The sequence below is a fragment of the Loxodonta africana genome, chromosome 25 (assembly GCF_030014295.1).
Source record: "Loxodonta africana isolate mLoxAfr1 chromosome 25, mLoxAfr1.hap2, whole genome shotgun sequence".
In the NCBI taxonomy this organism is placed as follows: domain Eukaryota; kingdom Metazoa; phylum Chordata; class Mammalia; order Proboscidea; family Elephantidae; genus Loxodonta; species Loxodonta africana.
This window is the reverse complement of record NC_087366.1, coordinates 7,690,165-7,762,253: the sequence shown is the minus strand read 5'-3', so window position 1 is coordinate 7,762,253 and position 72,089 is coordinate 7,690,165. Positions and strand designations below refer to the sequence as shown.

The following is a 72,089-nucleotide window of genomic DNA, read 5'->3' as shown; positions in this document are numbered from 1 at the left end:
GAGGTTAAGTAACTTGCCCAAGGTTACACAGCCAGTCATTTATATCCAGACAGTATGGCTCCAGCGCTCATGTTTTTCACACCATAATATATATACACTACAGCCAAAATATCTGCAGCGTATACTTAACTGAGCAAGAAGAATGCCATAAACACAATTTAAGTGCATTTTGATTATTTGATTTATCTGTCAGGAAGGATTCCTGACAGATAAATAGCAAATGTGAGAGGGACAAAAACATCCATGTTTCATCTTTCATTTATTCGTCAGCATTTCATAGCATTTCCCGGGTGACCTTGTACCAGGCACTGTTCTAGCGGCTGCACGAACAATGGAGAAGACAGAGAAGGTCCCTGCCCTGAAGGAGCTTATTTGTGGTAGAAGCAGGGTAAGACAGAGGATAAAAATGTAAGCAAAATAAACTCAGAATTTGTTGAATGCTCTGGAGGAAATTAGAATGATATGACAGAGCACCTTGGAGAGGAGATGAGGGTACTTTGGATACAGTGGTCAGGTAAGGCCTCTCTGAGATGGCCTAAAACCAAACCCACTCCTGCGGAGTTGATTCCGACTCACAGTGACCCTGAAGGACAGAGTAGAACTGTCCCATAGCATTTCCAAGGCTGTAATCTTTATGCGGACAGACTACCACATCTTTCTGGTGGGTTCGAACCACTGACCTTTTGGTTAGCAGCAGAGTGTTTAACCACTGCCCCACTGTGGCATTTGAGTTTTAGAAGAAAACTGGAAGAAACCAGCTATTCAAAGGGCTGAGAGATCAGAATACCAGGCAGAGGAAATAGTAAGTTACAAAGACTTTGAGACCAAAAAAATCACTTAACTGTTCAAGGCATTGAAAAGAAAGAAAAGGCAACCTGTATAGCTGAGATATGGTGAGCAAAAGGGTCAATAAGACATGCTGAAATTAGGCAGAAAACTCCAGTTCAGACATGGCCATATGGAAATTATAGACTTTATTTCTAAATGCAGTGGGAAACCCTGGAGGGTTTTGAAGAGGGTGACAGGGACCACTGGCTTATTTATAGCATAGAAACAAGTAGAAGCAGGGAGATCAGTTATCAGGTCATTGTAATAACCTAAGTGAGAAGCGAGCGTGGCTTGAATTAGAGCAGTATAAGTGGAGAAGGGAAGAAGTAAACCGTTTTTGAGAAATATTTTGGATGTGCACTGACAGGTCTTTAGGCTAAAGAAGCTGGATGACTGATGGTGACATGTGCTGAGATTGAAGAGATTCAGAAAGGTACAGGGTGGGTGTGGTAGGTAGGGAGAAGGTAGAGGTTGGAACAGACTCAAGAATTCTGTTTTGTATGTGTTAAGTTTGAGATGTTTCATTCATATCCAAATAGATATTATTTACATCAATTTTAAATTTTTTCTTCAGCCTTTGATTCTGTAGATAGGGCCTGGTGCCAGAACACATGAGCTCAACATATATTTCTAGTTACAGTATAGCTAAAACCTGCACTTTAACCCAAGCAACAGTGAAGGTTCATAGAACTTTAGTCTCAATAAAACTTAACAGTTTCAAGACATGTCTTAGTTATTTGAAACCTCTTTAGACAGTCTAGAAGATTGAAAGGTTTTTATAAAATAAAAGAACAACTATTCTCATACATGTTCCAATCACATGATCACTATCTGAAGTGGGCCTTTACAATGATCCAGCAGTGATCCTCCTTTCTTAGAGAACTACTTCATAACTACTCCTCTTCCCTCAAAATTCCAACAGCTCCTCTCCCACCTTCTCTTAGCTGGTTACCTTGCTTCCTACGTCCCCCACCACAACACACTGCCTCTGTGCTATGTAAGCACACAGTCTTTATTCTCTCCAGTGTTGTTGTTAGGTGCCATTGAGTTGGTTCTGACTCATAGAACACCAGGTACAACAGAAACACTGCCTGGGCCTGCACCATTCTCACAATCATTGGTATGTTTGAGCCCATGTTGCAGCCACTCTGTCAGTCCATGTCATTGAGGGACTTCCTCTTTTTTGCTGACCCTCTACCTTACCAAGCACAAGCATGATGTTCTTCTCTAGGGACTGCTCCCTCCTGATAACATAGCCAAAGTACATGAGACAAAGTCTTGCCATCTTGCTTCCAAGGAGCACTCTGGCTATACATCTTCCAAGACAGATTTGTTCATTCTTTCGGCAATCCATGGTGTATTCAATATTCTTCACCAACTCCATAATTCAAATGCATCAATTCTTCTTAAGCCTTCCTTATTCACTATCCAGCTTTCACATGTATACAAGGCAATTGAAAATACCATGGCGTGGGTCAGGTGTGTCTCAGTCCTCAAAGGGACGTCTTTGATTTTCAACACTTTAAAAAGGTCTTTTGCAGCAGATTTGCCCAATGCAATGCATCTTTTGATTTCTTGACCACTGCTTCTATGGATGTTGACTGTGGATCGTAGTAAAATGAAATCCTTGACAACTTCAATATTTTCCCTGTTTACCATGATGTTGCTTATTGGTCCAGTTATGAGGATTTTTGTTTTCTTTACGTTGAGGTGTAATCCATACTGAAAGCTGTGGTCTTTGATCATCATCAGTAAGTGCTTCAAGTCCTTTTCACTATCAGCAAGCAAGGTTATGTCATCTGCATATCACAGGTTATTAATGAGTCTTCCTCTAATCCTGATGCCATATTTTTCTTCCTATAGTCCAGCTTCTTGGATTATTGACTCAGCATACAGATTGAATAAATATGGTGAAAGGATGCAACCCTGACACGCACCTTTCCTGACTTTAAACCATGCAGCATCCCCTTGCTCTGTTCAAAAGACTGCTTCTTGGCCTATGTATGTCTATCTACAGGTTCTGCATGAGCACAATTAAGTGTTATGATCTATAAAATCTATAAAATGTTTATATTCCTAGCAAAGGTAAACTAGATCCCATCCTTTGTTGCTGCCCAAGTACTTCACCCAGCATTGTTCCAATCTCTCTCTTCTATCAGACCCTTATTGCACAGTGGTTAAGACCAAAAGATTGGCAGTTCGAATCCATCAGCCGCACCTTGGAAACCCTATGGGGCAGTTCTACTCTGTACTGTAGGGCTGCTTTGAGTTGGGATCAACTCCATAACGATGGATTTAGCTTGGTTTTTGGTCTCTTCTTTCACCAATCCTTCCTTTTATATTAAATCTCTGGATCTCTCATATCCATATACCAATGTTGTTATTTTTTACTGACTAAAAAAAAGTATTTTGACCCACACTTTTTCTACCAACTGAAACGCTATTTCTTTGTTCCCTTTTTCAGCAAATACATAGAAACTAAGAATTAATAGTTGTTACTAGGGGTGGAAGGGAGGGAGAAAGGAGGAGGTTTTGTTTAGGGAGCACTGAGTTTACATTAATGGTGGTGGAAGAATTTGGACAAGTAGATTGAGAACGGGTGTATAGCTTGAAAATTTATACATGTGGTAATTGTTGAATTGGTGTATGTTTTGTTATGCATATTTTTATCACAATAAAATTCTCTTCTCAAGATTGTCAATAATCTGTAAGTTGTTTATTTGTCATTTCTCAGTTCTCATGTTACTTTACCTAAATGCAGTAAATAACAAGATGATTCCTCTCTCCACCTTGAAATATTTTCTTCCCTTGGCTTCCAGTACTCTTACTCTCTTGGTTTGCTCCTACCTTGTGACCACACTTTCTTGGGCTCCTGTGTAGATTCCTCCTCTTCTCTCAAATCTCTTAACATCAGCATGTCTCAGACCTCCGTTTTTGAGACTTTTTTCTACCTACACTCACTTCCTTAGTGACAGCTCTGAACACTATCCACATGCTGACAACTCCCGAATATTTTCCTTCCTTCCAAATCTCTTTCCAGACTCTATGTCCAACTGCCTACTCAACATCTCTGCTTGGATGTCTAAAAGGCATCTTACATCTAATACGGCCAACACTGAGCACCTGATTATTCCCTCACCCCAAACCCTAAACTCTACTGATGGCAAATCTATTCTTCCAATTGTGCAAGCCAAAAAAGTTGGTGTCATTCCTGATGCCTCTTTCTTTTGTACCTCACACCAAACCTGTTATTATCTTCCTCTGACAGCTGAAGACCTAAAACCTAGAGAAGCAATGTGACTTGCCCAAGGTTCCTGCTCAGTAAGCAAGTGACTGCCAAGATTCAAATTTAGTTGAATACAACACTAAAGCCTGTGCCAAATAGTGAACAATCCACCTTCAATCTTGCTTGGATAACAGCTAAAAATTAATCATACAGCTAACCGCAAGAGAAGAAATGTATACGGTGATTTCAAATACTCCAAGGATTCTTTGAGGTGATTGAGTTGTAACTCTAAACTAATATTTTATCTAAAACATACCACACTTTCACAGCTGGTGGAAGAAACCTTCTCTGCAATTTTGTGAGCACACTGACATAAGGACAATTTATCAAAGATTTAGTAGGGGTTTCTTTTCTTCTACCTCTTTACATAAAATCGTCAGGCACAAAACCTTCTGTATCACATTGTCTAGAATTCAGATGAACAGATTTTCCAGTGCTCTTTTACCAGAAGTCAGTCAATGACACCCTCTGATCTTTCTGACTTTGGCGCCATCTCTTTCCACGTGGCTTTCTAAGTTTGGCAAGTGTCAGTAGATTTATGAAGCTGTGGGGAAATGTCAATGACTCCATTCCATTCTCCTTTCCTTCTGTAATTCTCAAACACATATATTATCAGATTGTCTCAAAGATGTTATCTATCTAGACTGTTTTGATTCTGAGCCCCAGTGTTTTTGTTGCACGTAGTCCACAGGAGGCCAGGAACTACCGTTTTCAGAGAAGGCTTTGGAGAAGCCACTTAGTTCACCAAGCATAAACATTGTTTACAAGTATTATAATGGGTCAGTTCCTTCAAGGACTACTTTTAGAGTCCTTAGTGGCTCTAAGTTTTTGCAGTATTTTATTTTTAAATCTTGATATTTAGCTTTGTGATCCTTTAGGCTTTTAGGAGGCAATTGCCTGCATCTCTTTTGGACAGCAGTAGGATATTGGGAGAAAAATTTAAGGACAGCCCTTTTCATAACTTAGAATTCTTCTTTTATGATGTATTACAAAGATTAACAATATTTTTGTTGTGATTGTTTTTTACAACCCTCTCTTTCTCCATTACCCCCACTAAATAAAAAAGTGTGTGTGTGTATATATATATATATATATATATAGCCTCTATTTCTTCCTTACCATGTTTTTTACTTGCTCATTTGCCCCTGGGAACAATACTATCACTGTTTCCTGTAGGTGGGAAGAGTAAATCCATAATTCCTTAAAGCTACTGCTACAAGAAAATTAACTATAAGAACCTACACCTGCATACTTTCTTCTTACATTTGTCCATTATTCGATAGTACCTTTTCCATAGTCATACTTTCTCAGTTTTGAGGATGCCTAAAATACAGCATAAACTCTTGCCACAAACCTGGATTAAGAAGTTGAATTAGTCCAAATCTTTCAAGATACATTAAATAAGCATTACGTGTGTAGTCAACCAGAATTCTTAAATAATCTGTGTTCATAAAACCAATGCACCTAAACAACTGCCTAGACATGCTCCACCTGTCGACCCTCATTCAAAACTGCGGAGTGTTGTGTCGTATTTTAAGTCTAATAGATTCCCAACTGTCTTCACTTCATCCTAATCAAGGTCCTTTTTGAAAGTATCTCATCCTTCATTCCTTTCCCTGGGCTTGCCCTCACATGCTGCTCACACTGAAGCTTGGAGCCAGGACACCTCCTCTGAACCACTCCAGCAGAACTGCTGTTGTTCTGTGACCCCATTGGAATTTATAGGCCATTAGATGCCTCTGTCTCCCTCATTCTGTATCTTTAAATATTTGGGAATTTTATTAGCAAAGAGGTTGTCCCCCACCCTATCCTACCCAATCTCCTGTTATATTTTTCCTTGGGTCATACTTCTGAGGCAGTCCTTGAGAATTTCTCTTTAGGATACCTCTGTATTTCAGATCATTAGATATTAAGAGATTTGTGCACGTAATTTAAATTGGACATGATAAGTATAATGTCTAGCGGTAATGAAAAAAGGGAAGAAAGTTTTGGTTATTTTGTACAGTCTAATGACTATATTTTTTTTAAATAAAATACAACAAAATGAAGAGAATTCCTAAAGAAAAGAAATTTAGAAAATAGAATGAACATAATAAATTCAAATTTACATTATTATGGGGTGATATGTAAAATTTAGAACTTAATAAAAATTACCCCAATACCACATCCCTTAGAACGTAGGACTCAGCCTACTGGAGGAAATTCAGTCAAATTTGCAAAAAGCTTAGGAGCTAGCTACTTTTTATTTTGAAATTCAGCATTATTAGAACATTTCTTATCACCAAAGTACTTTTCATGAAGAATTTAGGAGTTTGAACTTGATGACTTAAGCTCATTGGAAGGGCTTATGCTTTCATGGCCAGGGGTTGGCTATAGGCACAGTATGTGTTTGATTCAGCCACTACATCATTACGTCATTGTGGGCATGCCTTGGGATTAATGGCTGAGTCTGTAAAGGTCAAATAAAATGCTGTCATATTGGGAGGCCAGAGCTACAGTGGTGTGCAGCAAACAGCTGAGACCAACTCGGCCAAGATTTTAATTTCCCCTATGCACTCTGAGGAGCTACTATGTGACCAGAAGAGACATCATTGCTGTAGTGAAAAAGGTCACCATCTAATCTTCTGTTTTCACAGCAACACCATAGGTCAGTGACAACACATTCTCCAGGAAGAGAAACCCTAAATCAGTTGCAACAAGAGAATCATTTCTGTGCTAAAGCAGAAATCATCAAAAACCCAGTCAAATGCCGTGCTTCCATAATAGCAGTTGATTGAATCTCCAAATTCAGAAAGAAAAGATAATAATCCCTTTTATAAGCAAAAAAAAAAAAAAAAAACACCGAAAAGAGATAACAGCTATTGTTTAAAATAATTTCTTCTTACAGAAGGAATTAGTTTCTAAGCTAGAGTCAAAATCCGCTCTGCAGCAAAAAAAAATTTTTTAAATGGCAGGAGAAAAAAATTTCCTAAATGGAAAGATAATTGTCATATTACCTACAAATAATAATTTGTGCCTGTTTTCATAACTATATGTTAACTTGTAGACCTGTAAAAAAAATCCATTGCCGTCAAGTCGATACAGACTCATAGCGACCCTATAGGACAGAGGAGAACTGCTCCATTCAGTTTCCAAGGACTACATTTGTAGACAGCATGTAAAAATCAAATCATAAACTAACTGCCTTATGTGGAAAAAACACTATGATAAAAAAGTTTTTTTTTTTTTTTCAGGATTTCTCACTAGAAGGATAGGCACGATAACTCCTAAGACATTACTAATCTAAAAATCTATGCACTAGTCATGAAATTTATAAACTTACATATCCTCATACATTAGTTTCTTAGAAGGCTCCCCTAAACTGAGAGGCCTTCCCCTTGATTTGGGACAGGAACACAACCAACCTTAGTTACAAGATCCCTCGTCACACCTTTCATCGCCAGCAAAGTATTAGCTATAGGAAAAGTTATAGAGCTTTCTAATTTGGGGTGATCTACATACTCAATTAATTAGTAGACAGGAACTGTTGCAAGGGGAATTACATGAGATGGTATCTGACTTGCTGGCTGAGGTCCCAGTGTTTAGATTCAGTAGTATCAATATAACTTGTCAACACAAAGTTCTTCAAACTGTACCACATGTTCTCTCTACACGTCCACTTTGTAGATTGAGGTTCCTAAGTAAGGGTTTGCATCAAATGCTGACATTGATTCTTACAAACGGTAGAACAAAAGTCACCTTTTATTTCTCTTAAAGTAATGTTGAATTAATACATATGTAGCTTTGAGGAAGAGATAGGTGTATGTTCAAGTTCATTGAAGGATTTATGGTACTCTTGAAGGCTGAATGCAACCATCAAATAAAAAATACTCAGGAGGTTCCATCTCAGCGTAGATATGTACTATGATTATCATTTAATATGGAAAAAACATGTCATTGAAATTTATCAGACATAACCTTAACCCAAGTGATGAAGGTTAAGATCATTAGAGATAAGTCATGTTGATATCATGTGTCTCCTGATATGCTATGATGAGAAGGACACCTCACCTTGTGGTATTCTTTACAAAAACCCATAACCTCAGTATAATCAGAAGAAAACATCAGATAAATGCACAATGAGGAACATTCTACAAAATACCTGACTAGAACTCTTCAAAAGTCTCAAGGTCTTGAATAGCAAAGAAAGACTGATCAACTTTCACAGACCAGAGTAGAGTTAGGAGACATGAGAACTAAATGCAATATGGTATCCTGGATTGAATCCAGGAGCAAAAAAAGGAAATTAGTTGGAAAACTGAAAAAATCCAAATATCGTCTGTAGTTCCAATGTTGAGCTCTTAGATTTGACACACATACCTTAGTTAAGTAAGATGTTAACATTAGGGGACATTGGAGAATGGGTAAATAGAAATCCTCTTCTATTTTCTATCTTTTCGTAAATCTAAAATTATTGCAAAATTAAAAGTTTATTTTGAAGTACCATTAAAGTATTATTAAATTTTATCATCTGCTAGCTATAGAGACCAAGAAGCAATAAATGGATTTAAGTAGTACTATTTTTTTTTAATACAGCACCTTCAAACTTTCTTTCTTTGAGGTCCGTAGTCTCAATCCATTTACTACAAAGGTACTTCTCTCTATGTAATTTTGGACATTGTTATTTAAACAAAGTCTTTGCTGAGTTAGAACCAGTATATTCTTGAGATCTCCCATTCATTGCTTCACTGAAAGCATAGTGTAAAGATTAAAGTTGTGTCACCTTGGCTGGACCATAATTCTCAGTGGTTTGGCAGTTACGTAATACAGTCATCCTCCATTATGTGATCTGACGTGATTGACCAGTCAGTTAGAAGGACAGTATCCTTGGGGAAATGGTCTGCGTCCAACGTCTGTATGGACATTCAGGCAAAGCTTGCTCACTTGCGCTGGATTCTGCATCTGGCTCATCATCATCTGACCTCTGGTTCTTGAGACTTGAGCCAGTGGCCTGCCATATTGCCTGCCAATCTTGGATTTGTCAGTTTCCACAGCCCATGAGCCAGTGGCCCTGCCTGACCTGCCGATCCTGGGTTCGTCTGCCCCTGCAGCTACATGAGTCCACAGAAGCCCCCAGCCTGATGCCTGACTCATGGACTTGGGACTTACACCCCTCTACAACCATGTGAGCCATTTCTTTGAGAAAAATCTGTGTGTGTGTGTGTGTGTATAGAGAGAGAGAAAGAGAGAGAGACACACACACTTCACTGATTTTGCTTCTCTAGAGAACCCAGCCCAAGACACATAGTATAAAGGGTTTAGATCTTAAAGAATAGCTGTACATCACAGATCAGTGTTTAAAATAATGCGTATAAATGAGACACTGATAACGTGCATCTATGGAAAATAGCAAAACAAAACAGAAGAAAACTGATTAATTCTATCTGCTTTTTCTCTATAAGCCATATCAAAGGATTGAAATATCATTTTCTCATTTGAGGGCAATTACACACAAGAAATATCAGAAATCAGTTTTTTTTATGTTAAAAATGGTGATATCTTAGATTTTTATATTAAAAGCAATAGCTCTCTATGCCAAGAAGGACTATGTATAAGGCATAATTTTACCAAATACAATTAATATAACAAGGAAAAATGCTAGCATAACTCCAATTGGCATATTAAACTACTAGGCTAAGTCTATAAATGCAAACGTGTAAGTTAATTACTAATATGTCTCACTTAGCTGAATGAGTCAGTATGTTCGGAATCCAAGCTATTCAGCTCTGCACTACTTCAGTGAGGCTGAAGTGGGTGAGTGGAAGGACACACTTAGGTCTCCCAGGGCAACCAAAAACACATGCCCATCCTCTTGATGTATTCCTACAGAAACTTAAACACTATTTTAGGGCCAACGAAAATCTGTGACACACATATATTCAGATGACATAAGACATTTTCTGGTTCTGCATCTTTTCATAGCATCAATCTGTGAAATAACTAAATAAATCTGAAAGTAAGTTAAAAAAAAAAGCATCTCTAATTCCTAAAGATTTTAACTGCATACAATTTTTCAGAACATAAGAGTTTAGTGCTTAACTATACAGTTTTTCTGGATGGAGTGGGGAGGACAGAGAATGAAAGATGAGAGAAGGCATGTTAGAATCACCAAGGGAGATTATTCAGACTACCTTGTATCCTCACCCCGCTCAATCTGGAAGTCAGATGTGCTCTGGGAGCCGCAGGCACTAGTAGAGAATGGTGAGGAGCATACAGCTAAAGGGGCTTTGATGATCCTGTTCCACCGCCACACGTTCCCCCATTTGGAACCCTTGGAAAAAAAAACAATCCTTTTCTTTTCTGCAAGATTCTTTAAAGGTGAACTCCTATGAGAACAGACACAAAATACTCAACAGAACATTCTCAGTGTTCCTGACTGAGCCTGAACAAAATGTTTCCTGAGCATTCTCTTTCACACTTTTGTTATCTACCAGAACAAACTGCTCCAACTTTCTCACTTGACTCTCACAGTCTAGGTAATAGAACGTCTCACAATACTGAATAGTACTGGAGGAATTATTCTGAAAATCTCTTTGTGATGACTTCATCAGGTATTAATACAAATATAAAACAATATTACTGTCTAAATGGAACACCCCCCCAAAATTTTTCTCTTCTTCACCAAGTTTTACACATTCATTGAAGTAAATTAATACATACTTATTTTATGGTATAGTATACAGTATCAATCTTTGTCAGGAATATTTAACCAATTTTATTTGACTTAATTGTATAATTTGACTCTCGGGCTTCAAATTCTATCTACTCAACTTCAGTAATACGTTGAATTATACCTCTCCTCTATCTTTACTTCTTGGAGCTGTAGATTCCACAAATCACCTCTCACCTGAGAGCAACATTTTCATACTCATCGCTACCTATCCCATTCAAGCTATACCGCAAGATTTATTGTTTTCCAATCCAAATCTCAATGTGTCATACCCTGGTTAAAACCTATTGTTTCCAATTGGTTTTCAAGACAAAGTCTAAACTTCCTAGCTTTGCAAAGAGGGCCTTTACAAGTTTTAATCTAAAATCATACAATTCTCCATGGTATTTTCTAGTCTCACTGAATTCATTAGAGTTTTGGAAAATATTCCTGAATACATCAAGACTTTTCTGTGACTTTATCAATGCCATTCACTATGCTTAAAATGCCTTGCCTAATTTATTTACTTTAAAAAAAAAAATCCTACTGTTCTTTGAAGAACCAATTCAAATCATACTTTCTCTTCAAAGTGTATTGATTGTCTATTACTATGTAATAAGTCTATTATTATGTAATAAGTTACCTTAAAACATAGGCACTCAAAACAACAAATGTTTATTATATCACAGTTTCTGTGGTCAGGCATTTGGATGGAACTTAGATGGTGATTGTAACAGAGGATTCTCATGCAGTCAATATGTTGACTGCAGCCACAGTCATCTGAAGGCTTGATTAGGTTGGAAGATCTACTTCCAAGGTGGCTCACTCACATGGCTATTGGTACGTCATGGCTGTTAGCAGGGGGCTTCAATTCCACACAACATGGTGTCTATATAGGGCTACTTAAGTGTCCCAACTACATGGCAGCTGGCCCAGAGTAAGTGGCCTAAAACAGAGAGAACAAGCAGGAAACTGCAATGTGTTTTATGAGAGATGTTATCGTGAATTGAGTCATGTCCCCCAAACATATGTGTCAACTTGCTTAGGCCATGATTCCCAGTATTGTGTGGTTATCCTCAATTTTGTGATTGATGTAATTTTCCTATGTGTTATAAATCCTAATCTCTGCTTACAGAGATTATGAGGCAAAACTAGATTATGTTAAAGAGGAGTAGGGTGGGATGTAACATCCTTACTCAGGTCACATCTCTGATCCACTGTAAAGGAAGTTTCCTTGGGGTGTGGCTTAAATCACCTTTTATCTTACAACAGATAAAAGGGAAGCAAGCAGAGAGATGGGGGGACGTCATGCCACCTAGAAAGCAGCACCAGGAGCAGAGTGTGTCCTTTGGACACGGGGTTCCTGCCTGGAGAAGCTGCTAGGCCAAAGAAAGATTGATGACAAGGACTTTCCTCCAGAACCGACAGAGAGAGAAAGCCTTCTCTTAGAGCTGGCCCTCTGAGTTTAGACTTCTAGGCCTTCTAAACTGTGAGAGAATAAATTTCTCTTTGCTAAAGCCATCCACTCGTGGTGTTTCGGTTATAGCAGCACTAGATAATTAAGACAGACACCATCAATTCTGTCACATTCTATCCACTGGAAGTGATCACTAAGTCCTGCTTATACTTAAGGGAAAGGGAATTAGGCTTGACCTTTTGCAGGGAGGATTGTCAAAGAATTTATGGGCATATTTTTAAAACCATCACAAAAGCCTCCATGATTTCCCCAGTATTTCTTCTGTACTCCTACAATACTTTGTTCATAGCTATATTGCATCACTTGGCATATTATATTATGATTTGATTAAACACACTTTTTGTGCTTTAATATGTAACTATTAAATTTTTATTTTGCTACTTCATATGTTTAAAGCCTTGGACCTCTAAAATTAGATTATTGAATAAATGATAGAGATAATCCCTAGTCATTTGGCAATAACTCCATCTTGTTTCTTATATAAAAATGAATTCCAGATGGGTTAAGATTTTAAATTTTTTAAATAAAATTTATAAATGCACCAGAGAAAAATAAGAAAAAAACATTTTTTTAATCATCTTGGAGTGGGAAAATCCTCTCTAAGAAAGACACAAAACCCAAAGCCGTAAATGGAAAGAAAATGGTAAATACGACTACTTAAGTATTAAATGGAAACCCTGGTGACATACAGCCACTAACCAAAAGGTCGGCAGTTTGAATCCACTAGGCACTCCTTGGAAACTCTATGGGGCAGTTCTACTCTGTCCTATAGGGTCACTGTGAGTTGGAATTGACTCGATAGCAATGGGTTTGGTTTTGGCTTAAGTATTAAACATCCGTTCAGAAAAAAGAAAAATGATTTAAACAAAAAGAAAACATGCAAAAGACTTACAGGGGGGAGTGTTAGTAAAATTTATGATTAAAAAAATCTAATTTTCTAAATATATAAAGGGAATTCTTATAAAAATGGATTAGAAAAAGTGAACAAGTGACCAAAGGGACTTTCATTTTGAGAGGGTAGGGCACATGCTACAATCTCCCCATCTTAGTTATCTAGCGCTACTGTAACAGAAATACCACAAGTAAATGGCTTTAAGAAACAAAAATTTATTTTCTCATAGTTTAGAAGGCTAGAAGTCTGAATTCAGCACGCCAGCTCTAGGAGAAGTCTTTCTCTCTCTGTTGGTCCTGGAGGAAGGTCCTTGTCTCTTCTGAGCTTCCTCTCCTGGGCAATCTTCATGTGGCTTAGCATCTTTCTCTTCTATTTCTGCTTCCTTAATCTGCTTCTTTCACATCTTGTAAGAGGTTCAATTAAGACACACCCTATGCTAATCCTGTCTCTTTAACGAAACCAAGACAACCCATTCCTAAATGGGGTTATAACCACAGACATAAAGGTTAGGATTTACAATACATATTTTAGGGAGACACAATTCAGTCCATAACACCATCCTATAACAAATTGCTAAACATTATAAAATAATTTTAAATACACAGCTACCCTTGAAAATACAAAGGAAACTTTCAATGTACTGTAAATCATGATAACCCTCTTTGTTTGAGTTAGAATTAGATTTATTTATAAGAAGGATCCAAAATAAGAGTAATACAAATGAGATAAAAAGATATTTCTCTCTCACATAAAAGTCCACAAGTTTAGTCTGGGGCTGGTGTAGCAGCTCTACCACACAGTCTTCATTAAGCCAGGCTCCCTCCACCTCACCACTCTGCCATCCTTGAGGTGTGGCTATCATTTTTGTGGTCCAAGACGTTAGCTAGATCTCCAGCTTTCACATCCACATTCTAGGAAGTATCAAAAATGGAGTTATATCTTATGGGGAAAAAAAAAAAATCTCTTATGGAAAGCTCCTAAAAATCATCATACATATTCCTGCTTACATCTCATTGGCCAGAACTTGGTTATATGGAACATCTAGGCTAGGAGGCTTGAGAATATAGTCTTATTCTATATGTTCAGGTACCCAGCCAAAAATCAGGGATTCTATCACTCTGAGAAAAGAGAAAGAATATGTATTTGGAAATATCAGCAGTCTCTACATGCACTAAAAACAAAGATCAAACAAGAACAGAATTAAGAGAAATCTCAGCCCAAGACATTTTTCTAAATTCAGGAGTGATGTATTCACTTGGTGGGTATTCAAGGTCATATTTTGACTCTCATAGACTTGCTTTGCTTTTCTTCAGCTTCAGCTTGAACGTGCATATGAACAATTGATACCTGTTCCACAGTTAGCCCTTGGCTTTGTCTTGACTGATAATATTGATCTTCTCCAATGTCTCTTTCCACAGATGTAGTCCGATTCCAGCGAGATCTACATATGTAATTTTCGTCTGTGTTGTTGAAAAAAGTATTTCTGAATAAGTCATTGATCTTGCAAAAGTCTATCACGCAATCTCCAGCATCATTCCTGTCACCAAGGCCATGTTTTCCAACAATTAATCTTTCTTCTTTTTTTCCAATTTTTGTATTCCAGTCACCAGTAATTGCCACTTCATCTTGATTGCATGTTTTATCAATTTCACACTGCAGCAGCTTGTAAAAACGCTTAATTTCTTTATCTTTGGCATTTGTGGTTGGTGCACAAATTCAAATAACAGCATATTGTCTTCCTTGTAGGCATACGGATATTAACCTTTCACCGACAGTGTTATACTTCAGAATAGATCTTAAAATGTTCTTTTTCAGGATGATTTCAATACCCTTCCTCTTCAATTTCTTGTTCTCAGCATAGTAGACCATATGCTTGTCAGAATCAAATGGCCAATAATAGTCCATTTCAGCTCCTTAATGCCTAGGATATCGACCTTCAAGTGTTTCATTTTTTATAATTTTCAGTTTTCCTTGATTCATACTTCGTACATTCCATGTTCCAATTACTAACGGATGTTTGTAGTTGTTACTTCTGATTTGAGTTGTGCCACATCAGCAAATAAAGGTCCTGAAGACTTTACTTTACCTGCATAGTTATGGTTGACTCTTCTTTGAGGCAGCAGCTCTTCCCCAGTTGTATTTTGAGTGTCTTCCAACCTGAGAGGCTCATCTTCTAGCACCATATGGGCCAATATTCTATTGCTTTCCAAAGAGTTTTCATTGGTTAACTTTCAGAATATTACTAAGTCTTCCTTCCTAGCCTGTCTTACTCTGGAACCACTGCTGAAACCTGCCCACATGGGTAACCCTGCTGATATTGGAAATACCAGTGGCATGTCCTCTAGCATAATAGCAACATGCAAGCCACCACAGCTACAACACGCTATCAGGTGGGTGGTGGTTTAAGTCACACAGTTTGTGGTAATTTGCTATAGTAGCTCTAAGAAACTAATACAGAAGGCCATAACACAAAGATCGTGCAAGTACGTTCCAGTCAGAAGGGATAGCAAGTGAAAACTTCTAAGATCATCTATGGAGAATGTGTCACAATATCACAGAACATGACAGAACATTTGGGTTAAACAGACCATGTTCATATCATTTCAAAAAGATGCCATTTTTTTCTCCAAATTAGTCTAAAAATTCAATGCTATTCCAATAAATATTCTAAAAGGATTTTTCTTGGACCTTGACAAACTTATTTTAAAATTTGTATGAAAGATCAAGAGCCAAGACAATTGTGGAAAATAAGAGAAACAACAAGGTGTAGGATTTGCTTAACATACATTAAGTCTTATTTTAAAGTTAGAGTAATTAAAAGAATGTGAATTACTGTAAGAATAGAGAGGTCAATGGACCTTAATTTAAAAATCTACAGATTATATACATATATTACATATATGCATGTAAGTATATATACATAGACACAGACAGGTATAGATATATATTAGTGTATATGTGTACCCATTGGAAAATAAGCAGTTATTATTTCAGATCAAAACTTCAATAAATGATGCAGGCACACACACACTCACACAAAAAACAGGCCCCAATCTTGTATCATACACAAAAGTAAATTCCAAGTAGACTATAAACCAAATATAAAACACAAATTTTACAATTTAGTAAAATACCTTTATAGCTGCAGAGTAAGGAAACTTTTCTTAAATAAGACCCAAAAAGCTAGAACTATAAAGAAAATATTTTGTAAGTTCAGCTACTTAGAATATTATGGAAAAAAAAATTTTTTTTTTTTAAGAGAGAACATTAAATTAGTCAAGTGAAAAGTCTCAGACTAGGAGAAATAATTTTCAGTTCATATAATTGACAAAGCATTAGCATCAGAATATATAAAGAACACTTTTAATACCAATAAGAAAAAGACAAGTAAATGGAAAATGAGAAAAGGATGGTAACAGATGAGACCAATTACAGAAACAAAAACTTAAATCGCTAATAAATATCTGAAAAGATATTCAACATTGCTCGCAATCGTAAACCAAAAATTAAACCTGTTGGCACTGAGATGATTCTGATCGACAGTGACCCTGTAGGACAGAGACCTGCCCCATTGGGTTTCCAAGGCTGTAATCTTTATGGAAGCAGACTGCCATATCTTTCTTTGAGGAGCAGCTGACAGGTTCGAACCACTGACCTTTCCATTAGCAGCCAAGTGCTTAAACACTGTGCCACCAGTGATCCTTAGTAATCACAGAAATGAAAATTAAAACCCTAATGAGATACAATTTAAAACCCACAGAGTTCAGAAAGAAATTAAAAAGACTAACAATACCAAATGTCTGTGAAAATGTAAAGAACCAGAAATTCACGAACTAATCATGGGTGTAAAAACTGGTAAAAGCATTTTGGAAACCAATCTGGCAGTAATGTGAAAGATGTGTTTATAATACAGCCACAAAATTCCACTCCTAGGTAAAGATCTTAGAGCAATGTCTCTAGGATATGTGTGTGGCCTGGGGAACTCTGAGAACCCCTTGAAACCCTTCTATCACGGGGTCTGCAAGGTCAAAAGTATTTTCATAATAATACTAAAATACCATTTCATTTTCACATTGATTCTTTCACAAATGTACAGGAGAGTGTTCCGGAGGCTACACTCCATATTCAGGAGAATGGTTACCACCAAGGGGAAGAAGGTGGAATGGGATCAGAGAGAGACACACAGGTCTGTGCAATATTTTCTTTCTTGAGCTGGGCGGTAATTACCTGGGCGTCCGTGCTGTTCTTTACGCGTGTTTCTAGATCAGAATAACTCCATAACAAAATAAAAGTCCAAAACATGTAAAAAGAATAACAAATTTATTAAGCACACAAAAAAAGAAAAGAACTACATGAAACTGATTCATAATCTTTCTTGTAACCTGGAGTAGATGTAAAATGCTCATCATTAGCTTTTTACAATTCTCTTTTCGGGATCACGTATTAGAGATTAAGCCTCCTATTGAGTATTTATATAAACAAACTTTATTTACCAGTCACACATTGTTATGTTTAGACAACAATCCTTACAGTCATCATAAATTCTCCTATTGCTTTTGGCTTTTGGGGGTCAGAAAAATGAAAGGATTTCAGAGCTAATCATTCATTCATCCAACATGTGTTTTTGTGGGTAGCTTGGCAGAGGAAAAAAGGACAAAAGCCTTGGATGGGAAGGGCCTAGATTGGGTTTTCAACCCTGCCTATCACCTGCTGACTAGCCTGAGCAATTTACACATCTATGAATCTGAGTTCCTTGGTTGCAAAATGGGGATAATAATACTTCTTAGTCAGAGCTGTAAGTGTAGGTGTAAAGAGAGGTTTCATATTTTTTTAAACCATGAAATGGACTTTTGGGGTGGGGAGTTTGCTCATCTCTTTGGATTCCATGGTTAATCAATATCATCCTACTTTCATCTCTTGGAAATATCCTTAACTCCCTAGTGATGAACCAGGAAAGGATGGCAATGGAAGTCATCCTTCCCAGTAGAGGTAATAGGGGTATATTGCCTGAAAAAAAAAAAAAAAAAAACAATAATGAAACTGACTAAAAGCCTATCTATTATTTATTATCACCATGTGCTGGCAATTCTAAATAATGCCAGTACCAAAGTATTCTTCCTCTGCTTGGGTAGACCACTCCCCCACTGACCGCCCCCTTGGCACATGGCTGTTCCTTTACACCTTCCTCCCTTTGTAGGGCTCGCCTGGCAAAACTCCTCCAACCTGTTTAAATACAGTATCATTTCACCTGGGCTACTGAAACTTCCCCGTTTGCACATCCTGTTTGCACATCTTATAGCAAAAATCCTATATTACATACAAAAGTAAGAGTGGGCTTTTAAAAATTTGATCAGATCTTGTAATTCTCCTGGTTAAAACCCTCCAATGACTTTATATTCTGTTGTTGCTGTGTGTCCTTGAGTCTATTCTAACTCACAGCGACTCTACAGGACAAAGTAGAACTGCCCCGTGGGGTTTCCTAGGCTGTAATCTTTATGGGAGCAGATTTCCAGCTCTTCTCGCCTATGGAGTTGCTGAAGGGTTTGAACCACCAGGCCACTCACCTTTCTGTTAGCAGCCCAGCGCTTAACCATTACGCACCAGAGATTCTTCCTCTCCATTATAAATCAAACCAAACGCACTGCTGTCAAGTTGACTCTTACCCATAGCAACCCTATAGGGCAGAGTAGAACTACCCCATAGGGTTTCCAAACCTGTAAATCTTCACAGAAGCAGACTATCACATCTTTCTCCCGTGGAACAGCTGGTGTGTTCAAACCGACAACCTTTTGGTTAGCCGTCAAGTGCTTTAACCACTACGCCACCAGGGCTCCTTCTTTCCATTTTAGCATAAAACCCAAAACCTTCACCATGACCTAGAAGCCCCAATAATGTCTAGCTCCTCTCTGCCTGTGTGATCTCATATTATACAAGTCCCATTGTTTAATACATTTTAGGAATATTGCCCTTCTTTTTCTTCTCTGCTATCGAAATTATTCTTCTTAAAGTGAGTTCATATCCCAGCATGTCTGGGTGGCCCAGGTTTGGATCTGTCCTGGTGTCCAACCTACTTAGTATTTGTCCTGGACTGTCTTAAAACAAAAAGGCTTATTAATAGTTACATTAAAATAAGCCAGGATGGGTTTGGTAGATCTTCACTCTGTACTTCCAGTTTCCACTCAGGTCTTGTCTAATAGTGTATGAGACACATTTGCAGTGAACTAAGTGCTCACTTTAACAAACCGGTTAAATACGAATACTCATCAACGAGCATTCTCTGTTTTCCATACCCTTCCCAAAGGAAAAGTAACAAACAAGCCGGGTTTTTACTTAAACAAAGGCCATTGGGACAAAAGAGGCTAGGGAGAGTCCACTCTTTCAGGTTTCTGGTAGTGATGGGAATGTAGTAAACACTTCTGCCGCCAGTCTACTAGCCAGTGGTACAGTGGATGGTGCCTTGGCCTGTGAGACACACAAAGCCACCAGGTATCCAAACAGTGGTTTCAACAGAAAATTTGGGAAGTTATAGGTTGTTGTTGTTAGGTGCCACCATGCTGGTTATGACTCATAGTGACCCTATGTACAACAGAATGAAACACTGCCTGGTCCTGCACCATCCTCACAACTATTACTATGTTTCAGCCCATTGTTGTAGACACTGTGTCAATCCATCTTGTTGAGGGTCTTCCTCTTTTTGCTGACCCTCTATTTCACCAAGCATAATGTCTCTTCCAGGGACTGATCTTTCCTAATAACATGTCCAAAGTATGTGAGACAAAAGTCTCACCATCTTTACTTCTAAGAAGCATCCTTGCTGTATTTCACCCAAGTCAGATTCATTCATTCTTTTGGCAGTCCATGGTATATTCAATATTCTTCACCAATACCATAATTCAAAGGTATCAGTTCTTCTTTGGTCTTCCTTATTCATTGTCCAGCTTTCACATGCATATGAGGTGATTGAAAATACCATGGCTTGGGTCAGGCACACCTTAGTCCTCAAGGTGACATCTTTGCTTTTTAACACTTCAAAGAGGTCTTTTGCACCTGATTTGCCCAACGCAATAAGCTGTTTGATTTCTCGACTACTGCTTCCATGGGCATTGATTGTGGAAACAAGTAAAATGAAATTCTTGACAACTTCAATATTTTCTCCATTTATCATGATATTTATTATTGGTCCAGTTGTGAGGATTTTTGTTTCCTTTATGTTGAGGTGCAATCCATACTGAAGGCTGTGGTCTTTGATCTTCATCAGTAAGTGCTTCAAGTCCTCTTCACTTTCAGCAAGCAAGGTTGTGTCATCTGCATATCGCAGGTTGTTAATGAGTCCTCCCCTAATCCTGATGCTGCGTTCTTCTTCATATAGGCCAGCTTCTCAGATTATTTGTTCAGCATACAGATTAAGTATGGTGAAAGGGAAACAGAGGCTGAGCAGTCCTGCCTAAGAGTGTTTATAAGAATAATAAAATGCTATTGATGTGGCAGTTCTGGAGTATATTTTATAGGCGTCCTGATGCATGCCACAACATGAATGAATCCTCAAAACATCATGCTGAGTGAAATAAGTCAGTCACAAAAGGACAAATATTGTATGATCTCACTTATATGAAGTAAGCAAATACATAAAAACCGAAGATTATTAGTGGTTACTAGGGGTAGGCCCAAGCCCATTACCATCCAGTCTACTCACAGTGACCCTATAGGACTGAATAGGACTGCCCCATAGGGTTTTCAAGGCTGTAAATCTTTACGGAAGCAGACTGGCACATCTTTCTCCTGCCACAGCAGCTAGTGCCTTCAAATAGCAGACCTTTCGCTTTATCCGGTGTGCTACCAGGGCTTCTCCAGGGGTGGAAAGGAGGGAGAAAAAGGAAGTTTTTGCTTAAGGAGTACTGAGTTTACGTCAATGGGGGTAGAATAGTTTGAAAAAAGATAGCAAGAATGGTTGCACAACTTTAGAATTGAATCAGTGTCACTGAATCGCACATGTAGAAATTGCTGAGTTGGTGTGTTTTGTTATGCATTATTTTTACCACAATAAAAAACAAAAATAATTAAAAAAAAAATAAAGCACCAATATGAATTAGTCACAACAGCCTCTGTTGCTTTAAACTATTCCAAGGAATCTGGGGATTTCTCTGGCCTTCAGTTGAATTATTTTGGTGTATCACAGGCTATCGATTTACATATATCTCAGTAACACTTATTTACAGCAGTAGAAGAAAATGCAGAACTCAGTTCTCTACTCACTAATGAATATTTGCTTCTCCATTACCTAATAATGCCCCATTGCTCCATGCCTTTCTGAAATCGTAATAACTTTTCATTTCGATCCAAGTAAGAGCCATCTCTTCAAATATTTTTAAATAGCAATTAAACTCAACATATGTAGTAACAGCAATACACATCAATCTATCATAGTGATAACAATATGAACAAAAACAAACCTGTTACTGTCGAGTCAACTTGAACTGCCAACCTTTTGCTTAGCAGCCATAGCTCTTAACCACTACGCCACCAGGGTTTCCACGGTATGAACAGCTATTACCAAATCAGTACATGCGTAGGCAACAACTACACCTCTACTCTCTCCTGGCCAACAGTGATTGAAAGTCACTGTCAACTGTACATTGTATCCTGATTCCAAAGATGTTAATGCAGAAAGATATACACCTTCGAACTGATGAAGTATGGTAGTCATCCATTGTTCTTAGAGAAAATTGTAAATTAACCCCAACTTTGCATACCAATACTGCAACTGGACCATCAGACATTCTTTTTTGTAATGTATATTGTATATGAAAAGGAGCCCTGGTGATGCAACAGTTAAGTGCTCAGATGCTAAGCAAAAGTTGGTGATTCAAACCCACACAGTGGCTCTTCTGGAAAAAGACCTGGCAATCTGCTTCCACAAAGATTACCAACAAGATAACCCTATGCGGCAACTCTACTCCGTCATTTATGGTCACTGTGAGTAGGAATTGACTTGATGGCACACAAGAGCAACAACAACAAATTGTATATGTATTGTGCACATTTCTTTGCCTTTGCATAAGCTTAAGAAGCTCTTTTTCTGAGAGATTTGAGACTGGATTGTTGGCATCCTCGCTACTGGGGTTATTTCACATTGAATAACTGTGACCTTTGGTAATATCCTGCAGACTTACCGGACTTGCCTTGTCTGATGTTGGAGTCTCCTTTAGCAGCCTTTTCCACGTAAGACTGTATTCCAGTTTGTGGGAAAGTAGTAAATGAGGTCTGATTATAAGCACAGATTATGGCCGATGCTAGGACTCCTGACTCAGCCATCTGAAGAACCATTGGGTGGACCGGCAGCAACTGCAGTAAAAAGACATTTCCTCTGGTCTGCCTGAGTTTCACAAACCATACCCAAAACAGCAGCACCTGCAATAGCAGCCCAGACTGAAACCACTCAGCAGAATGTCACAATTTTTTTGAAGATAGAAATTGGAGACAATCTCATTAGACTGAGTAAGTAATCCTGGAGATCCATGGGAATGTATGGAGATGAGAAAGAAAATAATGGACTGTCACAGATTGTTGGGTAGCAATATAGAATCACATTAATTATATATTAAATAGCATGAACATTTTTTTGAACTGTACTCTGGGTCATTTCATTTATATGAAGATCTCTGAAACCCACAGTAAATATACATACACTCACTGCTTATGAGAAAATTCCTACTAAGCACTTGATAAGGAAATGGCAGCCAGTACCACTGACTAGCTAGAAGGTAACCAGCACTACGTATGATGCCTAGTAGTTACAGACCCTGGTTTACTCATCCTTGGAATTTACATTCTACTTGAATTGTAACTTGAATAGCCACAAAAATCAGTATGAGATTAAGTCCAAAGCAAGTATTCCAACAAAAAATGCTGCAGAAGTTCTATGAAAATAGTGTTATTTTAAGCCAGGCAATGTCTTTTCTACCTATCTCAAAGGCAATGGGTTTGGTTTTTTTATTCTGAAAATATATGTAAGATAATGGAAAATTAGCTTTCTTAAACAGAGTATTAGGCACATGGTTACTGCTTAAAAATTGTTAGATATCCTTCTTCCCTTCTTTCCTTCCTTCCTTCTCTACCTCCTTCTCCCATCTCACTCTCCCTCTTTCCCTTCCTCTCTTCCTTCCTTCATTTCTCTTCTCTTATTATAAGAGGTGGGAAGAGCACAGAACCAGAAGTCAGGAGAATTATCTTCTAGCTCTGCACTGCCACTTGCTAACTGCTGAACATCAGACTCACCTCAGCATCCTCACCTTAGTACATAGGGTAATGCTATTTCCCTCTTCTACCTCATACAGTTTTATGAGCATAAAATGAAATAATGCATTCAAAAACACTCTCAAATTGTAATATTCTATGTGAAAGTAAGATGTTATTAGCAGGGCTTTAAAGTGAAAGCTAGAGATACTAATTAGGCCTATCAATAATTTGTCACAGTTCTATCTTTTATAAATCTTAGATGACCCTCAATTTTTAAGAAGTCCAAGTAGCTCTTCATGTTTCCCTAACCCCATGAGCATATGTCAGTGGGGAAAAAAAAAAAAAAACTGGCATTATGTTCCAGAAGCATAATTCTTATTCCATGAAAGCCTAGAGGATCTTAGAAGGATAAACAGCTGGCTTGTTAACGCCTACCCTCAATTACATAATAGTACAAATACCAGAAATTTCTAAAATGTACTTCAGGATAGCTGAGTAGCAAGCTCAGTTTCAAGCAGCAAAATTAACATAACCTTTGAGAGCTAGAGAGAGACCATATGGAATAAAGGATAGAATAATGAAATCTTCAGTTTATACTTGATCCTTTGTAAGGTGAGTTTATGGCCAAATCTTCTCTTTAGCTATATTTGAAAAAAAAAACGTAGTAAAATAGGCCATGCCAGGTGACTGTGTATTATTTTCCCGTTTTTGAGAAGATGTAAAATGAGCGCCACATCTACTGAACCTTTCTAAAGAATTACAGAAAATTTCTTGTGAGTAGGTGGTCATCTATGAGTTGGAATCGGCTCGACGGCAACGGGCTTTGTTTTAGGTGGCCGTTCTTTGTATAATCTTGCTGTTAAGCTTATGGCAGTTGATTGAACCAGATACTAGTACCTCATTCAGAACAGCCATTTAGACTGGCAACACACAGGAATGTTCAGGAATAAGAACTCTGCCCAACAGGGGTACTCTAAACCAAGTGGACTTGCCAGTCCAAAGGAATCTGTTCTGAGAATCTGAATTTGAGACATAAAAAGAGTATGAAAAATACATACAGTTTAACTCAGTATTTAAGGATGTGGTACATGAAACCTCAATACCTATATTCTAATTCCAGCTTTCTCACTTACCAACTATGAGACCTTGGACAGGTTAGTGAGCCTTACCAGCCTTCATTTTCCTCATCTGTAAAACCAAGACAATGATAACATTATACAAGGTTATTACACAAGGTTATACAAGGACAGTTGATTAAAAAAAAAAAATCACACCTAAACCAAACCCACTGCTGTATTGTCGACTCTGACTCATGGTGACCCCATGTGTGACACAGTGGAACTGTTCTATATAAGGTTTTCTTAGCTAATTTTTAGGGAAGCAGATTGCCAGGCCTTTCTTCCATGGTACTGCTGGATGGGTTCAAATCACCAACCTTTAAATTAATAGTCAAGCGCAAACCGTTTGCACCAAAAAAATTCCATTAAAATATAGTCCAAAATTTCTAAGTAAATGGTGAAAAACATTTCATTGTGACTTTATCTTTAAAAATAAAACTAAAAATTATAATGAAAAGTATTTTTAAAGATATTACTAATACTTAGGTTATAAGTACTGAGTATCAGAATGAGCAATGTCAGGTTACAGATTTGGGGGGACAAAGTAAATGCTAGCATAGCATCTTTCATTTCACACTTTTTATTTAAGTAAATATATTCAAGGACTTTTTAAATTTTCCTCAGACTTTACTACTCAACTTTCTCTTTTAGAGAGTTTATTATGTTATTATACATGTTGGGTCAGTGAAAAAGAGGAAGACCTTCGACAAGATGGATTGACACAGTGGTTGCAACAATGGGCTCAAGCATAACGACAACTGTGAGGATGGCGCAGGACTGGGCAGTGTTTCATTCTGTTTTACGTAGGGTTGCTACGAGTCAGAACTGACTCAACAGCACCTAACAGCAACACAATCGTTAACTGATCACATCCTAGGCCCTTTCCTATCAACATCAATGGTATGAAATGCTACATCTTCTGCAAGTTTTGCAATTATACTTTACGTTCTATTTGCATTATACATTAGTGATTGTTAATCACCAAGACCAATATTAAGTGGGAGGAGGTTTTGAGTGGAAAGCATATTGTTTTTCAGTTCATTAGTGGATATTTTCCTACTGTGATAGCTTGTGCATCCCTATGCAACCAATGTGGGGACTAAGATGATACCTTTACCTATGTGAAAGAGTTGTTGTGAAAATAAAAAATGCAATTCTGCTCAACACACAGTAAGCCTCCAAAACATTACTTATTTGTATTTTATAAGAGAGAAGGCTGTAAGCAGAAGCCATTAGGCAGAAACAAGTAGAAAACAAGGAAGTTAAGCCATCATGCACTACAAAGAAACCAAAGAAGCAACGCAAAGAAAGAGGGGCTGAGTCACAAGCACGACAGATGAGTAGAATCACTCTTGGCTCCCTGGAGCTGCTGCTGACCCTGAAGCCTGCAGGCTTGCTCAGAGTTTCCGGGCTCTCCTTTCAGACTTCGTGTGCATCGTGACAAAACACCACTATGACCTGCGGTAATTTGAGCGTATTTCAACCCTGAGATAACCAAACACATCAACTGAATCTGTTTGTTACCCTTCAGTCAGCCAGATCTGCTTCAGAGGAGACACTGAAAAAGAAATCCTCCCTTCACTACGTAAAACAGCACTTTTCTTTTCACGTTTAACTCTCCGTCTCTAAACTGTTCTCTTTGTTGAGTTCCAAGAAATCCCAAAGGATACTTTCTCTAAGCTCCAAGTAAAAGGAAACAAGTGCTCATTGCACTACGCAGTTAACAAAGCATTTTACTTCACACTCACAAGAGGACAGTATAGAAATAACAAGCTCTGGGAGTGGGACGTAGAAGTTTACATTTTTAATAAGAACATTAGATGACTAATCGATCCCCTTATTTCACATTTTTTCATTTACTAAATGAGAATCAAATTCCAGTTTTACTTCTGCAGGAATATTTGCCTGTCATCTAAACTGAAGTTGTGGGTGTTTAAAAACTATTCAATCACACTCATATATAAATAGGCTCTTGGTTATTACCATAAATGACTATTATTATCTATAGGCTTGTCACTAATTGATTAATTCATTATTTTATTCAGTAAATGTATATTAAGCGAGCAAGTACCATGCCAAGCAACATACTAGGGGCTGGACTTCACTAGCTTAATTTTCAAGGTCGATCTTTTATGGAAAATAATACTGTTGGGTATTCATGACAAGATCTGTTGGTGACAACCCAAACTGGAGTTCCCACAGAAACATCAGATACCTGGTGGCAAAATTCTATGTTGCAAAGATTGAACACTCAGAACTCATATCCCAGCTCTGCCACTAACTTGCTTGCTACGTGATTTGGAGAGTTTGTTCATCTCTCCAAGCATCTGTAAAATGGGGGTAATAGCACCTTTCTCTTAGGGACGCAAAGAAAAGAGATAATATATGTAAAGTGCCTCATCAGTGCTTGGCACATATAATAGGTGCTCAATGAACAAAACGTATTGCTATTACTATTAAAGGGGGGAGGTCCAGCCTTTTCCTAAGGTTCTTAGAAACCCCCATATAACACAAATATCATGTGTTACTAATATTCCCATTTTTTAGACAGAAAACCTTAAGCTCAGAGGAGTTAAATTATTCATTCATGCAACAATCTTTTTTAGGCACTTACTATGTGCCAGACCCAGGCTAATCTCTGAGAATACAAGGATGAAGAGAGTAGAGTCTCTGACCTCAAGGCAGCCACATGTAGCAAAGGAGACACAACCAAAAACCAAACCAAACCCATTACCGTCGTTGAGTCAACTCTGACTCATAGGGACCCTAACCAAAAACCAAAAAAAAAAACCAGTGCCGTCGAGTAGATTCCAACTCATAGTGACCCTGTAGGACAGAGTAGACCTGCCCCATAGAGTTTCCAAGGAGCACCTGGCGGATTCGAACTGCCAACCCTTTGGTTAGCAGCCGTAGCACTTAACCACCACTCCAGGGGAGTGGTAAATGCCACTGTAGAGAAAGGCACAGGGCTGTGGGAGCACACAGGAGAGTGAGCTCACTCAGAACACAGGGTAAAGTGGGTGGAGGCTGCATGGGGGTGATGCCGTAGTTGATTCATAAAAGAAGTAATCCAGTGACAGTAGCTGTCTGGTCTTGAAACCAAATCCTTGTCTCCAAGTCCAATAAACTTCCCACTGTACTACAGCTTCTTTGAATAGATTTGCTTACCAAGTATTTTCTGTATACCTGCTCTGTGGAGACAAAGGTAAATAATAGTTATTAATTAATAGTTCTTATTTCTTGAAGGAAAACCTGGTGGCATAGTGGTTAAGAGCTATGACTGTTAATCAAAAGGTCAGCAGTTCAAATCCACCAGGCGCTCCTTGGAAACCCTGTGGGGCAGTTCTACTCTATCCTACAGGGTCGCTATGAGTTAGAGTTAACTTGACAGCAGCAGGTTTTTTTTTTTTTTTTTTTTTGGTTATTTCTTGAAAACGAGGGAAAAAAAGACAGGTACACAATAACCAACCCCAAACATAAGTGGTAAAAAAGCATCAACATCTAGAATCGGTGTTGAATATTCTACTTTAGTTTTCACCTAGTTCTCAGACTTTCATTCTGGATGTTACTGATTCCTCACATTCCATGTGATAGATAACAGGTCAACAACACTGCCATGAATGCCAATTCCACAATGTAGTTATTGCCGCTGATATAGGCAAAGCTAGGTAGAAATTATTGACCACATTTTCTGCAAATTATAATCTATTCATTTCTGCATAACATAAAAGTAAAAGAAGCTTCTTTTATCATTTGTAGATGCCAACTATTCTATGTTGCATTGTAAACAATATTTCTACTTACTTTAAACTGTTTGCTGGTAAAAACTATTTGAAAATAGTTGTCTTTAGTTTTCTTTTCTGGGTGTTTTCATCATCCAATTTGAGGATCAGAATTACCCAAAAAAATCATTAGGGAAACTTCTGAACCTCTGTGTTTTAGAGCATATAGTAATTATCTGGCCCTTAATGGTCTGATAGAACTCATCTAGAAGTATCTATCAGACCCTGAGGTGCTCGTTCCTTGTTCAGCCCAGACTTGCCTTCAGAACTCTTCTTAACACAGGACTCTAAATAACCAGTATAAAGTAATAAGCATGGATTAGTTCATTTATTTTCAACCTTTCTTCTTTATTAAGAAATTAATTGAACACTTGAGCTTTCTTCTGTGTATGGCTTTGACCATGCCCTATAGATTTTCATATGTAATTATCCATTTTCAAAATCTCTAAATAATCTTTGACTATTATTTTTATTTCTTCCTTGACCTATAAGCCTTTTATTTAGTAAACTGTCTATACAAAGTGAAACCTAGGAAAACTTACCATGTGGGTCACTAGTAGAGTTTCTAAAATAATGTAATTTGACCTTCACCTATTGCCCCTTGTTTAAACCTCCATTGCATCAAAATTGAAGCTTTTTCTGATTAAGTTGAAGAAACCATTCGCTAACTTCTTAGAGGCTCCACATTGCTGTTAGTTGCTGTTGAGCTGGCTCTGACTCATGGCAACCTTAAGTATAACAGAACAAAACATTGCCCCATCCTGTGCCACCTTCCGGCACTATATCCATCCAACAATATTCTGTTATGCCACTTAGGGTTTTTATTGGTTAATTTTTGGAAGTAAATCACCAGGCCTTCTTTTCCTAGCTTATCTTGGTCTGGAAGCTCTGCTGAAACCTGTCCACCATAGGTGATCCTGTTGGTATTAGAAATATCAGTGGTATAGCTTTAGGCACCATAGCAATCTGCAAGCCACCACAATATGACAGACTGACAGATGGGTGGTAAACGGGTCCCATACTTACCTGCTATTCAAGTCTGCTTTGTTCTTGCTTTCAGTTTGGTTCTCCTGTTTCACATATTCCAGAAGTTCCACATTTCTTGTGTCCATAGCAGCTTTTTCCCTCTTTTCCAATGGTCCTACAGAGGTTTCCTTCTTCTTTCAGTGGGCTGTGAGGCAGCAGGTGGGTTAAGTGCATAAGCTGAAGACACGATCTTAAAAGCGGAAGTCCGGGATTTTATTTCTGAACTTTTCAAATGATACCCAACTGACCATACTCTTGAAAATGCTTTCCTCTTCTTGAACCTAAGAGAAGAAAATTATCTAAATTGATAATTCCTTACATTATACATTACAATAGATATATTTTGAACATTATAATCCAAATAACGTAACAATGTAAACACATGTAATGAATGAAATTCAGAGCTTAAAACTTTTGAAAGCATGAAGGGAATTATTTTCTATAGTGATGAAAGATTTAAAACCATTAGTGAATGTTCTGTTCTCTAAAATTTACAACGTCTTAGTCCTCGGTCCATTAACTTGGCAGGAGCAAAAATAGACACAACCTATTACATAATAGGCCAAAAGGGAAATTCCTAAAAAGTCTCACAAGCAAGCTACTATATTAGATTTGATTTATTATTAAATCGTCTAAATAAGTGATAGATGTAAGTTTCCTTCAAATATTTATGACAATAAATAATGGAGTTAGAACAAATGATATGTATTTTTAAAATATTTTTTTAATCCTGTGGAGTTTCTTTTAATGTTTTTACTAGAAGAAATATGAAATTATGTACATACTCAATGTTTTAAATGAATATCCGTATATCGCTAACTTGTCTATTTTCCCCTTGGTTTGTATCTCTTTTAGGTAGTTTTATAAACAGGAAAGGTGTTCTATTACAACAGAATAGAGCCAGATTTTTACAAGTTTCTAAAGGTGTTCTATTTATACCAGGTAAGACCTATGTTAAAAAAAAAATCACCAACAAGTTCTCTCATAAATGGCAAATTTAAAAAACATCAACAGGGAACTAATTTATAAACACTGGAAAATTCAGTGTTAAGATGGAAACTTTATAAGGTTACAATCAGAATTTAATTTACTTCCCAGAAATATTTTTAGTATTACTGAAATAGTAATAAACACATATTTCTGTTAATAGTCTTGAAATGGGACCAATTCCACCACATAGATACAGTGAACACATGAATCTCTGACCCAGGTCATATTGGTAGGGATGACACACTCTCTGGAAAAGTAATCAATCATTCATTCATGCCTCCATCCCCCCATTCACTCAACAAATATTTATTGAGTACCCTCTATGTTCAAGACACAATAATAAAATAACAAGAGCTCCTAGCCTAACAGACCTAATAGTCTAGTGGAGGAAGTTAATAAGAAACTAGGCAATTACAATTCATTGTGGTAAATAAATTAATAGGTGTTGACACTTACAGCCCCGGTGGCGAAGTGGTTAAGCATTCGGCTGCTAACCAAAAGGTCAGCAATTTGAATCCACCAGCTGCTCCTTGGAAACCCTATGGGGCAGTTTTACTCTCTCCTCCAGGGTCACTATGAGTCAGAATTGACTTGATGGCAGTGGGTTTGGGCTTTTGGTAAGGGCACTCGGGAGGAGAACCTCACCTAGGTTTGTTAGTGAAGGAAGGAAGTTGATACCTGAAAAAGAGTGAATAATATAGAAGAAAGTCAGAGGAAGACTCAGAAGAACAGCATGTAGAACAAACGGCATGGGCAAATGGCCACAAGAAAGAGAAAGCATGCCATGTAGAAGGAACTAAAAAAAATCAGTATGATAATACCATAAAGGGCAACCCCAACAAGGCAGGGGGTAAATAAAGTCAAATATGGAAAGACATTCAGGGGCCAGATAGAATCTTGTAAGTCAAACCAAGGAATTTGTAACTTATCTTCAGAGTAATAGAAAGTCATTAAGTGGTTTTAAGCAGAAAAGTAACAATGATCAGATCTGTGTTTTAGTAAAATCATGCTGGCTGAAGTGTAAATTTATTGGAAAGGGTAGATTAGAACATAAAAAATCAATTAGAAGTCTTTCTGCAGTAAGAAGTCCTAGTGGAGAACTAAGATAGGGGAATCAGGAGTGGAGAAGAGAAATTTATAGTTTCAAGAGATATTTAAGTGGTAAAATGGACAGGATTGATTTGATATGGGACTAGAAGAGGATGGAACTCAAGGGTGACCCACTCCTCCACGCCCATGTTTTGTCTCAGGTAGCTGAGGAGATGATTATGCCATTCACTGAGATAGAGAACAAAGGGAAAGAAATAGTTTAAGGCAAAGGTGAGAAATGCTGTTTTTAACAAGTTGAGTTTAAGCCACCTGTGAGTCATCCAAGTGAATCAGACCAGTGGACAATTGGCTATTCCCATGAATTGCCGTGGGAGATGGTGTTATTTATAGTCATAGTCAGAACTTTAATAATCAAAAGCCTACTTTATACAAGTAGAGACAAAGAACTAGCCACTGAAGTTTCTGCCCTTCTGAAGGAAAGACATCAAAATTTCTCACGTTTAGTCTTATTCGATAAGAATTTTAGTGTTTATCATTAAAATAATAATAAAAATATTACTAATTTGAAGGCTCTGAATCAACTTTAATGGATGCCAGACTCAAAAACAAATTATCAGAAACACCAAAGCTGGAAGTCATAAATCTTTTTGCTTGGGCTTGAAATATAGATTTTTAGAAAAAGACTTAGAAATCTAAAAGTTTAAAAAAGTTGAGCTTTTGGCTGACATTACGAGAAAGGATTCAACCTTTAAAAGATGCATCAAAACACATCCAATTTCAAGTATCTGCAAACAAAATGTCTTCAAAATACATGAAAAATGAAGAACAACTTCGGACAGCACTAAAAAGATGTTTCGAATGAAAATTCTCACGCTCAGGGAAATAAAAAACTGCTTTCACAAGAAGCTAAAGAAGAAAGAGTAAGCAAATTTATTAATCTGAAAAGAGTAAAAAAAAAAAAAAAAAAGACACTCTATTACACATGCCCAACCAAAACCCAAACCCGTTGCCGTCAAGTCGATTCTGACTCATAGCGACCCTGTATCAGTAAGTTCTAAGTGACAAAGTCAGATCAAGCCTGTAGGTAATACTTGCTGAATATGAGAAATTGAGCTGTTGTTCTTGGTACCTAAAACCCAAATCCACTGCCATTGAGTCATACCGATCTCATAGGGTTTCCAAGCCTGGGGGGTTCAAACTGCCAACTTTTCGGTTAGCACCCGAGTGCTTCTTAGAACATAAATCCAAAGTTTTGAAGAAACGGACTGGTGCGGCTGAGTTAAATACTGCTGGTGGGCTGAATGATGCTGGTGTTGTCTGGACTTATTTAAAACGTATTTTAAATGTCTTTAAAAACTCTTGAAAAACAAGAAACCAAACATACACTAAGTTAACAGAAGGGGATAAAATAATGGATGCACTGAAAAGATCTCAAATGAGACTCCAGATGAGAAAGCTTCATAGCACTGAGAAAAATAAACAGAAAGGGACAAACGCTCCATCAGAGACTTTACGTCCTTTCCGAGCTGCTTTGAGAAAAAGAAATGAATTGTCACCAGATATTCAATTTAGAGAGAATTCTCCCTGTAAAGGTAGTGGAGAATTTTTCCAAAGCAGATGAAAAGATTAGCTGTGCAGATCTGGACACAGAACATACAAGCCACACGATTACTTCAGGGAAAAAAGAAAAAAGCTGAAGGAATCACTGGCTATTATCAAAAGCAGCGTATTTCCCATAAGAGAAAATCTCATAACAAGTTGAGAATTCTGTTCGCTGAGAGAAACCTCAATAACTTAAGAAAAGACAATGCATATATCAGACAAAACAATTTTGAGGAAAAATTTAAACATTTCAAGCAGTATCCTTACACCTGATATTCCCAGTGGGGCATCTGGAAGAGGTGCAAAAAAGACCTACCAGGGAACCCAATGTATGAACAGGCTCCCAAGAAAGGAGGAAGATCAGGCAGTGATGGCGTGGGAAATCAGGGCCCAGTGTCTGAACCACAGAAGCAATAGCCCCCCATCAGACCACCTCCATCCTTAACACAGGAGGCCCCCAAGGAGCGAGACTGAGCTTGTCCTGGTGCTTCTCAAACTGGCATAGGCTCAGGGCCTTCTTCTGGTTCAAGCTTTCCACCTGAATGGGATGTGTTCTTGACGTAGGCTTTGTCTTCTCAGCAGAAGTCAGGTGTTCCAATTCCTGAGAAGAGGATCCCTTTTCTTTCCCCCTATTCCAGAAAGTAAGGATGAAATTCTCTAAGAATCCCTCCACTGGGGCACTTCCTAGGCCCGGTACATCCTCCACTGGTAACAAGAAATGTCTCTACGTCAAGTGCTGGACTCCTCTTCTGTCTACACAACTTGAAAAGAGAACTGAGTTATCTTTAACTTGACCCAACCTTCCAATGAGTCTAATTCTAAAGATCTCAAACCACGGCAAAACACTTTTTTCTCTTTCTAGTAAATCTGCGTTTTACTTTGCTTTCAGTTAAGTGATTATACAGTGGCTCATATGGAAGCTTAATGGATTACAATTCTTAAGATAATGTTTTATAAACACAGCAAAGACAAACCCACTGCCATTGAGTCAATTCTGATTCATAGCTGTAGATTATTTAAAATATAATTTCATGAGCAAATTATTTCTTTTTCTCTTATTTTTTTGATGATACAAGATTAATATTTCTGTCAATGCTGTTTAATAACATGAACTATAATAAGAGTTTAACGTAATAAGTCTCGTAATTAGAGACATTTGAAGTTCAAATTTTACAACTGTATATCCAAGACTAAATTTACTCCAGTTATGACTAATATGTTTAACTAATTAATCCCCAGAATGTACAGGAATTAAAACAGTGTGATAACTAAAATAGTATGTAGCTACAAATGGCTATTATTCTGATTTTTTAAAATATTTTTCCATTATAAGTAAATACAACATTTCACTTATATTTTAAGGATACCTATATGGGTTATTCTGGAAATCTAACCACTTTCTGTATAATGTTGATGAGAATAATGTGTTTTGAGTCCAACAAACTAACATGCTACTTTCAGAATATAGTCATCACTGAATTTAATACTATTAGGATTCTTATTTTTAGAGACAGTATATAAATAAACTGAACCCAAGTGTGCATTTTCAGTTTTAGTGGTTACTATTTTTTATATTTTGTAGGATTCAAATTAAAAAATTGTCCTAAACTCTATGCCAATATTATCTATTTATAAAATACATAAATGAAAAAAAAAAAAAACCCTATAGGACAGAGTAGAATTGCCCCATAGAGTTTCCAAGGAGCGACTGGCAGATTTAAGCTGCCAACCTCTTGGTTAGCAGCCGTAGCACTTAACCACTACACCGCCAGGGTTCCCAATATTATCTATTTATAACATACATAAATAGAGCTAAATATAAATTGAGCTCTTTTCTTCTTATATTTTGATGAATTTCCATACAAAGTCCTATCTTCCCCAAGTTCTCTTTTGTGATACTATAAAGAGCTCCTTAAACTAACAATAATAATAAAAAAAAAATTTTCCTCATAAATATTAGCTATTATATGAGTTCTTATTTTAGACTAAGACACTGTCTCCAGAAAATTCCAATGAAAATAAAAACAAGCTATTGGGAAGACTAAAACATTAACGTTGTCATAGATTCCTTTATTAGTGTTCCATCAACAAGCAGGATCCACCTGAATGGGATATAGGACCAGATAGAAAAGAAATAATAACCCAAAGCTTAAGTGATTAAATAGGAAAGTTTGATGATACAGAAAAGTAATGAAAACACAGGATAGGGAGTTACCAGGAGACAAGAGACCTAGGAGACATGTGACCCTAGAAGTGGCACCAAGTAGAGAGTGCTTAGGAAAGAGGCAAAAGATTGGGGAAAAGATTCACCTAGGAATAATCAGTCCTACTACAAAGTTTTCTGAAGGCCAGTCTTGTGCACAAAGTTTGACCACCAAACAAGTCACTCAGGCCATTCGCAGCACTCTTTCCTTTATAACTTCCTTTCAAAGGATGGGAGCTATTATTACTTTCATCCTAAAGATAAGCAGCCTAGGCAAAGGAAAGCTAAGCAATTGCCTGAGGTCATAACTAAAAGAGCAGCTCTGGCCCAGTGGTTAAGAGCTATGGCTGCTAACCAAAAGGCTGGCAGTTTAAAGCCACCAGGCACTCCCTGGAAAAGGTATGGGGCAGTTCTACTCTGTCCAATAGGGTCGCTATGAGTGGAAATTGACTCCACAGCAAGGAGTTTGGTTTTTTTTTTTTTATCCCAACTACGGAAAACCCTCTAGCCACCCTGCTCCCCTAAGGTAGTTTATGAAAAACAATGCAAAACCATTTTGTCTTTAAAGTTGGTAACATTGTAGGGTCTAGTGCCATTAGCCCAGCATTTAAGACGCTAAAGTCTATACTTTCATGTCATGGATTGAATAGTGTCCCCCAAGAAATATGTGTCAAGTTGGTTAGGCCATGATTCCCAGTGTTGTATGTTTGTCCTCTATTTCGTAATTTTATTTTGAGAGGATTAGGGTAGGATTGTAACAGCACCCTTACTCAGGTCACCTCTCTGATTCAAGGTAAAGGGAGTTTCCCTGGGGTGTGGTCTGCACTACCTTTTCTCTCTCAAGAGATAAAAGGAAAGGGAAGCAAGCAGAGAGTTGGGGACCTCATACCACCAAGAAAGCAGCACCAGGAGCAGAGCACTTCCTTTGGACACAGGTTCCCTGCGCCTGAGAAGCTCCTCGACCAGGGGAAGATTGAGGACAAGGACCTTCTTCCAGAGCCAACAGAGAGAGAAAGACTCCCCCTGGAGCTGACGCCTTGACTTTGGACTTTGAGCCTGCCAGACTGTGAGAAGATAAATCCTCTCTGTCAAAGCCATCCACTGTGGCATTTCTGTTATGGCAGCACTGGATGACTAAGACATTGTATTAACCACTTTTGATTTTACATCAAGGACTACTGGCATCTCTTTAAAAGTGTTGCTCTTTGTCCAATTAATTCTGTTGAGATGGGAATTTTTGTTTCAAAAAGGTGTTGGGGAGAGAAAATCTACAAGGTCTTAGAGTCTTATGAAGTAGTCCACAGAGCAAAGACCTTTGAAAACCAATTTCTAAAATGAATAGTCTCTACGGATGAATAAAGGAACCCTGGTGGTAAAGTGGTTAAAGTGCTCGGCTGCTAACCGAAAGGTCGATGGTTCAAACCCACCAGCTGCTCCGAGGGAGAAAGATGTGGCAGTCTGCTTCCATAAAGATCACAGCCTTGGAAACCCTATGTGGCCGTTTACTCTGTCCTATAGGGTCACTATGAGTTAGAAATTGAGTCAACAGCAATGGTTTTGGTTTGGTTTTATAGATGGATAGTAAACTGGAAAAAACTACAGTGCAGACAGAGTCCTTGTTTACTAGATGAAAAATAGCCCTCTTCATACTTAAAAAATTTAATAGCCCCTTCTTATTAAGCATCTGGATTTTCTTTGGAAACCAGTAAAAGGAACATCAGAAGTATGTTAAATTAAAACAAAATACTAACATATATTGAAACATATCTAATAGGGTTTTTTGTTTTTTTTTTTTAAGTTTAAGGCCTATCATTTGCGGTCTAAATTACAGGTTTGTTTCCATTGCACGCCTATAGCTGTTCTCTTCTGTGACAATGGACTACACACGGAATCCCAGGGGATACTGAGAGAATTCTCAGTGGCTGATATCACACAGACTTTGAAATCTTGTATTAAGTACACCATGAGTGTTGTTGGTGGTGTTAGGTGCCGTGGAGTCGATTCTGACTCATGGAGACCCCATGTGTGCAGAGCAGAACTACTCTATGGAATTTTCAGGGCTGTGACCTTTCAGAAGCAGATGATCAGGCCTTCTCACAGGTGCCTCTGAGTGGGTTCAAACCATCAACCTTTAGACTAGGAGCCAAGCACTTAACCATTTGCATCACCGAGAGACCTTATCATGAACCTAAGATCCCATTTTTTTTAAAAAAGTAGTCCATAGAACACCATATGATAGATACATAAATATGTAGATACATAAATACATAGATAGGGATAGAGATATAAAAAAAATTGGAGATATACAGTAATATAAATACATAGCATTTATATATATAGTATATATATTTACTGTTATATATAGTATATACATTTGCTGTTGTTAGGTGCCATCAAATCAATTCTAACTCATAGCAGCACTATGTACACTGCCCAGTCCTTCACCGTTCTCACAGTCGTTGCTATGATTCAGCCCATGGTTGCAGCCACTGTGTCAATTCAGCTGGTTGAGGGTCTTCCTCTTTTTTTGGTGACCCTCTACTTTACCAACCTTGATGTCCTTCTCCAGGGACTGGTCCCTCCTGATAACATGTCCGAACTACGTGAGACAAAGTCTCACCATCCTTGCTTCTAAGGAGCATTCTGGCTGCACTTCTTCCAAGACAAATTTGTTCTTTCTTCTGGCAGTCCATGGTATATTCAATATTCTTCACCAACACCATAATTCAAATGCAGCAATTCTTCTTTGGTCTTCTTTATTCATTGTCCTGCTTTCCCACGCATATGAGACGATTAAAAACACCATGGCTTGGTCTGGTGCACCTTAGTCTTCAAGGTGGCATCTTTGCTTTTTAACACTTTAAAGATGTCTTTTGCAGCAGATTTGCACAGTGCAATATGTTGTTTGATTTTTTGACCACTGCTTCCATTGGTATTAAATGTGGATCCAAGTAAAACGAAATCCTTTACCATTTCAGTCTTTTCTCCATTTATCATGATGTTGCTTATTAGTCCAGTTGTGAGAATTTTTGTTTTCTTTATGTTGAGGTGTAATCCATACTGAAGGCTGTACTGTTTGATTTTCATCAGTAAGTGCTTCAAGTCCTCTTTACTTTCAGCAAGTAAGGTTGTGTCATCTGCATAATACAGGTTGTTAATGAGTCTTCCTCTAATTCCGATGCTGCAAACTTCTACATTTTGTCTGGCTTCTCAGATTTATTTGCTCAGCAAACAGACCGAGGAAGTACAGTGAAAGAATACAATCCTGACGCACATCTTTCCTGATTTTAACCATGCAGTACTCCCTGGTTCTGTTCAAATGACTGCCTCTTGCTCTATGTACAGGTTCTGGATGAGCGCAATCAAGTCTTCTGGAATTCCTATTCTTTGCAATGTTATCCATAATTTGTTATGATCCACACAGTCAAATGCATTTGCACAGTCAATAAAACACAGGTAAACTTCATTCTGACATTTTCTGCTTTCAGCCAAGATCCCTTTGACATCAGCAGTGATATCCCTCATTCCACGTCCTCTTCTGAATCAGTTCGAATTTCTGGCAGCTCCCTGTGGATCTACTGCTGCAACTGTACATACTGTATACGCTATAGAGTACCACAGATATGCTATATTCTACCCATCTACCTATCTCTACACACTATAATGACTTTCTACAAAATGCAGTGCATAGATATTAAAATCCTAGGCAGAAAAAAAAGGAAAGAAATCCCTAGCCTTGCCTCCGTACTTTTTCCACAATATGTCACCTATAAAACATCATTTCTAATTGCCTAATCTCCTCTGGGATTCTGTGTCATCCATCGTCACAGAGGAAAGCGCAGCTACAGGCATCCACTGACAACAAACCCCTAATTGAGACCCCACACTTACAGTCCTCACGCTCACAGCCCTCACGCTCACCGTCCTCACGCTCACAGTCCTCACGCTCACCGTCCTCACGCTCACAGCCCTCACGCTCACAGCCCTCACGCTCACAGCCCTCACGCTCACAGCCCTCACGCTCACAGACCTCACGCTCACAGTCCTCACGCTCACAGACCTCACGCTCACAGTCCTCACGCTCACAGACCTCACGCTCACAGTCCTCACGCTCACAGACCTCACGCTCACAGACCTCACGCTCACAGTCCTCACGCTCACAGACCTCACGCTCACAGCCCTCACGCTCACAGCCCTCACGCTCACAGACCTCACGCTCACAGCCCTCACGCTCACAGACCTCACGCTCACAGTCCTCACGCTCACAGACCTCACGCTCACAGACCTCACGCTCACAGACCTCACGCTCACAGTCCTCACGCTCACAGACCTCACGCTCACAGTCCTCACGCTCACAGACCTCACGCTCACAGTCCTCACGCTCACAGTCCTCACGCTCACAGACCTCACGCTCACAGTCCTCACGCTCACAGTCCTCACGCTCACAGTCCTCACGCTCACAGTCCTCACGCTTACAGTCCTTTCCTTTAATTTACAGGCCTAATAACCGCAGAAACCTATTACATACCAGTGCCGTACCCGTTGCCATCAAGTCAATTGACTCATAGTGACCCTATAGCAACCCTATAGGACAGAGCAGAACTGCCCCCACAGAATTTCAGAGAAGCAGCTGGTGGATTCGAACTGCCAACCTTTTGATTAGCAGGTGAGCTCTTAACCACCGTGCCACCAACCAAAAAAAAAAAAAACCAAACTTGTTGCTGTCAAGTTGATTCCAACTCATAGCAAGCAATCCTATAGGACAGAACTGCCTTAAAGAGTTTCCAAAGAGCAAATGGTGGATTCGAGCTGCCAACCTTTTGGTTAGCAGCTGTAGCACTTTACTACACCGCCAGGGTTTCCACTGTGCCACCAGGGCTCCAGAAACCTATTCAAACCAAACCCTTTGCTGTCAAGTTGATTTCAACTCATAGCAACCCTACAGGACGGAGCCGAACTGCCCCATAGAGTTTCCAAGGAGCGGCTGGTAGATTCATGCTGCTGACCTTTTAGTAAGCAGCTGAATGCTTAACCACTGCACCACCAGAGCTCCAGAAACCTACTAGAGATATTTAAATGTCAGTTTTTTTTAATTCAGAAAACAGAATAACACAAACTTCATGATGCTCCTATCATTGGTTTCAAAGAGAATCCAGACATTTAGTAAGAAAGAGCTATTAAATTTAAGTCATTCCTACCTGCGTTTGAAGAAATGTGACATACTCTGTTCCATAAAGGAATTTAAGGCAAAACCATGGAAGTCCTCTAAGCAGAATTACCAATACAAAGATTAATAAAATTATTAATTTTTTTTTCTATATGTCGCTATGAGTCAGAATCAACTTGATGGCCAACAGGTCTGGGTTTATAATGCATGTCAAGTATTATGTTTAAACTCTTATTAACTCCTAAAAAAAAAAAAAAACAAAAAAAACACAAACTTTCTCTTTAATCAGCTTCCGGGTATACAAATTGCATTCTAAGGAAAATATTAATCATAAATTTTGAAGCTTTGTGCATATGAGGTGTTGGGGTGGGGTACAGAATCTTGTATCACCGTATGTTCATGCTTCAGTTGGTAAAAAACGTTATGAACTAAAGCTAAATTAGACAAGAAAAAAAGGACAGGTGTGTCACACTTCCTCAAATATGATCCACAACTAGGTAATAACCATTTTCACTTTTTCCAATTACTCATCACACCATTCGCCACTCAGGGTTTAGTTTCCTAGGTGTTTTGTTTTTTGGTTTGTTTGGTTTTTTTTTAACTTTCCAGACTTCAGATTTCATGAGGTAAGGAATAAGTTTATAATCTTCACAAATTCAAGAACTAAGATATCTTACTGACTGAGAAAAACAAAGCCCAGAGTAATACCCGCAGCGCCGTCACCACGGTATGATTTTTTTGTGTGTTTAAAAAAAAAAGTATATATCAGGATTCCTAAATTTCCAAAGCATGAATCTGAGAGCTATTTTGCATAAATACTTTTAGTTAATCATTAATAATGATTTTTGGTTAGTAATAGTTAGCATAAGGAACCCTGGTGGGGCAACGGTTAAGCACTCATCCACTAAATGAAAGGGTGGTTTGAACCCACCAGACACACTGCAAGAGAAAAGACCTAGTGATCTGCTTCCGGAAAGACTACAGCCTAGGAAACCCTATGGGGCAGTTCTACTCCGTCCTGTAGGAGTGCTACAAGTCAGAAGCCACTTGAGAGCATACAACAACGAGCAGGAGGGTAAGAGTGGAATATGGCACGGGAGACTTCTGCTTTTCATATTTCCCTTTGGTAATGCTAGAAACTTTTGTTTTTTGCTTGTCCCTTTCTGTAACTTAAAGTTTTTAAATATTACAGAAAGTTTAAGATCCACCCTCAGAACCCGCCTGTGTTCAGAGAACCTCTCCAGCAGAGGGCATGGTAGATTCAACAGAGAAAATGTGTGGTCCATCAGCCACTCTCAACCTGTGGTTTTGCTGTGCAATTTTTACAGCCTATTGCATTGTTTCTTCCTCCACCACATAATGGAAAATGTGTATCATCTTCATATTGAGCAATCCCGTTTACCTAAAAGCCAGTTGTAACAAAACAACACAAAAGGGAAGTCAATCAATGCTGTAAGCTTTCCCTTTAAATACAGCAGTAATGCCTGCCAGTCTTTACAAAAGTCATTAACATTAACATGGCAACTATTTTCACAAAAAGATTTCTTCGTCTGTAATAGGTATTGGATTAATCCTTAAAATTACCCATAGATTCAAAATGATAAACCGTATTTACATTCAGAATTAGCAAACAAGTTCTAAAAGTCCTAATTTTCAGGGAAAAAAATTAATTTTCACTCATTTAACATAAGCTGTCGATCTGAACAGGGTTTATGGAAAACGCAAATAATTGAACACTTTTTAAAACCTATGTTAGTCTATATTTAAACAACTATTTGCACACATGGATTTTGCATACATTCACTTTTATGAATATATTGTGATGATTTAATTTCTCTGGCTTTGAAATCTCTGAAAAGTTCAAATGTTAATTATTTTACTTATTTTTCTGTTATATCCGGGGAGCATTTATTAAGTATTTATTATCAGCTGGATACTTTATAAATCTCTGAGGCATTATACTGATGTTTTAGTAGTACTTATGCATGTATGAAACCCTGGTGGCATAGTGGTTAAGTGTTATCACTGCTAACCAAAAGGTTGGCAGTTCAAATCCACCAGCTGCTCCTTGGAAACCCTTTGGGGCAGTTCTACTCTGTCCAATAGGGTCACTATGAGTCACAGTCATCTCAACAACAATGGATTTGGGTTTTTTTGGTTATGCATTTATAGCCTAATTAACTCTGAGTTAATCATTCTATGATTTTTTTTCAACTTGAATAGCTGTACTTCTGAACATTTCCTTTTCTACATACATACAAGTTAATAATAAACTTTTCCATAGTGCTTTAGAATTTACAAAGGAATTTCCCATGAGACTGGCAAGAAAGACACATTATTCTCATTATTGGTGAGAAACTGGGGATCAAGGTGTAAGCTGAGACTCTCATTAGGTCTCCTGACACCAAGTCCAGCTCTCTCTCCCTGCTGCCTTTTTTTTCAGAACTCCTGAGTTATCTATGAGTGAATAGTAATGGGAATTTCACCATGCAAGGTTCGAAATGATAAGTGAGAAAAAGCAGGTGTCCTGCATATTGTACATATTTAATAAATAAGTATTGACTCATCAGAAAGTGAAAAAAACATACAGGAAACACCATGCAGTTCCTGCAGAGATGAAGACTATATGCTTGAGCGAAATTAGTCTTACATTTCACAAACATATTTTAAAGTCTTTTTTTTTTTTTTACTGAAATCTAAATTACTTGTTTCCATAATAAAGTACATGACTGTTCTCTTTAGTAGTAATTGCAGATTTTCCTCTCCAAGTCAAAGCTGGAGCTCCAACTACTGGCAGCTCAGCATAAAAACATGGTAACTAGTCCCAGTGTTACAGGCCTGCGTCGGAATTGCTTCAACAGCAACGGGTTTGGTTTATTGGCTTTTTAATGGTTAGTGTAAAATAGGGAGAATATTTACAACCCAATCAATATCTTGCTGTAAAGCTTACTGTCTAATTAGAGGTTTGATGGGGAATATTCCACTGTTAGGTTCTGGCAATGCTGTTCTCTAAAATCAAATCATTTTGTAGCTAAAGTAATGTTTGTCCTTACCCATCAAGTCACTTGAAAGCTTGCAGGAGGGGACAGATGATTTTTGGAAAATCAACAACTTATTTAAGCAAAGTGTTAACTTTTCTGCTACTTTTTGCCAGTTAAGTATTCTGGTAAACTCTAAACCAACTAAGGATGACTCACGAAGAAATCATCCATTCCCACGTTCTTAAACTAGAATGATTCCAGTACATTCCATCTGCTAAGTGTGGCGTTTTCCCTCTCCTTCCTCTCTCACGCACATACACAATGGCGAGATCTGTGATTTCTGTTGTGGATGGAGAAGAAGCCAGGAAATCCTGAGGACGGACCCTATAGGCCAAGCCACAAGTCTAGAGGTGAAGATCACAAAGTAAACCCAATTAAAACGCTGTCTTCTGAAAGAATCATTTTCTCCTGTTCCTCACCTGACGAATGTTCGTTCCCCTAAGTATTCCAAGATGCCCAAACCCCAGCCAGCACACCTGCCCCGGGGCTGTCACCGTTTCCTCCCCCGGCTGAAGCAGAATCGCAGGAGAGGACCGAGCAAGGGTCTCCGGGCGGCCCCGGTTTACTTTACAGACCAAGGGTCTCGGGCGAGTCGGTACAGCAGGACCAGGACTGTAAGCCAGAAACGAGGCGCGGGCAGGGGGATGGCCAATCCATGTTAACTGGAAATAAGGCGATTGCACTCGAGTTTGCAGCAAAGCACCTTTTCCTGATGGGGAAACATCGCCCCTCTCGGGGATCCAGGGGCACGTAACGGAGGGTGCGGGGAGAAGGCGCGCAGCGCCGGGCCTGCGGCTAATTCGGCCCCCCGCCCTCGCCGGCGGCGGCAGAGCCCATCCGGCCGGCCCCGCGCCTGGGCACAGGTCGCCGGCAACGGCTCCCGGGAAAGGTCCGGGTCGCCTTGCGGCCCGAGCGCGCGCTCGGCCGGGGAACGCCAGCATCGGCTGCGCCCTGGCTCCCGAGACCCTTCGTGGGCGGCCGTGACCGCGCTCGCACCGCCCCCGGGCCCCGTACACGGCCAGTCCTCGCCCTCCGGGGCGGGGCTGGTGCGGGCGGCCCTCCCCATCGGGTCCTGGCCTCCTATAAAGGCCGCGGCGCCCCCGCCAGCCAGCAGCCGCTGCCGGTGCGGGGGGAGGATGATGCGAGGTTCCATGTTCCTGGCTGTCCAGCACGAGTACTGTGGTCCAGTGGACAAGAGCGCAGGCAGTGGCGCCAAGAGCGAGGAGAAGCGGGAGAAGATGAAGCTAACCCTGTGAGTACGGTGTTCTCCAGCCTCCCGCCCTTGCCCCTGCGGAGCTAGCTCCCCCGGTCTGCTGCAAACGCGGTGGGCTCGGTCTCGGCCTCGGCTGCAGGAAACTGGGTAGTTCGGGTCTCCACAGGCGGGAAAAGTGTGGAAAAGGTTAATCTGGCAAATTAAGGTTAAATATGTTTTTTGGTATTTTTTTGGCGGGGGTGGAGTTTTATTTTGTTACGTGACCGAAGGACGATCCGTTAGAGTTTAGGAACTGAGGAATATTCTACATGTGGTGTCTGGGGACGGCGGTAGATGCGCTAAGATATTGCGGGTTGACTTTTTGTTCCCCTGCATTTAAAATGCCATCAGAGAATCCTGCGGCTGAAGCATGTCCCCTGCAGTCGTGCGTTGCACTGAGTTCTGATCAGCTTACACAGCTGCAGGGCTGAAGCTGTGTGTGCTGGTTCTGAATAGAAATCCAGTCTTGTTTTTAGTAGAAGAGTAGATCTCACTCATTGAGACTGCGGAACAGATTATTGCTCTGCAGCATTTGCTCAAAATGAGCGTCGTCGTTGGGGGGTGGAGGGGCGTGGAGATAGTCACACGCACCTCACTGTGTGCAGCCTCTGGCGTGGTCCAGAGCCTCCTGCTCTCACGGTGAAACCCAGTGCCGTCGAGGATCCCCAGCCGGAGGCGATTTCATCAAGCGTGAAACAACCGTAGTTGTAATTCGCCTTGTAGAGAAACCTGCTGCCTTTGGAACAACACAAATTTAATTCGTTTAAATACTTGAGTGGTTTTAGATAGTCTTGCCGATAGTTATAAAACTGGTAGTTACTCTCACGTAAATGAATGAAGCTAATTGTGTATTCAGTACATTACATTAAAAGGGTGAGCCTTGTCTCACTTGGAGAGTCCCTGTTTGATTTTATTTGGTTTGTCTGTAGCTCCTGGGAGACTTTATTTGGAAAAAAAAAAAATGCATTCGGCTGCAGTAGCTGCATTTTCAAGCATTGCCACTTAGTAAATGGCCTTTTTTTTTTTTTTAAGGTTAAAAGATTGGAAGGCCCGTTTGAGCTACTTCTTACAAAATTCCTCCACTCCTGGGAAGCCCAAAACCAGCAAGAAAAGCAAACAGCAAACTTTTATCAAGTAAGTTGAAAACCCTGTACTTGGTAATAGGAGCTGCTAGCTGCTGGACCAAAAAGGGAAGTTCTGGTGCACATAAGCTAATCTACAGAACCTCTCTTGCAGGCCATCTCCTGAGGAAGCACAGCTGTGGTCAGAAGCGTTTGATGAGCTGCTAGCCAGTAAATGTAAGTTACACTCTTGAGTTTGGTCCATTTCAGGTGGTTCAGGAGTTCACTAAGGTTAGGTCCACCCAACAGAAGAGCAGCTGGCCTGAGGGGAATGGGACTTAAATTATAGTCACTATAGCATAAGACCTATTTTTCTGTCCCTTATTTTCCAGTGTTTAACCATGGAAATGCATATATTATTCACTCCAGGTGGAGAAGAAAAATTAGCCTAAAAAAATTAAAGTGACAGTTGCTATTAGCAAAGATTAAGTCAGCTTTTCCATTGCAATGTTTTCAAAAGGCTTAGTTCCCAGAGAATTTATGGCTTCCCTCTAAATACTTATTTTGTATTGACAGCAAAATTAAGTTTGCATATTTTTTTTTTTTTTTTACCAGTGTGCCAATTTAAGCAGCTTGCCTACTGGCATCTTAGCTTTTAAATTTTAAAGAGGGAAATTCTGAGGATTATAGGTACGAGTGAAATCTAGAAAATTACCATCATTTAGAAATAATTACAGTGGGGGTAAGCACTAGGAAAAATATCACATCTGCATGCCCTTTTTTCTTTCAGATGGTCTTGCTGCATTCAGGGCTTTTTTAAAATCTGAATTCTGTGAAGAAAATATTGAATTCTGGCTGGCCTGTGAAGATTTCAAAAAAACCAAGTCACCCCAAAAGCTGTCCTCAAAAGCAAGGAAAATATATACTGACTTCATAGAAAAGGAAGCTCCAAAAGAGGTAAAGAAAAAAAAAATTCATCTCAGTACATTTTTGAACATCATTAGCACCAAAGTGAAATAAGAGTTGAAGAGACTCCAAATTAAAAGAGTGGGGGAGGGGTGGTAAGAGGATCCTCCCACCCAGCCCAACCCCATTCTGTCTTTCAATGGAGTTTTTCCAGTGACTGCTTGGTAAAGCTAATTTTTAAAAAAGCTAATTTTTTGTTTTTGTTTTCATGTATTAAATAGATTTCAACCTCTGTACTTACCAATACTCAGTAAAATATTTTTCTGTTCTATTTCAGATAAACATAGACTTTCAAACCAAAACTCTAATTGCCCAAAATATACAAGAGGCTACAAGTGGTTGCTTTACAACTGCACAGAAAAGAGTATACAGCTTGATGGAGAACAACGCTTATCCCCGCTTCTTGGAGTCAGAATTCTACCAGGACTTGTGTAAAAAGCCACAGATCACCACAGTGCCCCATGCTACATGAGATGAAAAAGGGAGCCCATGAAAGGAGAATATTTCTTTTTTTTCCCCCCTAAGGAGAAAGGCTGTGACCTGCCAAGAAAACAAAAGACTGACCTTGAATTCAGCCTGGGTGTTCAGGAACCATCACTCATAATAATTATTGATTCAAAGTTGGATAGTGACTCAGAAAGCCAGTGACAGTCTAGGAGAAGCTTGTATCAGGATGGCTTCCATCACTGTGTAGAGGACACAGGGAAGGAATCATGGTCTGGACATGGTGTGTCTCATGCTGGAGAAGCAGGAATGTGAGATGGAAGATAACAACGTAATGTTATTGGTCCAGAAGCATTTAAAATCAGTAGATCTGGGATGTGGCCTTAGTTAGCTGGCTGTACGTCTTTCCCTAAATCAGCCCATGTTACCATATAGTGGTTTTAGTTTTAGTTTTTTTAATACTGTGTAACATTAAAATGTTTACTGTATGAAAGGGTGTTGAAGTTCTTATGGTTACAGATCATCAGTACTGTTGTCTCATGTAACACTGAAATGGTCTGTTTGAATTGTTAGATGGTGTGTGAAATAGAATGAGTGCAGTTGTGTAGAAAACTACAGTGTCCGTTGTGAGTGCCACAAACTGTCTTGAAGGCAGCTAAGTGTTGATGTAGTCTTTGAATACTTTTAATAAATTTATTTTGATAAATAATGTCATTGAACACTTGGGGAGTTCAGACGTAGTTGTTTTTGTTTGCTTTATTGGAAATCTGGCGGATATAAGGAAAACAGCTCATTCTTTCTGGTAAATTCACAGATAATGTACCTGCCAAATGAGAATTGACAATCCGCAGAAATTGAGAAATGGTTGTTGCAAGAAAACATACTCCTATCGCTTTTTAAAATCTGTTAACCGTTGTGTAGATCAAAGGAAGTTAATCATGTCCTCAAAACCACCCTGGAATCAAACTTTTTAATATAATCTTGCAAAAATCAAGCTTGTTACTAATGAAAGCAAGAGAACATTGACCTAAAGCCCTTTCACAACTATCTATTAAGGATCAGCTAAATCTGAGAAGTAAAATAATAGGGACAAGGATGAAATCATTCACATAACCAAGCTTCTCAAATGAAGAGAAGAGCCAAATATGGGGAATGTAGGTCTGTCTGTATTTCTTTCCCTTGGTTCCGAGTTCCACACAGGGTACTTGGCATGAGCTTTCAAGAAATAGTTCACTTCCATGATGATCAACACAAAATCTGAGAGCTTGCCTCATTGTCCTGCCTTCATTGGCCAAGGGAAAATCTGGTTATGTTACTTCAGCTAGTAATGAAGGTAGGAGTGTACTTTAGTTTCTTAGACTTTATTCTTTTTCCTTCTTGAGAGGGAGGCCTTGAATCTGTTTTCTTGTTTTTAACTGACTTTTAAAAAGGAATACCCTTTTGTTCTCTAGCAAGCTCTTTTTTCAGTCTCTAGGGTTTTGGAATCCCTAGGTGATGCAAACAGTGTATGTGCACAGCCAGTGTATGTTCTTGGCAGCTAACCGAAAGGTTGGAGGTTCAAGTCCACCCAAAGGTGGCTTGGAAGAAAGGCCTGGCAGTCTACTTCAGGAAAATTGGCCCTTGAAAATCCTATGGAGCACAGTTCTCCTTCGACACACATGGGGTTGCCCTGAGTTAAACTACATGGCCACTGGTTACTTGGATTATGGCTTTAATGAAAAAGGAAGGAAAATCCTCACCTTAGAGTCAGAAAATCTGAGCCCAAGTGATGAGTTGGCTTACAGATTTGTGACCTTGGTGGTCCCCATCATGTTCCCTGGCTCATTCAAACAGTGTTTCCTTGGAGAATAGATATATCAAGTCTGCACAATCCTTAATTGGAAAGGCTTTGGCCAACCAAGGAACTCAATAACCAAAAACCAAAACCTATTGCCGTCGAGTGGATTCCGACTCATAGTGACCCTGTATAGGACTGAGTAGTACTGTCCCATAGGGTTTCCAAGGAGCAGCTGGTGAATTCAAATGGCCAGCCTTTTGGGTAGCAGGCATAGCTCTTAACAAAAGGACCAAATAGTCATGCCATATATCCATTTTGCCACCAAGTCCTGCTTATTTTATCTCAAATATCTGTCCAATCTGTTCATTGCTTTCAATCGCCACGCTGATCAAAGATACCATCATTTAATGCCTGGACAGCTGCAATAATCTACTAACATCCTGCATTCACTCTTCCTCCCCTGCAGTGTGATCCCTGCTTTTTAACTCCTGGGATCCTTTCAAAATACAAATCATATCTTGTTTGCTATTCCTCATAAACCCTTGATAGTTTTCCCAAACAATTAGGGTCAATGCAACATCCCTTCTATGGCCTACCACCTGCATGGTTTGACCCCTCCTGCTCTCCAATTTTATCTCCACCATGTTGTCCCCTGCTCTCTGTTAGCCACACTGGCCTATTTTGAGTCTCTTGTAGGTGTTGTGCCCTCTGACCCCACAGGGCCTTTGCACATACTAGTCCTCTCTGCATGGAATGCAGTTTTAGCTTTTACTCACCATTCATCTGTCAGTGTAATTGTCACTTCCTCAGGGAAGCCTTCCTTTGACCTCCTTACTTGGTCAGATCCCCTTTTAGATGTTCTCATAGCATCACGAATCCTTAATTTATAATGCTTGCAAAAAAAAAAAACAACCCCAAACCCAGTGCCGTTGAGGCGATTCCGACTCATAGGGACCCTATAGGAAAGAGTAGAACTGCCCCATAGAGTTTCCAAAGAACGCCTGGCGGATTTGAACTGCTGACCCTTTGGTTAGCAGCCGTAGCACTTAACCACTATGTCCCCAGGGTTCCCATAGTGCTTACAAGTTCACGTAAATTAGTATGATTATTTGATAACTCTATGTCTTCCCCACTAGATTGTGGACACCATAATTTGGGAATCCTGTGTCTTTTTCTGCTCACCACTAAATCCTAACGTCTAACGTCTAGCAGAGTAAAAAAAAAAAAAAAAACTGGCATAAAATAAAAAAAAAAAAACCATTGCCGTTGAGTTAATTCCAACCCACACCAACCCTATAGGACAGAGTAGAACTACCCCATAGGGTTTCCAAGGAGCAGCTGGTTGATTCAAACTGCTAGCCTTTTCGTTAGCAGCTGAGCTCTTAAATGCTGTGCCACCAGGGCATAAGACGACAGCTGCATAAATATTTGCTGAATGAATGAGTACTGAAAGATTTTGTGAACAAATCTTGGTGAAACAAGTATCCGTGCATAAGAAAATAAAGGCAAGATTTTTAAATTTAAGATTTTAGCTCAAATATCAGAAACCATTCGCAGAGCTTTTTCTGTTGGCGAAACAGAAATACCACCTCCTAGACACATCCTCTGACTTTTGACCTTTAATAAAAGCAGAGGCCAGATTATTTTAACAACAACAACAACAAATCAAAAAAGAAGTTTGACTTGTTCAAGGCTGCTAAAAGTGCAGGCTTTTTTCACTGGCATTTTTCAGTGTTCTCTAGAGTGGAACAGACTGAAATAGATTTAAGATTAGAAAATAAATGCCGCCACAAATATATGTCATTTAATGTTCCAGCTCCTAAGAGTTCGTAGATTTAGAATCCACAGTAATTATCACAGTCCATTTATTTGATAATACTCTATTTTTCATATATTTTAAGCCCAGGAAATCTCAAGAGATGGTAATACCATCATTCCTACTGAAAAAAAAAAGAGAAAAAAAAGTGTTGTCTATCATGTGAGCACAGGGAGGCAATGCATGAACTTCAATGAAGTAGCTTTAGGTGGCTGCCCAAAATTTCATAGGAAACAGGTCTTTGGTATAACCAAAAAAACCAAAGCCATTGCCGTTGAGTCAATTTCGACTCATAGCAACTCTACACAACAGAGTAGAACTGCCCCATGGGGTTTCCAAGGCTGTAATCTTTACGGAAGCAACTGCCACGTCTTTCTCCCTTGTAGTGGCTGGTGGGTTTGAACCACCAATCTTTTGGTTAGCAGCCGAGCATTTAATCACTGCGCTACCAGGGCTGCTTCTTTGGTATAGAAGTGGGTTTTTTTTTTTTTTTTGCTGCCGTATTTGATCATCCCCGGCAGTGATTCTCACCTTGTTGGGTTAAAGACTAGCAGTCGTTATGAATGTTTCTGTGTCACGAGAGACATGGATGGGAGTGGGCTGTGCATTTGGGTAACGTGGAGACTGTGGGATGCCTACTCTGGGCCAGGCACTATGTATTTCTAAGTTTGTTTTCTGATTTTAGCCCAAAATTGCAGCTAAAGAAGGCGTTAGTCTGACTTTATGAAAATGTTGCCTCTACTGAACAGTAAACTTTGACATGCACAGAGATTCCAGCATAGATGCCTTTCGATAACTTAGAAAACCATTTTTGTCAATGGCAAGCAGGCGAAGTTTATCTAATTTTCTACATCCTAGCTAAAGAACAACTTGGAGTTGCTTGAGGTGATCATAACAACCCAAAGGAGCTCCTACTGCAACCTGAAGGATAAAAATAGAAATCACCAGACAGAATAAAAAGTATATTCTAGTCTAAGGCAATAGCATTAAACAAAGGCCTGATTTTAACCATTTTTGTACCACAATCCAGTATGGCCAGACCACACAATATGTGGAGGACAGGGAGAGGAAGCGTAGAGCAGGTGCTAGCAGGCCTTGAATGTTAAAGGTTGGAATTTTATTCTGAGTCAGCTGGATGTGAATCCCATCTAAATTTTATCAAAATTATTTGGCAGCAATGTGAATTGGAGGCAGGAAGATCAGTTAGGATGCTGCAATAACAGCCCAGATGAAAAATGTTCCATGCCCAAAGCAGAACAGCATCACCAAATAATTAAAGTAATTCCACAGTAAATTGCACATTATTCACCCAACGCACTGGTCCAAGCCATAGATACAAAGATGCGTAAGGAACCTCTGTCCTTCAAAGGGAACCATTAGGCATCTGATAAAGTAAGCATGCAAAAAGTTAAAACACAAGGGGGGCTGCAATTGTCGATTAAGTATCAAAATAGAAGCACAAATACCGTTAGCTGGAATTAATCAAAAAACATTTGAAATGTCATTTTCAATGGGGTTTAAAGAATGGGTAGGATTTGACAAAGATGAAGGGAAGAGCATTCTGGGTGAAGAATAGTTTTAAAAAAGGGGGAAAGCAGATTATATCTTACATTCTCCAATGATATATTAGTGAGCAGATTTTTTGGGAGGGAGGTATATTTAAAAGATATTTCATTGATTCATTTTTTGATAAACATTTATGAAAGACTTCTCTGGGCGAGGAGTCCACGGGTGGTGCAAACAGTTAATGCACTTGGCTGCTAACTGAAAGGTTGGGAGGTTCAAATCTACCCAGGTGACTTGGAAGAAAGGCCTGGCAATCTACATCGGAAAATTTAACCATTGAAATCCTTATGGAGCACATTTCCACTCTGACACACTTGGAGTCATCAGGAATCAGAATCAACTCAATGGCAACTGGTTTTAACTAGTTTTCTCTGGACACGGAGGGTGTAAAAGAGCAGAAGAAACGGTCATCTATAAAAGGAGACAAAGGAGCCATGGAGGTACAACAGTTAAGCACTCGGCTGCTAACTGAAAAATTGATCATTCGAACCCACCCAGTGGCTCCATAGGAGAAAGAAGCAGCAGTTGACTCCTGTAAAGATTTCAGCCTAGAAAACCCTAATGGGCAGCTATTCTCTGTCACAATGGGTTACTATGAGTCAAAAATCCCAACTCAGTGATCAGTAGTTGGACCATTCTATCTTAGTCTTCTTAATTTTTAGAGTGACTGGTAAAGCTCCAGATACGGAAGATACTCAGTACCCATTACTCACTGATTAACTCATTAACTGATTGATTCACAAACTCAAGTAAAAATGCAAACAGTGATATAAATGGTTTCATTTAAATTTGCTAAACTAATTTGCAAAATAACATTTCTTTCAGGGGTCTATATAGTTTTGTTTTGTTTTGTTATTTTAGCTCTACTCTTCTGCCTTGCAAATTTAGAATACAGCTAAGCTATGTGGATCTTGGATAAGGTCCTAGCATTAGGTTTTCTCAAATTCCAAATCAATCTGGTATTTATATGGTTTAAAAAGTGCACTGACCCATATGGAAACGTTCCTTAGGAGTGAAGCTGTGTGTTTATTTAGCAGTGTATATCTTAGTCATGGACAGCCGTCTCACCGAAATCAAAATAATGAAAAAAAGAAGTGGGTCAAAGGAGAGACTGAGAAGAAACTATTCGTTGCTGTTTTTACTTTGGGGGGGCGTGGGGAATGATTTTTTTTTTTAATATGCATTTGCAGCTTCCAATTTCATAGGCCTAGTCCTGCCATGACCACGAATTACTCTCTTAGTCTTTCACTTCAGAATGCAACCCTAGGTAGTAAGTGTATTTTGACACCATAAGAAAAATATGCAGTTTATGTGAGCTATAAACCTTTTGTTTGAAAAGCAGGTGGTGCCTTAGCAAACTTTTGCCCTGCTTGCAAGGAAGCTTATGATATTAAATCTCCATTTGGCACAAGCCAGCATATTATCATATAGGGAGATTTCTTATTGAAGTGGACATTGAGCGTGGTAACCTGAATGTCAGGGCTTAAATTCTACTTCCTTTCAATTTCTTCTGTTTCAGTTTTCAAATCCCAGAACTTCACAAATTCTACAATTCCAATTGCCAAAAAAAGTCTTCATAAATGATTAACAATTTAAGAGCAACTAACAATGCATTAATTTTAGAAATAATGTTGGCCATCACACAGTTATTTTCAGACAAAAAATTAATAATCCATTCATTACTGAAAATGTTAATGTTAATGAAATAATCTCTCAACTTTGAGACTTTTTTTAATCCTGAGAATGTAGGAAAGACCCAGAATATATGGCATTTAACACCAACTCAGTAAGGTAGTGCTATTCAATAAAAATATAATATATAACATAATATAATGTAATACAATATGAGCCATGTACATAATTTTAAATTTTCTAGCAACCACATTAAGTAAAAAGAAACAGATCAAATTAATTTTGATAATAATATATTTTATTTAACCCAATATATCTAAAATATAATTGTTTCAACATTCAATCAATGTAAGTTATTACAGAGATTTTTTAATTATTTTTCCTTACTAAGTCTTGACATTGTAGCGTATTTTATGCTTAAAGCACGGCTAAATCCACCCTAGCTACATTTCAAATGCTTACTAGCCACAGGGGGTTAAATTGGTTGCCACGGAGTCGATTCTGACTCATGGAGGCCCCACATGTTACAGAGTAGAAGTGTTCCATAGGATTTTCTTGGCTGTAACCTTTAAGGAAGCAGATCGCCAGGCCTTTCTTCCACAGTGAGGCTGGGTGAGTTTAGATTAGTAGTTGGGCGCAGACTATTTGCGTCACCCAGGGACTCCTCACATGTGGCTAGTGGCTAACATATTGGCTAACAGGGCAGTAAAGACTTAGTCTGAGATGATAAATGGTAAACCAGAATGAGTTTACACTTTCTGTCTTATTTTTCTCCAATCCCCAATACATACTTCATAGGTGGGGCTTTTCAAAAATGTAGCTTTTAATTGAGAAAAGTGCTTTTCCTTTCTGTAAAGGGGCAGTCAAGCAGATTGCCTGGGGTCAAATCCCACCTCCATCACTTACTGACTCTGCAGCTGTGGATGTATTACATAACCTTTTAAGCTCGCTGAATATCATTTGCCTCATCTATACAACAGAGTACTAACAGACGCCCTCACAGGGTGTTTTTTTTGTTTTGTTTTGTTGTCTTTTCTGCAAAATAAATGCGTCAATATGTGTAATGTGCCTAGGACAGTCCTACTAAATGGTGTTTAATAGTAATGTTATTTATTTGTTAGCTATTAACATTATTTTTTTATAATTTTCTCAATATAATGGAGATCAATAAATATTATTGGCTGGAAGATAGTTAACCCTCTGTTGATATGAAAATTTTGATTTGAAAGAACCTGTTTTCAAAGGAACTGACTCCCTTGACAATTAGAAGTAGAGTGTTACTTTCACTCATTGAATCATATTCAGTAAGGACTTCCTATGCTTCAAGTCAACCACCCGTCTGTCAGTTCATCATACTGTGTTAGCTTTCGTATTGCTATGATGCTGGAAGCTATGCCACCGGTATTTCAAATACCAGCAGGATCAGCCATGGTGGACAGATTTTAGTGGAGCATACAGATTAAGACAGACTAGGAAAAAAATCTGGTGATCTACTTCTGAAAATGAGCCAATGAAAACCTTATGGACCACAACAGAATACTGTCCAACTCTCTTGCTTTGGACTGTCATCAGGGCAGATACACTGCTATGCGAGAACATCATGTTTGGTGAAATAAAGGGCCAACGAGGACGTGGAAGATTCTTGGTGAGATGGATTGGCATGGTAGCCTAAACAATAGACTCAAAAAAAAAAAAAAAATACTAGTAATTTTGAGGATGATGCTGGACTGGGCAACGTTTCATTCTGTAGTATATAAGGTCGCCATGAGTCAGAGTCAACTCATCAACAAGTAACATACTCCAGGGACCTAGAACAAAAGATGTGGTCTTTGCTACCATGAAGCTTCTGTTCCAGTGAATTGCCCCTACATTTTCCTTGCTTAAATCTATTATTAGGATGATTTTGTCTGCAAGTATTAGAAAAAAGCAACCAAGCTGAACTGAAAAATAAGGAAGTCCAGAGATACAGTGGACACCAGTCATTGTGCAATCAGGGTCTGGTATTTCTCAGCATTTCCTTTTACTCAGTTCTTCTCTATATGTCAGCTTTGACAACAGACTGGCTGGCTTCCATCATGGTCACAAAATGGTTTTCACTAGCAAGGGGAACAATGGGAATGAGAAAAATTGCTCCTCTAACTATGGGGAAATAAAGGTTCTCTCTTTAGTCTGATTGGGCCAACTTGTAGAAGTCCAGAGAAGAAATCATACACTGATTGGCTTAAGCCTGGGTTTGTGAAGACTCATTGGCAAAGAGTATGTAATCACCAGGATCCCATAACCACTCTGGAAGACAAGAGTGGAATCATGCCTAGGGAAGAGGTGGATAGCTAAAGGAAACTGGGGTTCTCTCAATAAGGAGGAACTTAATTTTAAGCTGCATGGGCGATCTACAATGTCTACTACACAATGCTAAAAAGCAACTTGTATTTGTGTAAAGATGTCACTTTGAAGACTAAGGTGCACCTGACCCAAGCCATGGTGTTTTCAATCACCTCATATGCATGCAAAAGCTGGAAGATGAATGAGGAGCAAAAAAGAAGAATTGATGCCTTTGAATTGTGGTGATGTCGAAGAATATTGAATACACCATGGACTGCCAAAAGAACGAACAAATCTGTCTTGGAAGAAGTACAGCCAGAATGCTCCTTAGAAGCAAGGATCATGAGGCTACGTCTCACATACTTTGGACATGTCATCAGGAGGATTAATCCCTGGATATGGACGTCATGCTTGGTAAAGTAGAGGGTCAGCAAAAAAGGGGAAGACCCTTAACGAGAGGGATTGACACAGTGGCTTGAGCACTAGGCTCAAGCATAACAATGATTATAAGGCTGGCAGGACTGCAAAATGTTTCGTTCCATTGTGTATAAGGTTGCTATGAGTCTGAACCAACCCAACCGCACCTAACAACTTCTGTGTAATTATTCCAAAGTCACTGAACATTGAACAAGGAGTCCACAACTCAGTGAATTCTTGGGGATAATCTCACAAAATGGGTCACTGTATAATTAAGGCCAGGATGTACATGGTTTTAATCCTGCCTTCTTGGCTTGCTATCTTTATCGGTTCAAGCATGAGTAAAAAAAAAACCCAAACCCGTTGCTGTCGAGTCGATTCCGACTCATAGTGACCTTATAGAACAGAGTAGAACTTCCCCACAGAGTTTCCAAGGAGGGCCTGGCAGATTTGAACTGCCGACCTTTTGGTTAGCAGCCATAGCACTTAACCACTACGCCACCAGGGTTTCCCAAGCATGAATAGAAAGCGTTAAATGAGCAAATAACAAATGCAAGAGAAGTATCAGACATTTGATTTGCAGATCCCCTTTTTACACTGTGTCTATAAAAATGTCACTTCTCTGAGCCAGTTTCCTCAGGGAGCTCTTCTTCTAGCCTCAGGTTCCTAGCCTGAAGGTCAAAGGATATAATTCATGTGAAGGGAATTCGTAAATCTTAAAGAGCTATAAATGCAAAATAAAAACAGCATTGTAATTATTAACATTAACAGCAAAATTCAAAGCCATAAAATGCTAAACAGTAAGTTCAGGGGAAGGCAGTTCCCAGTCCTGTACCTTTGATATGCTGAGTCCTCAGTTATTATTGATATAATTTAAAAGCCTAACATAGACCTAATGGTGACACATGATGTTTGTGTTTCAAGTACTTAGACAATAACACATTTCTTTTTAATTAGAGCAGAGACAAACTGTTAGAATAACCACTTCCTTGTTCAAAATACATTCTAAAAAAGACTAAAAACAAAGCATGGAAATACTCTCGGTGGGACTGGACAAAAATATCTTAGGAATAAGACTTAAATATTTTATCGCACAATGGCCCACTTTAGAAGTAGTACAATTTCGTTTAGTTCTGCCCATTTGTTTTCCCTCATTCCTATTTCTACTGTAACTATCAAGGTCTTCCTCCTCTCATGTCAATATTGCTTCATAGACTATTGCCTGTTCTCTTGGAATCAGATTTTCACCCTTCGCATTTCAGCCTTCAAATGGACCCAGATTATTTTTTCATAAACATTAGTTATACCATTCATTGGTTCCCATTCAAAAAAGTTTCATTGCCTCCCTATTTCCAGCGTAGCACAGAAAGGCACTGGATTGAAAGTCAGCAGAATGAGATTTTGGTCATAACACTAACTACCTAGTTAACCCAGGTATCACCACTGCTTTGGACCCCAACTACATCATCTATAAGAGAGGTGATTAAATATCTAAAATCTTTTCCAGCTCTAAAATCCCGCCTAGCTTTGGAAGGGCCCTGTAATCTGCGCCCACCCTAACAACCTTACCTGTTGCCTAAAATGAGTTAACATAAAATCATTCATCTGAACTCCTCTCTTCCTCATAAGCAAAGCCACCATTATTTCACCCAAGTTGACCTCCTGTCTGAATAGACCCCCACCTTCTCCACTTACCCTACTTATATCCTATATATTCTTGAAGACCCAGCTCAAGTTTTCATGGCCCACCCGTTTGTTAATCTCTGCACGTAGTCTTTTATTTAACAAACACTTGCTGAATGTCTACTCTATGAAAAGCACTGAGGACACAATGTGATCAAAAGAAAGAGGTTCCCTGCCCCCGGTGGAATTTACATTCACAGTGGTTAAGAGCTCAGCTGCTAACCAAAATTCACCAGCCGCCCCTTGGAAACCCTATGGAGGATCAGTTCTACTCTGTCCTATAGGGTCCCTATGAGTCAGAATTAACTTGACAGCAACAGGTTTGGTTTTTTGGTTTAGGGTGAACAGGTAGTAAACAAGTGAACAAATAAACAAGATAATTCTAGATTATGACAAACACATATGAGGGAAATAAGTGATGAGATAGGGAGAAGATTGGGTATTCTGGGACACACACTTTAGCTGTGCTCAGTGTTGTTAGGTGCTCCCGAACTTGTGGTGACTGACGTGCTTGCTAAACTTAAGCCTGAATCCTGGTTCTGTTTCGCAGCAACAAATTCTTTTTGAATAGACATAAAATTTGTTTTAGCTAAGCTATAATTTTCTATTAGTTCCAAAATAATTTGTATCTATAAAAAGCAAAATCTTTTGAACAACATATTACATTCAGTATTTTAAAGGTCTAAAAAAATCCCTTGACATATTTATCAAATCACTGGGGATACCAGGTTTATCCAAATATTTTGTTAATGTTATTATGATACACCAGGCTAATGTTTCTAGGTGGTCTTTATGTTTCTGTCACTTTTCATAAATGGTGCATTTACCCAGGTAGTATCTAACCTGCTTTTTGTTCTAGTGTGTTATCATGTTGCTGACATTATCATCCACTCAAACTCCTTGGCTAGAAAAGACTAGCTTTTTTGAAAGCTAGAGACCACAGTCATTCACTTCTAAGCTACTAAATCCATCATTCATCTGGAATACTGTGGTGACTTGCATTTTGCTATGATGTCGGAAGCTACGCCACTGGTATTTCAAATGCCAGCAGGTTCGCCCATGATGAACAGGTTTCAGTGAAGCTTCTAGACTAAGACAGACTAGGAAGAAAGGCCTGGTGATCTATTTCCAAAAATTAACCAATGAAAACCCTATGGATCCCAATAGAATATTGTTCAAAATAATACTGGAAGATGAGCCCCCGGTTGGAAGTCTGCAATGGACTCAAGCATGCTGGTGATGATGATGATGACATGGGACCAGGCAGTGTTTCCTTCTGTTTTACATGGGGTCACTGTCTTAGTCCTCTAGTGCTACGGTAACAGAAATACCACAAGTGGATGGCTTTAACAAAGAAAAATTTATTCTCTCAAATAGGCTACAAGTCCAAATTCAGGCTGTCAGCTCCAGGGGAAGGCTTTATCTCTCTGTTACCTCTGGAGGAAGGCCCTTGTCGTCAATCTTCCCCTGGTCAAGAAGCTTCTCACGTGCAGGAACCCAAGGTCCAAAGGATGCTTCTGCTCCTGGGGCTGCTTTCTTGGTGGCGTAAGGTACCCCATGTCTCTCTGCTCACTTCTTTTTTTATATTTCAAAAGAGGTTAGCTTAAGACAGTATCTGATCTTGTAGATCTCATCAGTATAACTGCTGCTAATCCATCTCATTAACATCATAGTGATAGAATTTATAACACGTAGGGAAATCATATCAGATGACAAAAAGGTAGACAATCATACAATGCTGGAAACCATGACCTAGCCAAGTAGACAGATATTTTTGGTGGGCACAACCCAACCCATGGCAGTTGCCATGAGTTGGAGCCAACTCAACAGCAACTAATAAATAGCATCAACGATCTACCGAATACCAGAGATTCTCCTAAGAGCTCTACTCCATTAAATTAACATAAAGACAGTCTACATTTGGACAGGCTGTCACCATCTCATACCTGGATTCTTGACTACAATTTCTTCTTGAAAGTATTCCCACCCCCAGACCGGACCCACTACAAGTTCATCCTACTAGAAGAATGGATTGGAAACAATGTGGCCCTGTGGCACTGACAAGACTTAAGTTCAGATTCCACTATTAATTAGTTGTTCAACTTTTGGCATAATACTAAACCTCTCTCAGATTGTTTTCTCACTTGTAAATTGGGGAGAGTATTAGTATCAACCTCATAAATGATTTTAAGAAATAGAAGAGCCACAGCATGTATATACTCAGCACTGTGCTGGCACAGAATAGACTCCCAAATTTGTTAATTCCCCTTCCCTTCCTAAAAATCAACTTTACTTTATTTCTCCAGTTAGGAAAGTCTGTTAAGTGACTCCATACTACTTACTAAATCAACCCCAAATATACTAGCAGGCACTTCTAGTCCTGGTTCAATTTACTTTTCCAGCTTTCTTTCATATTTCTTAAATTATTCTCTTCACTGTCCACTAAAATACCCTGAAGTGTCACAAAAGCAGACATCTCACCATTCCCTGACTGAGCCAGTTGCTCGGAGCCTCCATGCCTTTGGCCTCTGCATACATTGTTTTCTTGCCTAAAATGTCCTCCTCCCATTCTCTAATTAAGGATTTCTTGCTCATCTTTTAAATCCTTGATAAAATTTGACTTCCTAAAAATTTCACAGATGAGCTCCGGGCAGAGTTAGTACTACCTTCTTAAGAAACTATTCATCTTTCCTCTTCCGCACTAGCTTGCAGAGACATTTCTTCTGTCAGTCAGAAGCATTCTAGTTGCTTGGGTAAGATGTAGGCTTGTTCTAGAGAAGAAAAGAGAACTCTGTATCTTGGTCATTTTCCCGTTTGTTTGTTTGTTACTTTTAACATTGAAAATAGGCTTTAGAGTAGGGTTTCTTAGCATAAGGTTCACAGACCTTTTAGAGATTCGTGACATTGACCGGGAAAGAATTAAACCTTTAACTAACCTCTTCAATTGTGAATCTAAACAACAAACCACAGTAATAGTGACTCTGTTACACACAGAACTTACAAATATTTTTATATCACATTCCAATCGTTGAAGATATTTTTAAATACTGTTTATTCATCATTATTCCGGAACTTAATAGTTAACCTGGCCTGTCACTAGATTCTACTGTTTAAAGATTAATAAATACATATATTACTCTATCACTATTTTTGTAGTCAAATTTTTTATTTTGAGGTAATTGTAGACTCACATGCAGTTATAAGAAATAATACAGACAGATCCTATGTACTCTCTACCAGTTTCCCTCAATTGTAATATCTTACTATATTATAGTACAATATCTACAACCAGGATATTGACATTGATACAGTCAAGATACAGAAAAATCCCATCACCACAAGGATCCCGTACCCACTTCCTTCCCATACGCCCATTCTTTACATCTGGCAACCATTAATCTCCCCTCTATTTCTGTAATTTTGTTGTTTCAAGAATGATATATAAGTGGAAGCATACAGTATGTAACCTTTGGGATTGCCTTTTTCCACTCAACATAATTCTCTGGAGATTCGTCCAAGACATTACGTGTTATCAATAATTCACTTATTTTATTACTGAATAGTATTTTTATGCCATAGTGTGAATATATCTGAGCTCCTTTAACCATTCACCCATTGAAGGGTGTCTAGGTTGCCTTCAGTTTTAGCTGTTTTGAATAAAACTTCTATATTCATGCACAAGTTGTTGTGTCAACATAAATTTTCATTTCTCTGAGAAAACCGCCCAGAAGTGCACTTGCTGGGTCATATGGTAGATGCATGCTTAGTTTTATAAGGAACTGTCAAACATTTTTTACCAGTTCTAGTCAAGTGAATAACCCTTACCTTCTTCTGCATTTCTTTACCCTCCCTCACTTATAATGAAATTATCTTAAATAATCCTTTTACATATATTGAGACCCACATAAGATTTTGTTAAAATTTTTTCTTCAACCATCAAGCATAATTTAGAAAACTCAAGAGGAGAAGGAAAATGTATTTACTCATGCATTGACTCTTTCCATTGTAATTTCTTCCTTCTTGATATCCCAAAATTCCTATTTTTGTTGTGGACTTTCTGTTCAGAGAACTTTCTTTAGTCGGAAACCCTTGTGGCATAGTAGTTAAGCACTACAGCTGCTAAACAAAGCATTGGCAGTTCAAATCTGCCAGGCGCTCCTTGGAAACTCTGTGGGGGAGTCTACTCTGTCCTATAGGGTCGTTATGAGTCGGAATCCACTCGACAACACTGGGCTTGCTTTGGTTTTGGTTTTAGAATAGGTCTACTGGTGACAAATTCTCTTAGTTTTCCTTCATCTAAGAATGTCTTGATTTCCCCTTCATTCCTAAAGGATATTTTCACTGGATGTAGAACTTGGGGTGGGCAAGTTCTTTCTGCACTTAAAAAATAATGTGCCATTCCTTTCTGGTCTCCATAACTTCTGATAAGAAATCCACTGTCATTCAATTGTTTTTCTCCTATAGGTGAAGTGTCATTTCTCTCTCACTGCTTTCATGTTTTTTTTTTTTTCTTTAGTTTTAGAAATTTGACTATGATGTGTCTTGATGTGGCTTTCTATGGGTTTATCATTTGTGGGGGTTCACTCGGCTTCTTGAATATGTAGGTTTAGGTCTTTTGCCAAATTGGAGGAGTTTTCAGTCATTATTTCTTAGTACTTTTCAGACCCACTCTCTTTCTTCTTCCTTCTGAGGAAGGACAAAAAATGCTAGAGCTTTTGTTGTAGCCCCATAAGTCCCTGAGGTTCTGTTCATGTTCTTTTGTTGGGTTTTTTTTTTTTCCAGTCTATTTTCTCTCTGCCGCTGTCTCTTTTTTTCAGAGTTGGTAATTTCTATTGTTCTGCCTTCAAATTCCCTGTCTCATCCATTGAGTACTTTTATTTTGGTTATTATATTTTTCAGTTCTAATATTTCTATTTGGTTCTTCTTTATATCTTCTATTTCTGTAATAAGATTTTCTATTTTTTTGTTGTTGAAACTTTCCATTTCTTCATTTGTTTCGAGTGTGTTCATAATTATTTTTTGAAGCATTTTTATGATGGCTACTTTAAAATCTTTGTTAGATAATTCTAACATCTCTGTCATCTTTTTGTTGGCATCTACTAATTGTCTTTACCTTCGCATTGATATTTTACTGGTTCTTGGTATGGCAAGTAGTTTTCTGTTAAAATCTTGACATTTTGAGTACTATATTACGAGACTCTCTGGATCTTACTCAAATCTTCTTTTTTAGCTGATTTCCTCTGAAACTGCTACAGCAGGAGAAGAAGTGTGCTGCCTTGTTATCACTAGGTGAGAGTAGAAGTCCAGGTTCTGCACTTGACCTTCATTGACACCCATGGGGGAGAGGTTCTCCTCTTTGCTGCAGGCAGGGGTGAGAATTTCAACTTCCTACTAGGCCCCTGCTGACACCGCTCTGGTTTACAGTCTGACAGGAGTAGAACTCTAGGTTCTTCATTCGGCTTTGCTGGTGTGGGTGCCTGTAGTGTCTAGCTAGAGTAGAGCAGTTGTTTTCTGTCTTTCTAGCTGCCTCTTTCCTGGTCTTTCAGCTACAGACAGCAGGTTTTTGTTGTTGGCTTCTTTTTTTTTTTAAATCTATGCTCCTTGGCATTTCTGGGCTGTCAGCCTTTTCAGCTCCAAGCATGGGATAAGGAGATTAAAAAAAAAAAAAGCCCAGGGAATGTATCACTATGTCATTGCTTGGATCCTAATGTCCCCAGCTGACCTTCCTATGTTCTTCATTTTTCAGAGTCTGCTCATATTTGTTTTATGTGTGTCATGGATTGAATTATGTCCCCCCAAAAATGTGTGTATCAACTTGTTTAGGCCATGATTCTCAGTATTGTGTGGGTGTCCTTCATTTTGTGGTTGTAATTTTATGTTAAGAGGATTAGGGGGGATTGTTACACCACCCTTACTCAGGTCACCTTCCTCACAAGGTAAAGGGAGTTTCCCTGGGGTACGGCCTGCACCAAGTTTTATCCCTCAAGAGATAAAAGGAAAAGGAAGCAAGCAGAAAGTTGGGGAGCCATACCACCAAAAAAGCAGCACCAGGAGCAGAGCACGTCCTTTGGACCTGGGGTCCCTGCACCTGAGATGCTTCCAGACCAGTGGAAGACTGGATGACAAGGACCTTTCTCCAGAGCCAACAGAGAAAGAAAGCTTTCCCCTGGAGCCAGTGCCCTGAATTTGGACTTATAGCCTACCTGACTGTGACAGAATAAACTTATCTTTGTTAAAGCCATTCACTTGTAGCATCTCTGTTATGGCAGCACCAGGTGACTAAGACAATATGTGTTGCACAGTGTTTTTAGTGGTATTTGGTGGAAAAATAGAAAAAGTGCATCTACTCTATCTTCCTGAAAGTAGAAATCTTTTCTGTCACTATTTTTTACTATACTTCAATATAATTTATCTCCTTTGTAATCTTACATTTTATTTCAAGCAGCCCTGGTGGTACAATGGTTAAGAACTCAGCTGCTAGCCATAAAGGTTGGCAGTTCAAATCCACCAGCCACTCCTTGGAAACCTTATAGGGCAGTTCTACTCTGTCCTATAAGGTTGCTTTGAGCTGGAATCGACTTGACAACAGGTTTGGGGTTTCTTTTTTTTTTTTTTTTTGTATAAACAGTATTCTAAGGATCACTAGACAGTCACAGAAGTCTATGGTTCAGAACCACAACTTGAGAGAAAATTTTGAAAAGGAGGCCCAAAGAAAGCAGTGCAGGATTATATTCCAAGATGATACAACTGGCCCAGTTTCCCCCCTTAGACCACATATTTGTTGGTTCTTCTCACTTCATTACACCCTCTCCAATGCCTACCCAGAGTCAGGCAGAGAAGGAAAACTAGAACTAAATGAGTGGAGTAGTGAGTTGTCCATTACTATGCAAAGCTGTTGTCTAGATGGTGACCTAAATCTGCTGACCTTCCTCAAAACTCCAGAGAGTACTTCCTGGCACCCTTCCTGAGAAGGAGAGTTAGCTATTCTTTGCATCACTTTGGGTATGAGATTCCTATTCTCCTGGATACCAAAAACCAAAACCAAACCCACCGCTGTCGAGTCGATTCCGATTCATATTCTCCTGGATGACCCCTTCTTAATTGTATTGTATTGGAAACCCCCTTTTCAATGGCCGGGAATACTCATAGTCATGCCTCCCACCTCAACAGAGGTAGAGGTCTTTGTCATCCTCATGGCAGGCGGTGGGATGGGAGGGACAGCCCACACACCAAGACTTGAGAATGACTACTCACCCACTATCACATTATAATAAATGTATATCAACCCTTTCATTATACAGCCAGCCCTCTGTATCCATGAGTTCCACAAAAGCGGATTCAACCAAATGCTGACTGAAAATATTTGGGGTGAAAGAAAAAGCTCCAAAAATCAAAACTTGAATTTGCTGTGTGTGACATTATGCTGAATCCACGCGAATGAAGTGATATGTAGGCATACCCTGCTGTAGCCTCTCAACATTTCACAGATCCCCAGTCTCTCTCCAGGACTCATTGTCTGAGCATGGTTTGACTCCCTTATCATTAGTTCACTCCTTGTGTTGTGTGCACCCTTTGTTTCTTTGGAAAAAATGGCCCCTAAATACCAATGAAGTGGTCAAAGCAATCCCTCAAAGGCTAAGTCAGAGGGGATTGAGGAGAGTGAAAGGAAGGAGTTTCAGGCTAGTAAGGGTTGGCTGGCTAGCTATGGAAAGCACTACAGCTTCAAGAAGTTCAAGATCACAGGCGACTGGGCACTGGCTGATGCCCAGAAGAGTTTAAGAAATTCAAAGAAGAGAAAGGCACAGCAAGTCTCCAATTGTGATGAAACAACTATTTACATAGCATGTAATTGTATTAGGTATTATAAGTAATCTAGAGATGATTTAAAGCATACAGGAGGATATGCATAAGTTATATGCAAATACTACACCATTTTATATAAGGGACTTGAGCATCCACAGATTTGGGTATCATTGGGGGCGAGCCTTGAAACCAGTCCTTCACAGATACCAAGGAATGACTGTACTATGAATTCCACAAAGGATATAAACTATATTTTATTTTTCTTTTTATTTCCAGTATGAGGCATATGGTTGATATCTGTTAAATGAGCAAATAAATCAATCTATATCACAGCAAAATGCCATATATTAGGATTTACCAAAAGATATCATGCTTGTATACTTTTAATTAGAAAAACATTTTTTAGAGAATTTGAATAACACTATTCATTTTTTGAGCTTTCATTCCTAATTTCTGCTTATTCATCCACTACCACTGACTCAAACTTGGGCACTAAAAAATATACATATTTTCTCCATTTCACAGATCATCTGGCAAGGATATCATGCATGCTGCTACCTCATAAGTATGTTAATGAATGGCACGGGGTTGCCAGATTCAACCACACCAGGCCATCCCCCTCCTCTGCTTCCCTACTCTCACCCCAAGAGTCAAAATGAACATACCCTGGGGTAATAGTCCAGAGAGTACCACCCGAGAAACAAGATTGATTCAGATAAACCCCAAAGTGACCTGTCAGTGACTGATGGCAATATCTTTTGTTAATTAGAGTCTAGAAATACAAAAAAGATAAAAATCTCAAGTCCAGTTTCATAAATCTTTAACCCATGTAGCCCTCTTCAAGGCAAATTTTCTTGAAGGGAAATGATAATATTTAGAAAAACCATTTACATTTCTCAGTGTTAACTAGATGTCCAACTAAGTTTAAGAAAATGAAGCAAACATTACCCCGTACTTGAAAGGAAATGACTAAGTAAGAATTAGGAAATGGTTCACCACATCAGACAACTTGTAAAGAAGAGTGACATTCTGCACCTCCTCTCTGGGCAGGGCATGCAGGACAACCTATGAACTGTCATGAAAGACAAACATGGGTTTGTTTTGCTAAGGCCAATGACAAAGGAAGCTTGGCAGTGAATCTGACAGCTAATACCGTGAGTAAGACTGCTGACGACAGTAATGAATGAACAACCTGTGTGGAACTCTTCATCAGTCAGGTAAGATCCACTGAGGAATTAATAGATGCAAGTCTCAGAGGGCACATTTTCTGCACAGCCTGGATAGATAAGGAAATTAAAAGAGTACACTTTTTGAAGGCGGATGAATAGATCTCCATGCTTGAATAGAAAAAAACTGTGGTTTGAATTAAAACAAAAATCAGAAGTAATTAAAAAGTTTTGATGAAATAAAAAAAAGATTTTGTATTATGATAAAAGTACATACAAATGTGGATATTTATTTTATAATTCACGATGTTTTAAAACTGTCTGGCTTTGTTGTTTTAACAATAGCGTTATGTAGTTAAAAGTACTAAGTTGCATAAAATCTGAACAAATGTAGTATAAAATAAGTTGCCAAGGTGGCTAAACTTTCAAATGAATTGATTACATTCCCAGACTGACTTATACTCTTATGGGTCAGGCTAGAGGTGGAGAGGAAAGTGGACATTTAAATCTCTTCTACAATAATTGCCTAGGAAAAGAGAAACAAACCTTGATAAACCTTAAAGTGATGCCTGAGTAGAACAGCATCCTAGAAGGGCAAGACTAGCAACCAGAATTTCCTTTCTCCTATAAAACTTTTGAAAGTTCTGAGTCATATAGTGTCTTAGTTATCTAGTGCTGCTATAATAGAAATACCACAAGTGGGTGGCTTTAACAAACAGAAATTTATTTTCTCACAGTCTAAAAAGCCAAAAGCCCAAATTCAGGGCACCAGCTCCAGGGGAAGGCTTTCTCCCTCTGCTGTCTCTGGGGGAAGGTCTTTGTCATCCATCTTTCCCTGGTCTAGGAGCTTCTAAGCACAGGGATTCCAGATCCAAAGGACATGCTCCACTCCCGACTCTTCTTGCTTGGTGGTAATCAGGTCCCTTTCCTCTCTGCTCAATTCTCTGTTTTATATCTCAAAAGAGATTGACTCAAGATACAATCTAATACTGATTGAGTCCTGCCTCATCAACATAACTGCCTGTAATCCTTCCTCATTAACATCATAGAGGTTAGGATTTACAACACATAGGAAAATCACATCAGATCTCAAAATAATGGACAACCACACAATACTAGGAATCATGGCCTAGCCAAGTTGACACACATTTTTGGGGGACACGATTCAATCTATAACATGTAGTAACTGATCTCTTTACGGTGCCATAAGATCTCTATACAATACACTTTATCTTTACCACATTTTTGTACTTTCCTATATGAACTGTTTCTTACATTGTGCTCAATTTGCAGCATAAAATTTTTTAATCAAAAAAAAAAAAGCTTATTGATGTCTATAATGAGCCAACCTGCTAAAAGTAAAAGAAACAATGAATAATAGTGCCTATGTAAGTGTAAGTGTAGTATATGCTACATTATACAGTATTAAGAGTATACTACTAGTAATTATGCTATCAATACTAAATTATTATAAACAGTATCAGTAATTATACAGATAATGAATAATAATTCAGTGATTCTATTTTTCAAGTTAAAAATTGCTCACTTATGCAAAAGTCCACCTTTATAGATCCTAAGAGAACCCAACAGCCTAGCAGTTCTTGGCTATTTAGAGTCTCATCTTCAGTGTCAACTTGCTTTTTAAACTGCCAATAATACCTTAGAATTGTATGGTACCTAAGAGTTTGCAAAGCACTTTCACAATCTTATGACTAGAACAAAGGTATGTAGGTTAGGTCTACTAAATAGAAAGAATAACTAATCCTAGCCCCTTCTTTCACAAGGGAAGGGAGAAATAGAGAGGAGAAGTGAGTTGCCAATGTGACTCAGCTCATTTGGAACAGACAACACTTCATTACAAGGACATTTCCCTCCACGTTAGCTACCTCAACTAGATTGTTGTTGTTAGCTTCCATTGAGTAGACCCTAACTCATGGCAACCCCTTGCAAAACAAAACTAAATGCTGCCCTAGTCCCATGATCAGGGCCATTGTGATCCACAGGGTTTTCATTTGCTGATTTTATTGCCAGGTCTTTCTTCCTATCAACTAAATTAGCCCATATTTAAAGGATATCAAACTGAGGCCCCATGATTTTAAGTGACTTTCTCAAGGCCACTGACAAATAAATGACAAAGCCAAATAAAACCCACTTGTCACGATTCCTCTCTATTCTTTATCCATCACAAAGTTCAATTTACATTTACGTATAAGAAAAATGGATTGTTTTTTAAATTTAGTAATGAAATTATGTAAAGCCATTGAAGAAATCATGTTAATGCATTAAATGTAACATTTAATTTTATCACCCGGCATTTATAAATGCAACTTTGGAACCAGATAGATAAATCAGGCCTGAAAACTAAGACTTTAGAATCCTAAGTATGTACATGCAAGTTAATACATAACAGTAAGCTAGGTTAACCAAGAAGAGGCTGCAGTGTGGAGTCATGAGAGAAGATGCCAAGCATCTGTTGAAGGATATCAACGTTTGAGAGGTACATTGAGATCCTGTGACAGAGATGGCGAGGCATCAACAGGGATCACAGAGGCAGGAGGGAATGTTGTTCTAGAAACTAAGGGAGGAGTTTTGAGAAATAGATTAAGGTCAAACAATTCAAAATGCTAGAGAAAGGTCAAATAAGAAATTTGGAGCCCATTGGACCTGGGATCGCCAAAAACACCTGCCTAAATACTCTGTACTTCATTGTCAAAGAAATGTTGGGGGAAATTGTTACCATTTTTGTGCAGATGAGTAACAAGATGAAAATTGTCCTCCAAGAAGTCTAAGTTGGCAGCTTCATGTAGGACAGACTGAGGCAAGACGAGATTGCAGGCAAAACAGATTACGATTCTGCAGATAAGAAGAAGTGAAAACTGAAACTAGAGTGATAATAGTAAGGACAGAAATGAGGAAAGAGATGCTATCAATATTTTGGAAGAAATAAAAGTAAATATATATATACACACACATATGTATAAAAAAATACCTACATATATATACACATATATATATACACACAAGTATATATATATATATATTAAATACAGTCCTAACCTTTGAGGAATCTAGTTGAGGAGAAAATAAATTCTCGTGCATTTATAAAATTAGTTGTCAGTACAAGGTCATGTTTTACTTGCTAAAAGGACATTGTTATGTACGGAGCCCTAGTGGCATAGTGGTTAAGAGCTCAGCTGCTAACCAAAAAGTTGGCAGGGCAAATCCACCAGCCACTCCTTGGAAGCCTTATGGGACAGTTCTACTCTAGTATCAGGGAAGCCTTGATAAAGAAGTATGTATACAGGCAGGTCACTCAAGACACTTAATTTATATAAAAGCCACGCAACAACTTTTTAAAGTTGAAGAGAAAGTGTTGATTTAAAAATTACACGCTGACTTCCAATAGAGAGATTTGCAATTAAGTTGAGGTGGAGTTAGTCTTTTAAATAGATACCCAGTCAAACTGGTAATGTTGACCTCTTTTAATTTCCGAACAGAAAAATTATTTTAAATGGCTTTGTAAATATAGTACTCTAAATACTGTGGCTAAGACTCCAGTTTTAAATGGCCATTGGCCAGCACCCTTTGAGGCAATGTCTCACAATGTCCCCTAGCGTGCCTATGGAGACCTTCAGAGAAAAATGCAAACCTTCAAATCTAAGATTGACTGGCAACCTACTATCAGACTCTAAGAGGAAATTCTGCTATACCACCACCTCATGGAGCTGCTTTAAAATCACAATCTTTTGATGGCACATCGTTTGCAGCCTAAAAAAGAACAGAACTGCCTGAGAGGAAGTAGAGAGATTTTAATCCTTTCCTCAGTGTCCGCGTCTATTGCCCAGAAATTGAAGGACCATTTGTTGAGGCTACCGGGGGGTACTGTTTCCTAGAGCACTCCCATCAGTTACCTCTCTCAAAATACACAGGCAGCAAAGACTGCAACCTCCTCCCATCTTAAACAAACAAACGAAAGCAAGAAAGAATTTGAGAGGGTCGCTATGGAAGCCCTGTACCCTGGGAGACAGAGTACCAACAAGTTAAGCACCATGGAAGAGAAGGTAGAAAAAGGAGGCAGAGTGCTCATAACGGTGCGTGGAGAGAGTTACAGCATTCCATGCATTCAGAGCCTCAGAGATACAGAAGGCCAGGTAATGGGGAAAGAAAATCCCCCCCATAGAGCAAAGTCTTACAAGATAAATGCCTTCAAGATGGTGGAATTGAGCAAAGACTTAAACACATCAGTAAACTCATCAGAGCTATGTGACTCTCGGAAAGTTACTCTGGGCCTCAATTTCTTCACCTGCAATATGTAAATAATAATAGTACCTAAGTCAAAGTGTTATTGTCAGGATCAGATGAAATGATACAGGTGTATTAGCATTTTTTTCAGCTATGCGTACATAAAAAATAAGTGTGGCTTAAACAAGATAGAAGTTTCCATTACTCTCACATTACAAGATCAAAAGAGATCCATTCCAGGACAGGCATGACCCCCTGCAATATCAGATACTCAGGCTCCTTCCACCCTATTGTCCCATTCCCAAGATTCACTCATGATACATGATGGTGCTTGGAACTTCAACGACTCAGTCCCTAATCCGGAAGAACAGAGCAGAAAAGAAGGGTATGCTCCTACTCCTTAAGAACAGCTCCTAGTGGTCTCACACACCACTTCAGCAGCTGTGTGCCCAGCCAATATATCAAGGGGTTTGTTATGGAAGAATAAGAGGAAGCATTCACATTCTGCTGTAACCTATGAAGGAAGAGAGCTGTGGCGCGAAATAAATCAGATCAA

At 38.8% G+C, this 72,089-nt stretch overlaps 2 protein-coding genes across 2 annotated transcripts; one reads left to right on the top strand and one right to left on the bottom strand.

The window, feature by feature from the left end:
• Positions 1–13,049: 13,049 nt before the first annotated feature.
• Positions 13,050–44,327, bottom strand: LOC104845981 (uncharacterized). The gene is made up of 5 exons (XM_064276481.1): positions 43,806–44,327; positions 29,334–29,614; positions 24,541–24,595; positions 22,342–22,513; positions 13,050–14,082 (listed from the first exon to the last, which is right to left on the bottom strand). Exons 1-2 carry the CDS (start codon positions 44,325–44,327, stop codon positions 29,525–29,527), a joined length of 612 nt encoding a protein of 203 aa, XP_064132551.1. The 3' UTR covers positions 13,050–14,082; positions 22,342–22,513; positions 24,541–24,595; positions 29,334–29,524.
• Positions 44,328–44,487: 160 nt separating this feature from the next.
• RGS2 (regulator of G protein signaling 2) lies at positions 44,488–48,164 on the top strand. Its single transcript, XM_003410831.4, has 5 exons — positions 44,488–44,638; positions 45,671–45,772; positions 45,875–45,936; positions 46,490–46,656; positions 46,943–48,164. The coding sequence occupies exons 1-5, from the start codon at positions 44,523–44,525 to the stop codon at positions 47,135–47,137; spliced, it is 642 nt and encodes a 213-aa protein (XP_003410879.1). The 5' UTR covers positions 44,488–44,522; the 3' UTR covers positions 47,138–48,164.
• Positions 48,165–72,089: the final 23,925 nt, after the last annotated feature.

What these genes read in the sequence shown, in the direction of transcription:
- LOC104845981 (XM_064276481.1), bottom strand. Translation starts at nt 44,327, where the DNA reads ATGCTGGCGTTCCCCGGCCGAGCGCGCGCTCGGGCCGCAAGGCGACCC. An exon ending in GGGGAACGAACATTCGTCAG is followed by an intron (nt 29,615 to 43,805) that starts GTGAGGAACAGG and finishes TTCTTCTCTTAG; the next exon opens with GTTCAAGAAGAGGAAAGCAT.
- RGS2 (XM_003410831.4), top strand. Translation starts at nt 44,523, where the DNA reads ATGATGCGAGGTTCCATGTTCCTGGCTGTCCAGCACGAGTACTGTGGT. An exon ending in AAACAGCAAACTTTTATCAA is followed by an intron (nt 45,773 to 45,874) that starts GTAAGTTGAAAA and finishes CCTCTCTTGCAG; the next exon opens with GCCATCTCCTGAGGAAGCAC. An exon ending in TGAGCTGCTAGCCAGTAAAT is followed by an intron (nt 45,937 to 46,489) that starts GTAAGTTACACT and finishes TTTTTCTTTCAG; the next exon opens with ATGGTCTTGCTGCATTCAGG.